Source organism: Amblyomma maculatum, unplaced genomic scaffold (genome assembly GCF_055883805.1).
Source record: "Amblyomma maculatum isolate TAMU_Amacu unplaced genomic scaffold, ASM5588380v1 scaffold_13, whole genome shotgun sequence".
NCBI classification, from domain to species: Eukaryota; Metazoa; Arthropoda; class Arachnida; order Ixodida; family Ixodidae; genus Amblyomma; species Amblyomma maculatum.
The window spans coordinates 2990502-3062590 of NW_028146738.1; the positions used below are offsets into that span (position 1 = coordinate 2990502).

The 72089-nt window shown below is 43.9% G+C and overlaps 2 protein-coding genes across 3 annotated transcripts; both read left to right on the forward strand.

The window, feature by feature from the left end:
• The first annotated feature begins 26837 nt into the window (after positions 1-26837).
• Positions 26838-51072, forward strand: LOC146172105 (uncharacterized). Its single transcript, XM_084585862.1, has 4 exons — positions 26838-27162; positions 34550-34805; positions 43185-43282; positions 50915-51072. Exons 1-3 carry the CDS (start codon positions 27146-27148, stop codon positions 43248-43250), a joined length of 339 nt encoding a protein of 112 aa, XP_084441988.1. The 5' UTR covers positions 26838-27145; the 3' UTR covers positions 43251-43282; positions 50915-51072.
• Positions 51073-66388: 15316 nt separating this feature from the next.
• On the forward strand, positions 66389-68887 carry LOC146172106 (uncharacterized). Of its 2 annotated transcripts, none has more exons than XM_084585820.1 (4): positions 66389-66691; positions 66861-67000; positions 67153-67299; positions 67440-68887. In XM_084585820.1, the coding sequence occupies exons 1-4, from the start codon at positions 66688-66690 to the stop codon at positions 67455-67457; spliced, it is 309 nt and encodes a 102-aa protein (XP_084441946.1). In that variant the 5' UTR covers positions 66389-66687; the 3' UTR covers positions 67458-68887. The 2 variants fall into 2 exon arrangements, 1 of the variants encoding a protein (XP_084441946.1); XR_014702466.1 differs by having other exon boundaries at positions 66391-66691; positions 66857-67000.
• The last annotated feature ends 3202 nt before the right edge of the window (positions 68888-72089 follow it).

The window sequence follows — 72089 nt, forward strand, 5'->3', positions numbered from 1 at the left end:
GCAGAACACGCCTCGGTAGCCTGCCCAGTAGCTGCATGCTTAGAGGTCAGCTGGTACCAGGTAGCTTACATTACTGGTGGATTTGGGCATATGGTACGCTGTAACTTCATTCTGAAGCATGCTTTATTTAGAGATTTCAGGCACGCAATGAAGCAGATGCTCGAGGCCTTACTTTATGGGATAATTCTCTATGGTGTACATATGTCTCGATCAGCAGTTGATCTTGAAAATACGTGCTACTAGTTATGTGTCACAAATTCAACCAGTTGTACGCGTGTGAAACATTAGGCTTATATCTTTCAATGTTCTGACTGTTGCCTTGCAATAATTGATGATGAATCCTGTATGGTACATACTATGGAGTCATTATCAATTATTACATGATTAGTACGTATCTATACTAATAATGTTTTGAATGACGGCGCCTCAACCTTGCAAACATAGCCTGAATTGGTGTGTCTCTAGGAATCTCTTGTATCTCTAGCTCTAGGAAGAGCTAGAGCACAGGACCTCCTTTGCTTGTTCTAATTGCTCTGTTTCCTTTGCGTACAGTATATGCATATAACGTAAATGGCATATTTGTTGGGGCATTATGATAATCATGTATAATTAGACAACTTGTCTGATTATCCACACCTGAGAATGGCCTTTTTTTTGCAACAAATTTAAATTCTTAGAATCACAAACCACTGGTTAAAAATACACTATTTTTGCTAAGCGTCTTTCACAGGTGTCACACATCTCACACATGTATTGCAATTTGACTGCTTGCTCATCATTCAACCAAAAAGAGTGGAATAAGTCTTGCATATAAGTTATGATCTCGCTGCACACATACCGAATATTGTTTCAGTAAATTTGAGAGCATGCCATTTCCTTTATGTCATTTTGTGAACTGCAAATTTCTTGTCTGTTCGCTGTGGCAGTTTCTGGCCGTGAATCGACGCGGTGAATCTAGATGAGGCTGTATAATTGGCTTCATGGTAGCAAGGCTCTTCCATGTGGTGTATTATAGCTGGAATTGGCAAAAAGATAACACGTAGCTCGTGGCAAGAATTTTCGTCACGAGTGCACGGAGGTTCGGCAGCAGTAGCAGGCGGATGGATGGATGGATGGATTATAGGAGTGTCCCCTTTGAAACCGGGTGGTAGCAGTAGCTATCATGCTCATTTTTCTCCCTATATCTTAATTATTGATTTAGATTGGTTAACTTAACCATCATTTTATTTATTACATTTTTTTTCTACATTACTAATATTATGTCACTGCTCTGCTTTTAAACCACCAATCTTCCAGATTCACCCGGCCACTGGTATCTCTAAACCCCAGAGCTTCAGGAACAGTAACTGCGCATGCATCAACTTCCGGATGGATATCATTACATTCGAGTATAATATGGTCAATTGTTTCAATGAAGTTACCACATACAGCACATGCGTCATCTTCATTGTTAAATTTCTTTTTTTAGCTGCGTGTTCGAAGGCACCCAGATCTAGCTTTAATAAGTAGGCACTGCCTCTTGAGTTATCAAAAAAAGCTTCCTTCCTGATCTGCATTTTCTACTTTCGGGATAATTCCACACTGTTTCTTTTCCATTGAATTTATCCAGTTTTTACCTGCTGTGTTTTTCACCTGTTGCTTAATGCTCTTTATTTCTCAGTCCTTGTGACTAGCATACTTACTAGTTATAATGTGAAATCACCTAATGAAGCACTCAACATTTACACTGCTCCAGTATTAATGTTTTGATTGTGTGGCTTCATGCTTTCTTTTTTCTTTTTATCTTTCTGCAGGTCATTCCCTCAGACATGTTTCAGCAGATTGTCATCTTGGTTTCCCGTGGCTGTTTGAGAGTACCGGTTGGGTTCAGTGACTGTGGCGTCCCTTTCCACAGGTAACTGTAGCGAGTTCAAGTGCAGTAAATAACATATTTTAATGCAGTAGCATCATAGGCCCTGTTATACATAAAATCTGGTGTTGGCATTGTTAGTTAAAAATCACGGGCATGGCTCTGGCTGGTGGTAGTGGCCGGTGACATGGTCGTGCACTGATTAGTGTTGCCTTTCTATTGCCGTAGATTTTGCTAATGTCGTTCGTTCGCTCTTATTGTTGGCCGGGGACGTCGAGTTGAACCCAGGCCTCGACAAAGTGCTCAAAGAGCTGAGAACGTTGTCAGCCGGTCAATCTCAGCTGATTAGCGAGGTGCAGGGTCTGCGAAACCAGCTGACATCTACGGAATTAACAATCTCCGACCTAAGGAAGAGACTAGCTGATCTTGAAAAACACCATTAAGAATTTCTAGCCCTACGTACTTGACGTAGACATGATAAACACGAACACAAGAAGGCTAACTAGTCAAATCTCTGATTTAGAAGCCTGCATTGACGATGCCGAAAATCGAAAATCGTTCGCGCCATAACAATTTAATTTTATATAACCTCACAGACGACAATCCATCTGAAACGCATGCGCAATCTGAAGAAATAGTCCTCCGCCACTGCAATGACACACTTCAATTAACAATCGACCCGAAAGACATCGAGCGTGCTCACCGTCTTGGACGTCACTCAACCGGTCTTTAAAGCCCAATAATAGTTAAATTTGCCTTCTTTAAAACGAAGGAATCAATCCTGTCTAAAGGCACTATGCTAAAGGGGACTGACTACAGCATCGGGGAAGATTTTTCATGCCCTGTCCGTACAGCACGCAAACATCTCGTTGCGTTCGCTCGGAGCACATCTAAAGCTTTCTCACTATGATACAAAACACTGCATATTGGTTCTAAACATTACACTTTTGATGAAGCAGCACAGACAGTAAAAGAAATTTAGTAGCAATCGACTCGTAAACGTGCAGCTAATAGTTCTTGCAGTATTCCTCGAGGTAAACTTCCAGTTCATTTTTTTTTCCATAATCTACACAAACATTCGCAGTTATCTCCCCAAGTGTGAACAAATTTCAAATCTTGTTTCCTCGTCCGCAAGCAGCATACTCATACTAACTGACTCATGGCTAACAAAAGAAATCAGTGATTTAGAAGTTTTGGCTGACTTGCCCAATTTTAATGTTTTTCGGAAAGATAGCAAAAATTCCAGAGGCGGAGGCGTTCTTATCGCTACTAACCAACAGTTACCGTGTTCTATCATTAACATCAATTCTGAGCTTGAAATATTGTGGGTTATCTGCCGTTCCACTCCTCAAATAATCATACTAGGTGTTTGCTATCGACCCCTTAACAACAACCCAAACTTCGCGTGCAGCCTTAGCGATTGCTTAGATCAACTGAACACTAAATACCCTAACGCGAGCACCCTTCTCTTTGGCGGTTTCAACTACCCCATGATTAACTGGCCAAACATGACATCAGGCAGCGCAGAATCAAAGGATTTCATTGATGTTTGTTTAAATTTTAACCTCAGCCAATTAATAACAAAACCGACACCGTTACGAGCAAATGTTCTAACACTCTGGACCTGTTCTAACAGACACGTGCTATCACCCTGAAAGTTTATCAACCCTTACCTATCTCCGCGAAATTAGCGACCACAGTCTTGCATGCCACTTTCACCTTTGTCCCAGAGTCGTGCCAAAATTATCATAAGACGATTCGCTTGTACGACAGAGGTAATTATGAAGCCATCAATAACCAACTTCAGACATTTTTTTCTATCTTTGAAACAGGCTTCCGGGACCGATCCATTGAAGAAAACTGGCTGACTTTCAGAACTAAAATTACAGAACTAGCGACCGAATTTATTCCCAGCATAACGTTTCGTGCTAACCAAAATAAGCCATGGTTTACTGAATCTTTAAACACGCTTGAAAATAGGAAAAAGCGCATATTCCGTGCAGCTAAACGCAACCTAACGTATGAGCATGGAACAAGTATTATGCAGCCGAGGATGCGTATTTGAAATCTATCCGCAGCGCTAAATGCACATTTTTTTGGGACAGACCTGCCGAGAATATTAATCAAAAACCCACGAAAATTCTGGCAAATACTAAGCCCTCAACAGACACGTGCTATCACCCTTACTAATACACTAGGGCAGGAGGCCAGCGACGTTGAATGTGCAAATATATTTAACTCTGCGTTTTTATCCATTTTCACTAAAGAAACTGATGTGTGAATATCTGCCGCAGCTGCTTATCCGATATCCCCAATGACGTCAACCACATTTTTTGCACATGGGATCGCTTGTATTATCGAAAACATCAAGTTGTCATCCTCAGCGGGCACTGATGAAATCACTTCCAAACTCTTAAAAAATACTCTGCATGTCTGCTCATCTTGCCTTTCACTACTTTTCACGCAATCACTTGACACAGGTAACATGCCCAGTGATTAGAAAATGGAAAAGGTCATTCCAGTCTACAAATCAGGTAACAAAGAATCCCCCTTAACTACCGCCCCATTTCTTTAACTAGTGTACCATGCAAAATCATGGAACATATCATTTATTCTCACATAATGAAATTTCTTGACTCAAACAATTTTTTTCATCCTTCACAGCACGGCTTTCGCAAGGGATTCTCCTGCGAAACGCAATTAGCCATTTTCGTTCATGATCTGCATATAAATCTCGATTCTAACATTCAAACTGACTCAATATTTCCTGTCTTCGCTAAAGCTTTCGACAAAGTGCCTCACAAACGCTTGATACTAAAACTTCCGCTGTTAAATTTACACCATAATGTACTAGAATGGATAAAGGAATTTTTAGCACACCGCAGGCAGTTTGTCTATCTTAATAACCAGTCTTCCGATTCTCTTCCAGTAACATCAGGCATCCCACAAGGGTCTGTGCTTGGCCCCCTATTGTTTTTAATATACATAAACGACTTACCCACGCATATTACTTCTAAAATCTGCATGTTTGCCGATGACTGCGTCGTCTACCGCACGCTTACTAACACATCTGATCAATTAGCTCTTCAAAACGACTTAAGCTGTGTACAAGACTGGTGCAGCCAATGGCTCATGGAACTTAATCCAACTAAATGCAAGCACGTGTCGTTTCACCGCAAACGTAACCCCATTATTTTCCCCTACTTAATCTCAGGCGTCCGAGTAGAACTAACCAAATCTTATAAATACCTAGGCGTAACTCTGTGTGAAGATCTAACCTGGAATGCGCATATCACCAACATCCTATCGTCAGCTAATAGATCTCTTGGTTTCTTAAGACGGCACTTGCGCCATGCACCACCAGACGTAAAACTTCTTGCATACAAGTCACTAATACGAACAAAACTTAAATATGCATCCTCCATCTGGAGTCCAAACCAAATCTATCTGATAACTTCACTTGAATCCCTTCAGAATCGAGCCACTACATTAATTCATTCCTGCTATTCATACAATACCAGTATTTCATCTTTAAAAGCTAAGTCTGGTCTAACAAATCTTGCATGTCGTCGTCGAATCGCCAGTATGTGTTTGTTCCATAAGTTTCTTTCCAGCTCGCTTCGAATTCCGCCCTACATCAACCCACCGGCACGTATTTCACCCAGCATTGGTCACCCCCTGCAAGTTGCGCATCCACAATCTCATACTACAACATTTGCGGTGTCATTCTTTCCTCGCTCAGCTGTAGATTGGAATGGCCTTCCACACAACATTGCTGGAATCACCTGCCCATCCACATTTTGTGATTGTATAACTGCCATATTTAACCAATAATATGTTTACTTTGTATATAATCTTCATGCGTGTACCACCCCTTATGTTTATTTTGTATATAATCTTCATACATGTACCCACCCCTTATGTAATACCCCCAACCGGGGGTCTTTAAGGTAATAAAGGGATGTGATGTGATGATGTGATGTGATGGTTGTTGGGTTGTGCGACGTTATGAGGTGACATGACACGGCTGAATTGGCAGGTGCTGCCAACTCGCTTTTGCCTTTGAGATCGGAGGAACTAGTTTTTCAAGTTCCTTTGATCCAAAGTTATGCACGCACCCCCCTTGGACCACACTGGCATGCTCGTATGGCTTTTTTAAAATGGGGACGTATGTCTACTTCGGGTGATCTGTCAAATGATGGCATACCTTCCAACCCTTCCGGTTTGCACAGAAGACTTTCGATGACACGATCATTGCTTTAAATCTTCCGGCAAGTGGTTTCTGCCTGCTGAAGAAGGCTGTGTCGGTTTGGACTCATGGCGACGTCCTTGCAGGCAACAATTTCGGCGGCAGCTAGCAGCGGTGTGCAACTAAAGGGCGGCCTCTTAGCACACTTGGCAAGGAAGGGTTATTTCTGCAGCTTTGCCCAAACATGACGCCATCTGATCCTCCTATATTGTGCTCGGCCACGTGTCCCATGTTACTGAGCTGCGCTATGCCCGTCGATGGCATGATAGCTCTTCTTTCGAAACCATCACGACCACCAACAGTCGCGGACAGAATTGCATATGAAGGGGCTATTAATGGTGTCACTTTAAACTAAAAGGGTGCGTCGATGACACCGAGAGAAAACTGCAATGGCGCCTCGCCGATCAGTTTGCGTCGACCAGCTGCGGAGGTGTAGCGAGATCACTTGGTGGCGGCGTGCAGAGGTCTCTAGGACTCGCCTTTCATGCATGCTGTTGCTGCTTGTGTTTTGATTAGCACTCATTGGACACCCAATGCCGCCCCCCACCCCACCTTAGCGCAAATAAAAGATCTTCCAATTTTTGATCTCGCCAAGTTGGCAGATATGCAATGGGATATTTTGCGACTCTGTGCTAATGAGTGTGCATGGGATAATAGGTGCTCAAATAAGACTACTGATTAGGCAAGTAGCAGAGGGAATGGATGCGAACGAATAAGAGGAGCTGGCAAATGGGAGCCATTAATTATTAATGCTGTCGCGTCATACCTTCAAAGGCCGAGCTGGAGGCCCCCTCCCCCTTTTTTTTGTCAGACGAGAGTTGAGATTTGGGGTCACGTGGCATACAAAAGCAGCTGCGTGTTCATTTGCATGATATTTTGCGACTCTGTGCTAATGAGTGTGCATGGGATAATAGGTGCTCAAATAAGACTACTGATTAGGCAAGTAGCAGAGGGAATGGATGCGAACGAATAAGAGGAGCTGGCAAATGGGAGCCATTAATTATTAATGCTGTCGCGTCATACCTTCAAAGGCCGAGCTGGAGGCCCCCCTCCCCCTTTTTTTTGTCAGACGAGAGTTGAGATTTGGGGTCACATGAGGCATACAAAAGCAGCTGCGTGTTCATTTGCATGATAGCCACCGATCGACTGCTTAAACTGATTGCTTGCTAGTAGAAATTGAATTATGTTTTATTTGGCAGAAAGTTCTCAATTCCATGCTTATTTTGTAGTGACATGAATCATTGAAACAAGAAAGAATGATAGCTCGAAATTTGGTGTCAACACTTGCTTAAATTAAAATTAATAACATGAACGCCTATGCAATGAAACAACCTGTATAGGTAAAGGGGTCGTGAAACGAAAATGTAGCTGCCCAGTTGCAATTTTCCTTGCTTCGGTAAACATTAGGCATGCCGATTCCAATATATTTTGTTGAAATATTGCTTCTGCATTTAATAATACCATTCTGAAATCACAGCATTTTTGCGTTCCTGAAGCGACCATGCGACCCTGTGGGCCGGAATTAGAAGTACTCGCCTACGTCATGTTTAGCCATTTGGAAACGCAGATATTAATCATTATTTCCCATAAGATAATAGGTTCCTGTTAAAGTTAGCAAATAAAAAAATAGTATATCAATTATTCGCTCACGCAAATGCATTTCTTCAACAATCTGTACCCGGGCAGTCTCTCGTTGCTGTCACGTGACGCGCGGTCGGCGGCGGCGGAGGAAGACTGGTGGTGTCTGCTTCTCGCTGCGCGCTGGAACAGAGCGAGAGGTGACACTCGAGTTCATTTGCGGTAACGACGACTAACCTCGCTCCGCCGGGTACTCCAAATGACCATGGTTCCAATCTTATTTGTTTTTGTTGTTGTTGTTTTTTTTTTTTTTTTTGTGAACATTCATGATGGAGCACAACAACGTCTTGAGCAGTCTCATACCACCAGTACAACTTGGTTGTGCGGCCGCTGCTGTAATTTTTTTTCTTTATTCTTGGCGTTAAAGGTACGATGTAAATACGGTTTCAGGTCGAAGAAATCGACAAGTGTGTTCAACCCGAGTGGTGGGCGGAGTGTTTCAGGAGCGGGCGCCGCGGCGCGTACTCGTATATATTGCTCGCCTCCGCGCTGCATCGTTGAGAATAGCGTGTCGAGCTTCGCTTCCTTTATTTCGGCTCGATGACCTGAACTATGGCACTACACGGAAAGCGGGAAACAGGAAAAAAAAGGTTGGTACAATGTACTTGGGTGGCCCTTTCACCCAACGCGTTGTCGCAGCTTTGCTCCCCCACCTTCCCGGCGCCTTTTTCGTAACCTTTATCAAAAACGAAAAAAAAGAAAGCATACTTCCTACAATTTCTACAGTGCTCAGACTTTGCCTCTTTTTCCTGACAACGTTAGGTTCTGGGTTTAGGCGCGTTGTGCGGGTTTGAGTGCTCGCTATGCCAACCGTGTGCGTCGCGAGATTGCAGCACAAACTGATCCGAGTGGAAGTAAAGTATGCTTTCACAAGTTTTGGCACACCGATTGTGTTCATGTGTTCGTACTACTTTTTACTGGAATTCCGAAATGAACCTCGGCGTCATTCGAAGCCTCGGAATGGAAATGAAGAAAGCTCACCTCAAACGATGCGTCGTACCGACGCAAAACCGCTGGCCCAGTGCATTGGCAAAAAAAAGGTGTAGGCTGTCTGAGGTAAGTTCGCGTGATAAAAGTAGTAAAATTAGTTGCGATTTGTAGCCTTACAGATATGCCTATTTGAGAACTACTCGAATCGCAGAAGTCGGCAGTTCTATTTGATTGTTTCCCGTCAGACTGCCCTCATAGCAGTAATATATGCGCATTTTGAATTTTTTTTTTTCATTTTGAACGATACCGTGAAGCCAGCGCAACAGGTGCCCCTACCAGCATACCATACCACCCATAACAGGCCCCTTGGTTCCACTTTGATCACATTCTTTCCACAGCACTCATCTAGTCCCATAGAATCTGATGCCTTAGACTCCAAAGAGGAGGATCTTGTTGAGCAGAGCTCAGAATCCTTCACATCATTTAAAAAGACATTTCTAGGGTAAAAATTGTTCACCTCAAAAGCTCATACGCCCCATGTCCTTGCATTACGATGGTGTGATTACCAGATCAACCATCCAGGAGAAATGCATTCATGCAAATGATTGGAATGGCGGATAGGTTGGCTGAAAAGTTTAATATTTGACCTGCTACTCTACAGGCAAAGAGGCGTCATTAAATAACAAAGAGGGTCGTGACTCGATTAAAATATATACAGGAATAGTAACTTGCACCACAGTCACGAGTCAAGTCCTGTGTCATGCAAGAAGCAGCAGAAAGCCTGCACTGCCTGTAGAGCTTTCCATTTCTGGCCAACCGGCCAATAAGTCCTCTGAGAGAGGCTTGTTGCTAAAACACTTCAAAGAAGTAACTCGAGTTATTGTTTTGCACGCATATACTGCGACACAAAACTAGTACACATTTCACAGTCTCCGTAATGTCACATGTGGAACATTCTGGGCAGTCCGCCTGTCCAATTAAGTATAAATATTTGTGTGTGAAACCACATTTAAGTGCAGTCTATGGAGAAAGCATGCATAATAGAATATAATTGGCAAGTGTGCATGGATCCACTAAAGCACTATCTTGTGGCCTTGAGCACAAGCATATATAAGGAACTCAGTGACGTGTAGTGCCAAAGGCTGGTAACGATGTGGTGTTGAAAACTTCCAAAAATTTGTAATGCAGGCTTTCAAACTGTGAATGCACATCACTTCTGAAGTGGTTTCCCACAGATGTGGAAAGCCTCTTACCAAGGGGCCACAAGCTCAGCAGCGGTTTGTGGAGAATTATGCCCTAAAAAAAAAGCGAGTCGTGTTCTGAGCGGGCATCACCACAGTTGTCGGCGACGCTTGTGGTGATACTGATCTCTGTATACATGGATATAGTTCTAATATTATCACCAGATGTATGTCAGATTAAGTTGCTTGAATCTACTAATTGGTACCATGGATTTCTTCAGTATCCCGAGAACATGCAAACGCACCAAAGGTTGAGTCATTACACACAGAGGTTGGGTGGGGCGATATGGAAAGTCGTAGCGTGATAGCATTTGTGATTAATGGCAGCGGAGTGCACGTGAAAAACTGCTGTTCAGCTGCTCGTCATCAGTGGTTGGCAACGGTGTTGTGCAAGTAGTCGTAAATACACACAAAGTGGTTTGTGTGACAATTATGTAGATATTGGGCAGGCACGTGACATTCTGAAGTAACAGCGCAAAACATGGATGGGAGCACAAGACGAAAAGACGACACAATATCTCATCGTCTTCTCACCTTGTGCTCCCGTCCACATTTTGCGCTGTTACCTCAGGATAGAAAACCAACAAGCCCAACCTGCTATTCTGGCTAACATGCCATTGTTTGAGGTGCATTGCGGCAGCCAAGGTTTAATCCCAAGCACCTGCACTTCTATGTACATGTTAAAGAGTACTGGGAGTGGTGCTCATATGGGTGCGCACCATTTTGCTGGCTCGGGCGATCAGATTGCAAGCGGGCTAGCACACACAGCCCAAAGCACATGTAGCAGAAGTTTGGACTGTCGAACCGAAAAGTCTTCAGTTCAATTCCTTTCCTTATATTTTTCAATTTGTATCAGTATCATATAGTCTGTGCTTGTGTGATTAAATTGCGAAGGTGTACATATCACCTGCTCTCCTGACCAACCTCACTCTGCATAAGTATTCACCAAGCAGTTTTCGTTCCATCAAAAGGCTTTCACAATATTCAACACGAGCAGCTACTCAGACAGCATCAGTGTAGCATTCTTGGAGCTTTGCAAATCTGTTGTTACGTTGTTTACTAGCAAAACATGCACAGTATGTAGATATGTGCACTAGGACGCATAAGATGCAGTGACAATGTGGGCTGCCCTTACGTCTACAGCTGCCCTTTCATCCTGTTGCATTCTAGCCTGCAGTGAATTCAGCAGCAAAAGATTTCACAATTAAACCATCCCAACTTTATATTTCCAGATTTGACCCCAGCACCGATGAAGTTCATTACCAGCATTTTGGTGGCATATTCAACCAGCAGGCCAATTAACTCAGTGTCATGCAGGTTCTAGTGCAGATGTTCCCATGCAAACTATGGGTATGATCATCAACGAAGGAGGCTTTACTATACATACCTTTTCAGCACGCTATTTTATGACTGGTTAATGTCTGGTACATTTCAAAGGATAAGGCATATTGTATGCATGTCTACTTAATTGCAGATAATGTTGGCTTGCTTCTGAATGAGACTGCAAAATGCTACAAACAGTGGCCACCTTTCAAAGCAGCTTTTGCAGAAAACCGTTCGATTTTTCTATTCCCCATGAGCCACTATTTTTCGAGGCCATGTAAAGGTGAACGCGGCAACTAGAAAATCTAGGTTTGTCAGTGCCACAACGACCACCACTTTGTAGTACATTTGGGCATTCTCTAATGTTACTAAATGAGTGTTAAAGAGAGACATGTTGCTTTCAAAATAATTTATTGGTTGGCCGCAGGTTCATCAGTGCATTCAAAATTTTTAGGCTAGAAGGCAGTTGACCTAGAGCAAGACATCTTTTATGCATGGTTCTTCGCTGTCTTCCTTTCTCCTAAATATACAAATGGGTATATACAGCTTCACAATCATGATGTGTTGAGGTCAGTGCTTAAAAAGAAATTCACCCATCAAAGGTATAGGTGGGGAGCGAGTACACAAAATTCATTCTAAGTAAGCCTATATATGTCTTGTAGATTCCAAGGGAAGGCAAGTGTAGCAGGGGGCGACAGAAACTTGGGCAGGCAGATGAAATGAGGAAGTTTGCAGGAATCATGCACCTGGCACAGGATCGGGTTATTCGGATGGATATGGGAGAGGCATTTGCCCAGCAGTGGGTGTAGTCAGGCTAGTGATATCAACAAGACTAACAACTGGATGAGTTGGTACTGATTCATCTTAAAACCAGCCAGAAGACGAAACACGTGAGAAGAGAGGAGCACAAGACGAAGTTTGACTAACAACTGAAATGTTACTGAAGGAAAGAGGCAAAAGAAGATTCGCACAGAAATGCATGTGCACGAAAGACCCCAAAGCAGTGAAAGTGTGGAAAACAGAAAGGGTCTAAAAAATAATCTAAAAAAAGTAAATTTCTTATCGTCAAGGACCACTCGTTACAAAAGGGACGCCACAGATCCAAATCCAAAGGCACACTTTACTGCAAAGGCTAAGGACGTGTGTGTGGCTAAGAAGTCGGTCAACAGTCTTTTGGGGCCTTTTTTACATGTGCATCTCTGTGCAAATCTTCTTTTGCCTCTATCTTTTAGTAAAACTTCAGTTATTAGTCCAGCTGTCCTGCAGTTCTCTCTTCTCATGTTTTCTATCTTGTTTCAGAATGAATAAGGTGATGACTCTACAAACCTTGTACAAACTGGAAACCAGTGTAACTGTCAGATGGAAACCTTTCCCTTATTTGGCTTGCATCACAAATAGGGAGGACTTTACTGTGATGTCTGCCGAGGCATCCCCAAAGCAAGTGCGCAAGCTGGCTGTAGCAGATGTAGCGGTGCCTCCTGTTGACAAGAGAAAAAGCAATATTCACTTTTCAGCATAGCAAAATGAAAATGTGGTTTAGGTCTTTTACAAATTTGATAGCTATTCATGCATCTGTACAATTAATTCCCATCTAACAGAAGCTGTACAGTGTAACTTTCACTGTGAATTTATTCTCCCTGGAAGTATGGCAAACTTTGAATTCTGCTGTAGGTGATTGATAGTATGAGACCCACCAAATATTAGAACTGCCGTACAATCACAATTTGCTACTGCAGCAAAATAATGTCTGAAGGCAATGCAGCTTTTGACTGACAAAACCTGGTAGTCTTCTTACACCCTCTAAACTAGTGTTGTGGCCGATGTCAATGTCCACGCTGATATCATCCGCATAGCACGAAGATGTTAATTAAGTATGCGACTTCTGCGTTAAGCAGCTCTGTGCATGGAGTCATTCTATTCTAAGGAGCCAAAAACGACAAGTCCACTTCTGTCAACGGCTCTCAGTTGTTTCCCCACAACACGCCACGTGCCAGAATTTCTGCAAGTGCCGCAAAACTACTCTATAACTTCATTTGCTAACTGTAAAATTTCCAACAGTTACTCAAGCTGTGGAAGTTTCGGTGTACTGGCCTTTGGAAGAACGTCTTTCTTTTTTTGGGGGCGGGGTTGCCACATTTCAGCACATGTAAGATGCGAGTGTCGAAGAATTTTGGAGAGGTTTACTGTGTGGAGGTGTTGATGATGATATCAGTGAAGTCAGACAATTTTTAAAATTATATTTGCACACTATGCAACACTGTCACCTAATGCAAATGGGTAAAAAAAAACTAGCAAATAAAACGTTGAGTGCTGGTATGGTGATTGTTCTGGCAGCAAGTGGGGACATGCTATAACAAGACTTGTCGGGCTAGTTAGTGATCGTCTGTAGAAGCCAGTCCTACTCTGTGTGTTTTTCTATTCTGTGTCGTTTTTTAGAGCATCTTCCCACGGCTTCTGCAGGAGACAGGCTACTTCACTACATGCATTTTCACTTAGCACAGACTCCTCCGAAATGAGATTGCTTTTGTACTTATTTACTGCATTTCTTGTGGCATTCCTTATGTATTCATGATTTGAAGTGCGGACAGTTTTTTTTTTTTTTTTTTCGTTACTTCACATCAATGTGTATGCCCTTTCCATTTAGCAAGTTCACACTATCAGATGATGCGTGTTTTCTCATTTACGCGTGCATGGAATTAAGCAAACCAGTAATCTGCATGGTGAAACGTCGTGCTCATGCGCACCTTCTGCGAAAATAAGAAAAATATGAAAACCAGCGATGTTGTGTTAGCGCTAACGTGGCGTAATATCGACACTGTAGACAATGTATATGATAGCAAGTAAGTGGCGTTAAAGGGGAAGCTTTCTTTTATTAGCATTGCCTTCCGCAATAGATTTCATTACAGCGTTTCTTGCTCGAGAAAATGAAAAACAGGCGGCCGCTTGTTCAAGTTATGTCGCCTTCCGCTCAAGGTTCCTACCTTGCGTTCTCGACTAGCAGTCCATGATCAAGAAGCATTTGGAGTAAATGCGAATGATCTGTAACACCCAGACGGCTGCTTCAACTACGTAGCCGCTGCCGGGATCTCGCCAGATGCTCTCAAGAGCAGTCGGCATCGGCACGCACCGCCCGCAGCTGCACCTGTTCGAAAGCTTCGGTTAGCGATTGCGCACTCTCGCAACAATCGAACGTAGGATAGGCTGCAAGACTCGGACATACATACCAATGCTATAGTGCTCTAGACCAGTGCGTAGTTCCGAAACGGCTAGGATCGGGAGGCTGGCGGTCCGGGCTTCTGCAAGCCGGAGTTGTGCCGCGGTTACCGCGGCCTCTCGACACAAGTGTTACTGTACCGGTCGCAGGCTCCACCTTCGCCGACCTGGCACCCGAAAAGTTGCGTCGGCGTAAGGCTCAAAGCCCACGATGTAACCATGTTTTAACAGTAGCGACTATATAGCCATAGCAGCGACGCTGGAACCTGGGACGTCGGTACAGTCGACATGGACGTCGGCCATATTAAAAATCCCTATGTGAGCGTAGAGTAGGGCACAATTAAAACCTCTAAAATACACTGAGCTCGGTCAACTTTGGCTCAGCAGCTTAGCGCTATGACGTTTCTGTTGAGTTGAGGAGGACGCGCGCTAGGAAACCGAAATTCCGTTTTTGTCGCTATTAAATCAACGCGGGCGATGAAACGAATCGAGGTATATTATATGATGCAGGATAAGGATTCCATTTAGGCAAGCCGTGCAAAATTTCCGGCAAACCTTTCACGACCCCTTTAAGGCTTTATAATGTCCCAGCTGAACCTCTTTCATATCTATGGCACTACAAAATGAAGGAATGTCGGCAGCTGTTACTGCTTTACAATGAACTCACATGATGGGGCTGTGATTGCCGCCCACTGAGCTGTGCTGCATATAGAGACTTGGTTGGGGAATTCAATTTTAGTTTTAAGGCGAAGGTCAATGGCTCCAACCTTTACCTTAAACGAAAATCTTGACAAATGACACTAGCACTACCTGCTACCAGAAAAAGAAAAACTAGGCAAAGCAGTCTTCATGCTGCCGCTTGCTGGTAGGCACTGGAAAACTGTGATCAGCAAGTGGGAAAATGCCGATGGAGCCGGTGGATGTAACCGGCCGTTTTGCATCGACCCAGTCCGAAGGTGCCAAAGGACACTTTAATGAGCATTTGCCGGCATTTTCCTTCTCCCTGCTTTTTTTTTTGCTGTACTTTTGTGTTGCTCTTGGATTTCATCATGGAGCAATGCCATGAACCTGGATATGATAAGGATCAGCTACAGATGCACACTCTGTTGGAAGAAGTGCCCAGCTAGAAGAAAATTAACAAATTGTTTCATAAAATAGTTCTTTAGTTGATAGTAAATAAAGGTTTTCTTTTGTAAGACATGCTTACTGTGCTCTATTTCATGCGATACAGTGCTCTGTGCATGACTTTTACAATGAAGTGACCTGTATTATGAATAACTTTCGAGGTCGAAACCACTTGATTACAAAGGCACTTGACTGCACTAGCATTGCATTTACCCGAATGCATGACTACAGACATTTTCAGTTCTGGCTGCTTTTAGTAGCATCACATATAAATAAGTTTATCTCTGCACTTTCATAAAGTTTTCAGCAAGATTTCAATAAAGTGACGTCCTGGCGCGGTTGCTCCGTGGTTAAAACACTCGACTGTTGAACCAGAGGACCCAGAATCAAATCCTGGCCGCTGCAGCCGCTTTTCGGTGGTGGCAATAAGCAAGGCACCCTTGTGCTGTGCGATTTCAGTGTACGGAAAAGAACCCTAGTTGGCCGAAATTTCCAGACGCCTCAACTGTGGCATCTCTCACAGCCAGAATTGACATTAAACCCCATAATTGAGACTAACAAATAAAGTGATACTCGTCCTGCTGTTGAATCTTACTATGAATGCTATGCATCTTTAAAAACTGTGGAACTATTCAGTCCAGACTTGAGCAGCTACTTGCAGTGTTTGTCAATCTAAAACTGCCCTTTCAATCTGTGTAGCTGGGACATGATATCTGAAAGGGTGATTGTAGTGAGCCTTCACTTGCACACTCTCATCCTGTATACTTTGTAACTGCGTATGCAGAGTGTTCCTAGTAGGATATTTAGCACCAGCAGTTGCTAAATATGCTGCAACTGCTGGTGCATGTGTGAGCCATGATGATGGTGTTCTGTGCAGCAGCGTATAACATACAACACATGGCACCCAAGTGTTGTTTTTTTTAACAAAAATTTCGGTACCGGCCTGGCCCAAATTGCTCACATTTCATAATGTGGCAGCATGGGGCAAGGTAAACTTTGTGGCTCAGTTTAGCATAGCACTCGCATCACTGCAGTCGACTTTCTAACATGTTGTGCAGAGCATTCATGATTCTTAGAAAAAGTGGCTTCAGTCCAGCTGGCATCTCCATTTATCGGAGCCTGTATGGAGTCTGCACCTTTCTACCATTTGTTGAGCATTCAGATTTACGCAGTAGTATGGTCTTGGTACATCCGCCTAAAAAATGCCTCATGTTCACTTATTTCAAATGGCTGGGAACAATATTAACTGTATTTCTTTTTTTACTGTAGTGCAGACTCCTTTTTGTTATGTTGTGCACTCGATGCATATCATTCCTTAATGACTTGGGCCATTTCCTTGAATAAATTCATGTCAATCTGTGCATTTGATATTTTTGGTAAGTACTATACTCGTGCACAGCCGGTCTCGAGGGAGAGTGGATGCTCTTTCTTGTGGTCTTCTCAATCGCTGCAAAAGCAATGGGAGCAGTTCTCTTTTAATTATGCTCTCTGCCGCTGTAAGTTGTGCCACCAGCTCACTGTTCACTTTGCACCTGTTGCAGCAGCAGTGGGTGGTTTTTCCCTGGATTCGCGCTGTCATCCACTGATTTCTTAGAATGTGCAATGCCGAAATAAAAGAAAGCATAGTGTAGTTGCTTTAGCTGCACGTCTCCAGTGTATTCCACATGTGAATGAAGTCCTTATAACAAAATCTGCCAGTTAGAATCATGAAAAAGACATCATTCTTCTTCAAAAATATGACATGCATATATGATGGATACTGTTCTCCTAAATGCAGAAGAAGGTGTATTAATCTATTTTTTACAAATATTCATACTGGGCTGACAAGTGCTATAAGTAAGCTTGTTAATGCAAGGTTAGCTTGGTGGCATGTCTATGTGGTTTAACGTTGCAAAGAAACTCTTGCTATGAGAGGCACCGCAGTGGAGGTCCTAGAAATTTCAATCACTTGGTGTTCTTTAATCTGCACTGTGTTGTGTAGAAGATGGATGCCTTGACGATATTGCTTCCATTGAGATGTGGCCGCCACTGCTAGGATCGAACCCGAGAGAAATGAAAACCGAAGCTTTTCAAGCTCGCACTCCTAGATATTGCCCTGTAAAAACAGCTAGGACGACTACGGCCACGAAATTTCAGTTTTATTGACACCAGTCGTAACTTTTATATTCTCTAATACGCATGCTGGCAATTGCTGTCAAAATTGACCTAATTTTCGCGGACACCACATTTTTTGTGAGTTGCGCATAGCTCATTTCATTCAAAAACAGCTCTTTTGAATAACCTGTAGAAATAGCTAATAATATTTTAGAAAATAAAGTGCCTCAGAGACTTACATGTGTCTTCTGTTTAGAACTGGAAATGCGGTTTCTCCCGTGGCGGGTGTTTATTTAGATGTTTTAAGTACAATAAATCCCTTATGCACATATGGAGACGCTATTGGCGCATTACAAGCTCTCCTGTGAGGTAAGGTGCTCGGCGCTAAGACTCGGCCTGCAGGCGAGCTGCTTTCGAAGCACTGTGTAATTTTGATTGCAACAATGCTAGAAGCAACCCCCTTGCCAAAACGCACACACACGTTCACACATGCCATCCTGCCACAGATCATACTTAAATGAAATAATGGTTTCAGTTTCTTGAAGGGGAATATAATTTTCTCCTTCCTTATATTTTCTTAAATAAGGGTCAGCTTTAAAGGAGAATGATCTCTTGTCTGCCGCTCTCCTTACTGCTGCAGAACAAATATTCACGCCCGACGTCGTGATCAAAAGTTGCTGTGTCAGTTGCGAGACTATATACTCTTTCAGCCGATTGATATTGTTCTTAATGTAACGTATTCGGAACTTAGTGAAAAGTTCATTGCATTGCACAGCTGCAATTTCAGCTCTGAGCAAATGTTTGCTTTTTAACCTTAATCTGTGAAGCGCCACGAATGATTGTTAATGCCGCTTTTTGGCTAGCTAAATAAAATGGCATCGATTGAGATTCCAGGATAATATTTGAACTTCCAAAGCTAAGCAAATGCTTTGAGGGTGTAATTCAACACACTGCACATGACGTATAAATTTTGTGTTTGCTCAAAATTTAGAGGCAGAAAGCTGTGATGACAGTAGATCAGGAGGTTCATGCGACCATGCAGTCACACTGAGAGGAGAGCCTGTGCACAGGATTTACCTGCATTTTATATCTCATAGATCACAAATCTAACAATGCTGGCTGCACAGTGTTTGTATGAACTATAAAGATTAAAATTTAAGGACTTGCAGGCTGCAAGTGACGCGGGTGGGGCATGGAGTGGGGGTGTGTGCTTTGCTTGCTCGTGAACGGCGCTAGCTGAAGCAGAACAGTGAGGTGGTGGTGACCCTTCCGAGATGTGGAAACAGACCCCATTGGGGTGGCCGTAAGAGCGCGCTTTCTCTCGAAACAGGCCATGACTTGTGTTGCTACGTGGGAAACTGGCTTGGTCTAAATAGGGAGGGCAGAGTATGCACATTTTTTCATTTTGATGAAAGTTTGAATAAATTTTCATTTGAAAGTTAGCATTCATAGCAAAATTCTCCTACTTTGTCCTCCATTTTTCACTGTGGTGTTTTCTTGAAGTAAAAGGGAGTGACAGCAGAATAGTGCGTCTCAACTGCCAGATCAGCTTTCAGTTAGTGTGTTGCTTTTGTTGCCTTACACAAAAAGATGTTGTTTATAAAATTTCCTAGGCATGATTGTGGCTTTATAAAGTTCAGGTTTACGTGCCAACCATATTGGTTTGTACACTATATATTACACCCAATGCCAATGCTGCAGGTAAGTTGGCATAGCCCTACCACTGTTCTACTGCTAGAATGAATACATAGAATGGCATGCAATATTCTCACCACGGCAGCTATGCTGGATGTATTAAAAGTGTGTCATATGTGAATGAAGAATTAGAAGACTCAAAAAAAAAAAAAGATTTAAAACAGACACGTCTTCTTCGTGCTGTGTATTCCTCCATTCACAATACACTAATTAGCATAGAACAACTAGCTTTAAGCAATATTCTAGGGATCCTACAGATGGCCGCTAATTGTAATTGTGTCTCTAGGCCCACTGCTGGAGTCTACACAAGGAGCAACATTGACTGGGTGGGCCACTGGTTGCCGATGCAGAGACAGACCGATGATAAGAAAACTCGTTTATTAATGCAATAGTTTATAGTGCATATGAACAGAAAAACGAGGTGTTGGGAGGAAATGACCTGCTTGGTGGAGAGGTCAGGTAACGTATATGACCAAGCGCTGATTGGTTGACGAGGAGTGTGATGTCCCAAGACCATGTGACGTGATCTCCCCAGATTGGGTGCAATCTGCATTAATTCACAAAAGCTGCTTGCCGCTTCTAAAAGTTATGAATGCAGATTGCAGGCAAACTGATGCAGGCAAACTGTCACCGAATCAGTGGGTACTTCAAAGAGATAACAGCAGAATCCAAGGCAGTTTGTGTGCATTAAGGTTGTTGATGTTCCCATCCAAATTGTGTCACCAGTTGCCAGTCAATTAAAAAGAGTTAACTTTTAAACTCCACAACTTGGGCTTTCTGTTGGCAGGCAGTGGTGGAAGAGTGATTGTCAGACATTTACTCGCTGGCATGGGCAGACTAACGGGAGAAGGTATAGGCTGACAACATTCTTAAAACCAATCACTACTCTAAGTGGAGGTACCAATGATGCTGATGCGAAGGACACCTTGTCAAAAAGAAATGGGTCTCCGCATGTTGTATCACACAAAAAAAAATAATAAAGCCCCTCCCGTCTGCTACACATTCACACTTACTGCGTACATGTGGCCACCATAGTCGCCTAGCACATGGAAAGTGTGGCAGGAAACACGGGAAACATTTTTACTGAAAAAAGCATGACTACAGAGTAGTCTGCAGTGGAACAAGTCAAGCAGATATTAGGGAGTTTTGTAAGCAGCAAACATACCATCAAAATTGATGATGCTCCGGCCCATAGAGGAAGGGAACTGGGACTACATCGTTCATACCTTTGTTGATCCCTTTGTTCGTTTCCTTGTAACCATGGGATAAACATGCATTTCTTGAAATCTGCCTCGTCCTATAGCCAGTGAAGGAGACTTGCGGGGAGGCTGGTGCAGACGGCACAAAACCGCATTGACAAATTGTACTTGAGAATGCTCTCAACTGGTGTAGAAAGCGCAACCTAATGGAGCCCTCTGGGCAAATTTACAGGTGTGCTGGTCGAGTCGTATGGCCAAGAACAGGGGCTGGCTCATAGAGTCACCTTCAATGCTGTCCATGTCTACTGTAGCAAAAAAACAACTCAGTCCCTGTCCAGAACCTACTATAAGTGGTAAAATTTTCTGAAAGTACAGCAACGAGCATGTCGTACTGAAATGACAGACACTTACAGCAAGCAATGTTGCTCAAATGCTGTCGCATTCTATTCTTAAGGTGACATTAGAATCCCCATAATTTTTTGTCATGGCAGGAAATGAGGTTTTATGTAGGACAGAGTACATGCTTTGTATGCTGTGCGTTGACTACAGAAGTCCTCCATTCCTTGAGGGGAACATTTCAAGATTTCAGACTGTATGAACGAAGACTTGCCCCTTCACACGCTGAGAGCTTGCACCCTTTCAGACCACATATAAATCAGTTGCTCCTGGTAACTGGCGTCACACATTCCTTGGCTTCATTCTTGTCCAGCTAGTGACAAGTGAAGGCCTCAGGCTTAAAGCAGTAGCTCTCCTTTGCTCAGAAGCCCAAATTTGTGGAACTGGCTCTAGGACTTTTTTTGAGAAGTTCTAGCAGTTGACCTATGCCAATTTTTGGTGTGGCAGTTTGCTAGCTTGCAGATGGGAATATGAAAAATGCAGATGTTCAACAGACTACCTTCATATAGTGCATTTATGCAACAGATGCTAACATTTACCATTTTATGCGATAGCTTTAAAGGCCTCGTTACCCAGAAAATCCTGCGACGGCATTGTGAACAAAAAATTACAGTCATGGTGCTAGCTGGCAGCTGACATGGCCAAGCACCGATACCTCTATAGTTAGTGCAACTTAACAAGATCACTTATAAGAAAGATGGGAGGAGCTGCCAACTCTGGTTGCTCATTTGGGGTGAGAAGGTGGAATAAGAATCAACCTTCCACTGTTCTTGGATGCCAAGTCAAGCATGCTCATACGGCTTGGTTAAAGCGGAGGTTTACATGTTGGATGGTTGCCAACATCCGGTAGATGGATGAGGTGATAGTTTAGTACTGTATGCTAATAAGAATGTGCGATATATTAGAGGCACAGACCAAGAGACTGGTAAATAAGCGAGGACTACATGTATGCAAATGAACTATAAGTGGAGCTGCAGATGCTATATAGTCATATGCTTAAAGGAAGAGCTTAAGTGTCCCCAGGATTTTCTATCTTCTACACAGTATCAGAGATAAATTTGTTCTAGAAAAATGCACCAAGAGACAATTCCATCCAAATTTTGCTTTTAGTTGGAAATGAATTTGTGGCTCTTTCTGGCTATGATGATGTTTCGCCAGCAGCAAAAAAACAAAAAATATTGCAAGGGTTCAACGCTGCTTAACCAAATATTGAGTGAAAGCATTAGCTGTGGGTGACCGAGCATTGTTCTTCTCTTTTTATGCTTCCTCAGTCCACACATAAAGCAGCGCTTTAACCAAGCCGTATGAACGTGCCTGAGTGGCCTATAGGGTCCAAGCAGGCCGATTCTGACATGACCGTCCCATGTGAAACGAGACCCAAGTGGCAGCTGCTGCCGATCGCTTGAGTTGGTAGCTCAGCTCTCACCCTAGTGTCACGTGGGTAAGACGTGGCTACCGGCCGCGCTACATTGAAGGCTCGAAACCTAGAGTAGTATTGCTTTCACAATAAAACTCATAAATTGGATTTGAAACTTTCCTAGACATTCAATTCGAGGTTATGCCACCAAACTGATGACTCCACAATCACCATATGAAAGTGAAAGGTGATGTAGCCTAACATCAAAGGTGTGCAAATAACTTTTTCTTTGTGTGGCCCACCTAGGCCACTGCTTTGCTAATAAAGGGCCACAAATGGGCTTTATAGCATGATATAGTTTTAAATTTGAAAATGGGACAGTATGAGGCCCTTTCCACAGTCATTTCACCCATCCCCCCCCAAAAAAAAAGTCCACTATCGTGAGAAACTCCGCATGTGAGGCAAATGCTTGAGCCATTAGGTCATCACTGTGCACCTCAGTTTGCTTACAGAAATGGCCAGTAATGGTGACAACTATATTTCATTTGTAGACATTTTTATAGGTTATAAAATTTTTTCCAGGTGAATATGCACCCATCGATGTGGGGCTCTGAAACAAAACTGCTTAGCTATGCTGTTGATTAAACTACTAGACAGTGCTGAGGAGCAGAATTATGAATGGTCCATAAAAAGACCATTGTGTGGTATAGTCCAGAATGAGATCTCATTACTGCAGGACCTTGATCACACCATGCATCAAATTGTGTATTCTGCAGAACAGTAGGTGTTCTTGTTCCAGTTGCCAATTTTGTTGACAAGTAGGTGATGATCACATCAATACTAAATCCATTATTGAAGTCGTACTCAAGTTTGAAACTGCCACAGTAGAAAAGGCAAAAATGCAGACTGCTGCTAGGAGTGCAGCATCCCATGAAATATTCCAAGTTTCTTAAAGTATCCTATTTCACCTAGCTGGGTATGTGGGTTGGGCAACTACAGCTAATCCATCTTTAGTAGGCAACATTAAGGATGGATACACTGAGTTTAATTATAATGACAAGCCACGGCCAATACCTACTATTGTAGTGACTTGTGCTTCAAAAATTGTGCTTATATATTAAATATGTGGGAGCCATTTACTATGCTACATACCAGGCTTTGCCTGCTCTATCAAGCATACTGAACCTGTGCTTTTTCGATCCTGTAAGCACAGTTTTTATATGGACAGAACCAATGCAACCATAATAGAGTTGAACGTTGAGCTAGTTGGTCACACATTTCTTACAAGAAGGCAGCCGAGCAGGTAACAACACAAAACATAAGAAGCACACACAAACACAAGGACAACGCTGCACTGACAACTACATTGACCAGAACCCGCATATCTTCTCCCTTCACTTCAACGGCACCAAACAGAGCTAAAGGGATGTGTGTGCGGGTAAACAACGAGGACTTCAACTCTGGATGCAAAACTTCGCACCGGACTAGGTACTCCAAGTGTATTCAGGGGATTGCTTATCAGATTCCCTTGCAGCGTGGAAAGAAGTATATTGGACAGACAGGAAGATGTATCAATGATAGGATTAGAGAATATGCTATGGCAATGGTGGACAAGTCTGGCACTAATCTCGCGGCACACTGTAAAGACTGCATTGTTTGTAGAGACCAAAAATGTCCAGCTGACCTTCACAATGTTAAGGTTATGAAAAGGATGAAGGATAAGTTAGCAAGAGAAATTTATGAAGCATATGCAATCAGTGACTCGGGAGACCAATGTGTCAGTATGCCTTCAGTGGTATTCTTGAAGAAGGAATTAGAATTTCTGCGCAAACCGGCAGGATGCTAAAGAAAAGAAAGAAGTTGGCTGCAGACGTGAAGTGAAGGGAGAAGGTGGGCGTGTTCGGGACAATATAGTTGTCAGTGCAGTGTTGTCCTTGTGTTTGTGTGTGCTTCTTATGTTTTGTGCTGTTACCTGCTCTGCTGCCTTCTTTCAAGAGCAATGCAACCAGTATAGTTTGAGTTGCCAAACTTCAGTGTTTCTCTGGCTCAGTAGAGGCTGCAAAGTGGCAGCCTCTAGAATTGATCTGTGAAGCTTACGTTATTACAAGGGCACTTCAAAACATACCTCCACAGTTGAAATCGTTAATACTTTAGCACAGAAACCTAGCCCTACTTTGGCATTGTGAAGTGGCATCCATGTGGGAAAGAGTGCTCTTTAAAAAATAGGATGTGCGACATGTTGCAATAGAAACAGTATGAAGGAAATGACAGCACCCTTATATTTTTACCCTGTTGGAGTGGTGAACTGGTAGAGCACTCAACTACTGTGCCCAAGGATGCGGGATCACATCCCGGCCTGGGCGGCCGCTTTTCGATCGAGGCGAAAAGCTAGGTGCCCAAGGGCTGTGCAATGTCAGTGCACGTTGAAGAACCCCACGTGGTCACAATTTGCGAAGTCCTTCACTACAGTGTCTCTCATAGACTGAGCTGCTTTGGGACGTTACACCCCACAAACCTAACCAAACCAAACCTTAGATTTTCAACAAGGATTGTGGACCATCTGCAAATTGTTTTAGAAGTCAAAATAAGACAAAATCTTGTACAACTTGCACAGTAGTGAAACAAGGAAGATACCAGTGCCATTGAAACATTTGGACATGACATCACAGAAACTTGTAATGCCAAGTTTCCAATATGCAAAGATTAGGGCACAGAACAATCCTCATGCCAACAATTTCTAGTAAGATTCCTTGTATCTAGTTTCTTGTGATAACTACTACTTTGTATTGCAACATGGAGCGAAACTGAGCACAAGTGGTGATGTCATTCACTCTACTACATTACTTATTTTCCCGAGTACATTTCACAACTGTGTTGCCTCCAAATGTTGGAAACCTGAGTATTTGTGTTTGCATTATGCTGGTACTTAGGAGCGCTTTCGAGTAATGTGCAAGTCAGTGCGGCACCCTGCAGGTGTTCTTCTGCTGTGAACTGAACAGCATTTCTTTTTTATCCAACGACCCATACACCTACATCAGTATGATTGATCAGCAGAGCTGCACTCTGGTGGCATCTGCAGAGTGGTACTGCAGGCTATATGCCAGCACAAAAGGCATTCCACAGATTTGACGAAGTGCAAGGCTGTTCATGCTTATATGAATGCTCAAGATGATAAGCTTCAGACAGCACTGCACTATCAGACAAATGCAGCACCCTTTCTTTCCTACATTTCGCTCCACAACCCCATGGTGCAATCAAATGCAATGGAATGGATGGTAAAGTACTGCCACCAAAGTGACCTCAGTCTCCTGCAATGAGAGAGCATGTGTCATTCATGGTTTCATAGCATGAACAGCAGCAAACCACATCACATACTACTGCCATGGCATGCAATAATTAATGGCTACATAAATTGCGTGCATTGAGAACCGCGGTCTCTGCTTATTCTTACTATCTGTAGCAAAACATTGGCAGTGTTGCAGAAGCAAGCAACTAACCTTTAAAACCGACAACGTTCTCATGCGTATTAGAAAAACCGGCAATCGATACAAGTGTCGCGACCTTGAACTTTATCTACCCGTCCTTAGTTGTGAGCATACACAAAGCGACCGAATGAGTCGACACATGACCACTGTTTCTGCAGCACTGAAGCTGTTCATTAATATGCCTTGATAGCCCAATCAGCGCGAGCAGAATTGTTGCGCTGCCCCTGGCCAGCAGCTATTGATAATACATAAAATACAAAGGTAAAACAATGCTGAACTATTGCAGCAGTACTGCGCGGCACACATATACCACTGTGCTCATTTTACCGTCTTTCTCGATATTGTATGCACGCCCTCGGCAACGCCCAGTATATCCTCTTAAGCATAGCTAGGATATCAGGAAGTTTGTTTACGATGCAGCACAAAACAGTTTAATTAAATATGCACAATTTTGACTAACTCATGGGAGTCTGCCCTCTCGATGGCGGCATAAGGGAAGCAAACTGTTTCTTACGATGCTACTAATTAAAATCGAAGTACGTAGTGGAAAAACGAGCTGTAGGCGCATCGAAAGCAATGTTTGTTGCAGGAATTATCGGAAGCTTCTGATGTACACTATAGTGGTCATTCCCGCACAAAATTTATGTTGTCAAAGTGAAAACTCGCATTTCTCAAATTTCTAGCAACGTTTTTGTGACTGCTTCTCACATTACGAGGCCCCCTGAAGGTTGCAAGCATGCTGTTTGTGATGCGCGCATCGTTGCTGGCACGCCGACGCCAAGTGAGCCCCATCCTCCAGCCGAGGCAACTGATTCACGACCGTGAACTATGCCGTGAGCACGACGGCAGAACACTGCAGCAACGGCGAACATGCGTGACGCCATATGCATTTGGGAGCGTATCTGTTGCCACGGCAACCACCGACAACCGAGAACGAAGGAACGACGTAATTGGACGTCTTGGCGATGATGATGATCGTGTCGGCTCTGATCTGGGCTGGAAACGGAATGCCGCACCCCGGTGTAGGATGCTGTGAAATTTGTGTCACCCAACATAGGCGATCTGCTGTCCGGCTGCCTTCAAAACCCGCTAACGAATAACGAAAGAAAAACCAACGTTTACAGCATATCTCTTGCGTCTTGCAGTGGTGGTGACTGTTTCTTGCTTGTCGTTTTGTTGCCGTGATCTTTACGTCATACGCATTGTTCCAAGGACGGTTACCTCAGCCACGCCTCAGCGTGTTGCGCGTGCACCTTGCGCGCGAAAGGTGCTGCACTACGTGTACACGTTTGCGCATTCCATCTACGTGTCACAACGAAAACGACGGCAGTTGTGGAAATAGTGGCGGCTAATGGGTGGACTCGAAAGGTAAGGCGAGACAGATTTGCTTCCCGTATGCTGCGTGCTGTAATGAATTCGTTGTTGCGTAAGTTGTCTTGCTGTATACGGTCTAGCGTTGTTGTTTTTTTCCTGATGACGACCTACATTCCCGCACACCATCGCATTCGCATGCTGGCGCTATGTCGAGTACGTCTCGTGGCTGCCGATAGTCGGTCGAAGCACTCGGCCCAGTTCGTGCTTATGCAGCACAGGTCACTTTACTGTTGATGGCTATGTTCATTCATGTGGTACGGTTTTCAGCCATGAATATCTTTCTACAACATGATGCTGTTCTGGACACTTCGACGATTTGCTGAATGCGTGATCAGACTTGTGTGGCCCGATCGCGTGCATCTTCATGACTGTCGTCTGCTAGCTGTTCTGTCAAACTGCACCGGTGGTTAGCTTAGGTCTAATTCCATTGCATAAACTGGCGGGCATTTGTTCTTAGAGGTACGTGCCAGTTTGGAATGATAAGTTTTGGGGTTAAGAGTGTAATCCGTTCAATATGTTCCTAATTTTTCTTCGTGTATGTGCGGCTCGCCCACGTGTTTCAAGTCATCCATTTCGTCGAAAAGCTGTTGCGGCGAGTCGCAGTGACTGAAAAATGTTATTGCATACGCAAAACTGTTCAAGCTGGCTTTGCATTGCTATAGATGCAAACATGTTTGTATTGCAATAATAAAAGAAGTATTGTCCGAACGTGAGCCTGACACTTTTGTATCCATCTCACTGTATGCAAATCAACAACACACAACACATTCTGATCACACATGCATTCTGGGATGCCATACACCCTTGCATCGTTTAATATTTGATGCTTCTGAATTGCATATTATTGCCTAGTGCTTTTTTCATATCTGCATGCAGTAGACGGATAAACGAGTGTTCTCCTGGTTTGCTGCTCTACTTAATTTCTTGCATGTAGTGTTGTGTGCACTGGTGAAGAGAAATTTTGCTTCACAGAAAGACAATGTGAATTTCCTTTAAGAACCTTTGTACAGAAAGGGGGGGGCAAATAAGTCTTCTGCCTGAAAGCACTTAGAAGCCCAATACTTTTTTTTTTAAGTGCAGAAATGAAGTTTAGAGCATGGTTGGAGAATTAAAATGTTTTATAACATTAGTGCAATAACAACTGTGTCAAGGCAACCTGACATAAATAAAGCACAGGAGCAATAGTTCTGAAAGCATAAGCTTGGAATTTTTAAAATGTTTTCACATTTGTGCCTCCTTGCGTCATGGAGGTGCATCGAAGAGTGGCTACAAAAACAGGTTTTGAAAATCAGCAGAGGGGCCTTTAAGAAGGCAAAGATGCTCTGTCGAGACCTGTTGTCAAGCCTTCTTTGGCAAGGATGCAACAAGAATGGTAGCTGTGGTTCATTTCTTCAGGAAGCAAGACCTATATCTGATGAAGGCCGACAAGGAGGGAAAATTTGTTGTGCTCGCACTTAATCTGTACCCAGTCATGTGTGTGTTTTTTTGCACAACTACCGTGTCTGAAGTCAACCTCGCTGTATATACGAATGCCACATACGGTCATCTCAAGTAAAGTGTTGAAGTCGCAGGGACTGGAGCTAAACACCTTATCCGTTTCTTTGTTTTCAAAATCCAGACAGTTGAGATGTGAACATAGGCTTGCCTAAGAGTGATCTTCGGAAGAACCATTCTGTTGAGATGCGCCTAAAGTTTAAAAGTAGCTGTTTTTCCAGCACAGCGTAACGTGCATAGAGCTCTTTTACAGGTGAGGAGGAGATTTAAGGTTCTTTTCTCTGTATGCCTGCAGTTCTTATCCTTGATAATTGCCTGTAGCTTCATTTATATAAGAAACACCCATGCAAGGTTCAACAGGAGAAGCGATTTCGCATTTAGAACAGGAAGACATTGTTCTTCCAGTGTTTTTCTTGCTTACCAGTAAAATCAAATGCTGTAAGATGTGTCGGCTTGTAATTGTAATGGCTCGTAATTCTTGATGTGATGTGTTCGGTTGCCTCATTTTTATTTTAGGTGCAGTTCTACTTCCAAACTGAGTTCAAGAAATTCCGAAATAAATTAATCAAAGACCTCAAGGCAGCAAAAACGGCTTACTATATAGAACGCTTCTCGAGAATATATAACGACCGCAAGAAAGTTTGGCATGAGATAAACGAATTACTAAACAAGCAGAAGTGCAGAGATAACGCAGAAATTCTTATATCTGATTCCAAGACCAGTGGAACTGATATAGTAAACACCATAAACCACTTTTTCATTGAAGCTGGTAAACCCACTTTTGATCAATCTTTATCAAACCCCTCCATGCGTGACCTCATTGAACCTTTATCTAATTCTATTGTGCTGTTGCCTGTGGTTCCACAAGAAGTAGCTCTTTATATTGGTAAAATAAAAAACAATGTTTCCGCCGGCCATGACGGCATCAAAGCCATACCGTTAAAGTATGTATCGGTATCAATTTGCGACGTTCTAGCTTATATTATAAATCTAACCTTCACCAGCGGTGTGTTTCCAGATGAACTAAAAATAGCCCGGGTGTGCCCAGTATATAAAGGAGGAAATAGAAATGATGTTACGAATTATCGACCAATTTCCGTATTATCTGTATTTTCTAAGGTATTCGAAGGAGCCATTCACAGCAGAATGGAAAAGTTCTTCAGTGCTCATAATATAATTAACCCGTCCCAGTATGGTTTCTTAAAGAATAGATCGACTGAACAAGCCTTACTTGCTGTTAAAGAGAAAGTTATTGACAACATTGAGTCCCGAGCATATACACTTGGTTTGTTCTTGGACCTCCGAAAGGCTTTTGATTGCGTGCAGCATGAAATTCTTTTAGGCAAACTAACTAGATATGGAATACGAGGTACTTCCTTGAGCCTGCTTAGAAGTTACTTGAGCAACAGACCTCAATATGTCAAATGCAATAATTTTGTTTCAGATTTCTTGTGTGTTACTCAAGGTGTGCCGCAGGGATCTATTTTAGGCCCACTTTTATTTTTAGTTTACATAAATGATGTTTGTAACATACCTGATTCACCTGATTTGGTCATGTATGCTGATGATACGAATATATTTTTCACAGCCCGAACTCTGCCAGATTTAGAAACTACTGTAAATGACTACATGGTAAAATTGCACGCTTGGATGCAGGCAAATCGATTTAGCTTAAACTTGTCCAAGACTAGTTATATTATTTTCAGACCTATCAACGCCCCAATCCATTACTCACTTGATATAAGGTATGCTAACAAACAAATACAGCAGGTAACCACTCAGAAGTTTCTCGGTGTCTGGTTCAATGAACACCTATCCTGGAATACACATATTTCTAAACTTGCCACAGATCTTAGCAGAACTGTTGGCTGTCTCTACAGGACCAGTGACCTTTTACCTGTTTCATTAAAAGTATCTATGTATTATGCTCTATTTTTTTCTAAGTTATCTTATTGTGCACTGGTGTGGGGCACCACAACAAATAGCAATTATCACAAGCTTTTGATTCTGCAAAAAAAGGCACTCCGGGCTATTGAGGGTTATCATGGAAGACCGGAACACTTACCAACATCACCTCTATACCAAAAACAATCTACTTCAAGCTAACCGAGTCTACACATACCGCTTGTTACAACATATCCATAGCAATAGGCTTTTCTCCGTCTCTCCTAATCGATTTCCTACTAAATACCCTCTCAGACAACACAGAAACCTCGTCCCAAAAACAAGGACAAATTACGGTAAACAGAAGCTTAATTACCAGATTCCAACTATTCTCAAAAACCCATCCCTATGTTCAATGTTCAATCTCTCTAAACGCAGATTTAAAAGAGAAATAAAAAAGCAGTTGATACTCTCCGAAGTGGAATAATTGTTTAGTCTGGTTTTGTATTTGACAAATGCAAATTTTCATCATGTTATGTTACTGTACAATTTTTTTTTTTTCCTTTCCGTGTTTTGTGTGCCATATGCTGTTGTTTCTTTTGAGTGTACAGTGTACACTGTTCCTTTTTTTTAGGTTTTACTCCAGTATGATTAATTACCACGTTTGCTGTAATGTTCTGTTATCGTTTGTTTTCCGTGTTGCGCGCCGCTGTGAACTGTATGGGGAACTGTGACCCCGTCAGGCCTAACCGCCTTTTGTCGCAGTTCCTTCTTTCATTTTTTGAAAGAGAAATAAAGAATATCTGATCTGAATATCTGAAAAATGTGGGTGGAATCATTACCTCACTTGCTGTAGTAGATGCGAAGGAGCACATGAGACATCTTTAGTTTTTCTGAATTTTGTTTGCTGGTTAGCTAAAGGGGTACAGTGACGTGCGTAAGGCCGGTAATCACCACATTCTACAAATACAAGCGCATGACACTGCCACCACCCCACAGCAGCTTGTCACCCTTATCAAGTGCTACATGGCGACAATTGCAGACTGATTGTTTCATTTCCCCCTACCGTCTCTCATGCCTTCACCCTGGCTTGCCCCCTCACTGCGACACCTGTGGCGAGCCAAAATCCTCACTTTTCCACTACCTGTGGGAATGTCCTTCCCCCCAGGCAGTGCCCCTCATTCCCCATCCCACCTTTTCTTCCTGGGAGGCTGCTTTGCGGACAGCTCAACCCGCCGGTCAGAAATGGCTGGTAGATCGGGCTCTATGTGAAGCAAAAGCCTGTGGACTACTGGACTATTAAGGGACCACCCTGAAAGACTTTTTTTTTTCTATTAAATAAAGTTGTTTCCATCCATCCATCCTTCCAACCAACCTCTAGGTTCTTTGCACCGTGATGATGTCAGTAAAAAAAAGAATTACAAAAATCGGCGCACGGAAATGAGAATTATTAGGTTTATAAAATTCTAAATACAAGAAAAAAAACAGCGCGTCTGAGCTGGTGCGAGAGGGAGCCCCACTCCCATTTCGCTCACCCAGCGCTAGACTTTGGCGGAACCTATCAGAAACGCAGCTTTCTGCTGACGTATCGGAAGCTATCCACTATGGTTGCCTGTCCAACCCAACCTGCAGCCGCACTTTTTGGCAGCGTCGTTACCATGGTAACGACGCGGCAAAGCACACCTTTATGGACCGGCTTCTTCGTCTGCTCCCTTGGTCTGCTCAAAGTTAGCCTAGCCCACCAATGCTGCTCCAAACCACCTTTGCCATCTAAGTGTAGTGCCCACATATCGTTCATGGTTCAGTGTCAACGAGGTGGACCCGACGGTCAGCAAACGCTTCGCCGTTTTGGTGTTCCGCCGGCGTCCATCACTGCTGCTGTCACGGATCACTCGAGCGCTACTTGTGCGAAAGTTCGAGAACGAGTGCGAAAGGAAGACGGGAGAATGGCGTACACGAGCTAAGGCGAAGCCTACCATGGGCAGGGAAGCGAACATGCTTCACGAGCGATTTCGACACAACTAGCGCCATTTGTGGGGCGTCGGCAGAAACGATCAACCACGTGATTTTGTCTTGTCCAGCGATTTTGCCGACCTCAGAGATCCGAATGCTATCAGCAGCCTTGGGATTTGAGGAGCCTGTGGTAGTGACCTGTGTACTGGGGACCGTAGAGCCTGGACACCGTATTGGCGGACGTTTTTATTCTTCTTTGTTTTGTTTAAATTTTTGCCTCTGCCGCTCCAGAAGGCAGCGGCGACCCGCTACGAAGGGCAAAGCCACCTTCACCATCATCACAGCAAGCAGACGCTCCATAGCGCTTGTTGACAACACCGCGTTTATCTGAGTTTACAGTACCTATCTTTGCAAGCACTCCACGAACACACGCGGAACTCTAACACCATTTATTTGTTTTCTGCATAGTAACTTGAACATTCGAATGTAAAATCTAAAGTGCATGGCCAACCAATCAGCAAAGCACCGCCCCAGAGAAGGAAACGTCATATCCGTTAACGAACTTCGCCGTCGTGTGCCGCTCACATCGGTGCCAAAACGCTGATCATAAAAGTGGATTAAATATTATGCGCTATGATTTTGCCATTATGATTGGGCTTTGGGGGATCAGGAAGGTATAAAAAACTATATCGGCCGGCTAGAATTAGTGGTCTGCGAACGTCACGACGTCCCTTTAACGAGGACTTTATGTAAGAGAGTTATTACAAGCTCCCATTCCCGCTGATCACCTTCTATGTGACGATTATGGTAACGCATAACGTTCCATTTCCGCTGCTGTGGATAAGCATGGCAAAAATTGAATTCCGAGGGATGAAATGCGTAGCAGGGGGCAGCAGAAAGTTAGGTGGGTGGATGGGGTTGAGAAGTTTGGGGGGGTGTCAAGTGGACGAAGGCAGCACAGGACCGGGTCAGTTGGAGGAATATGAGAGAGGCCTTCGCTCTGCACTTGGTATATTCCGACTGATGATGAGGATGATGACATTGTTCAAGGCATGCTAAGAGTAAATAAGAGAGGAGGCGAGTTTGGCCTGACTTTGTGTGAGCTGTCATGTTTTTAGGGCTTTTCATATACAGTATATAGGCTTACGTGTAATCCGCTAGGTACAGTACACGAGCAATTCAGTTGCATGCCATGTGGTGCTGTTACAATTATGCACGCATTATAACAGCTCTTGTACTGGTGCTGAATTTCCAAACTGATCCAGCTTTCACTGCCATTGTTCTGCCAAGCACTGGCAAATATATTTAATGTCTGTGACCATGTTAAATGCAGTGTCCAGAAATGACTGAGAACTGAGATAACGGCACTTTTAAAAAGAATATTTCTGCTGCGCATGGTTGTGGTGACCTTTCTGCACAATAGCTAGGCGGGTGAGTTGGTGATACATTTAAAAAAAAATAATAATACAGCAAACAACAGGGATGCTTGTTCTGTGTTTCTCTAGCCTTCATCCCCGTTGTTCGCGCTGTTATTTTTTCAAAGAGCTTTCTGCTTTTACACAGTGGGCTAAAGGCATCAAGACTCATAGTTTCAGTTATTAATTTGGCACTCAGGGCAACTTCACTAAATTTGTTTTGAACTCATGGCAAAATAAAAAACAGAAGAAATTGATGTTATAGAGTTTTGTGGAACTTAAATTATGCTTAAAAATTGAATACTTTGTTTTCGTTTCCGCAACTTGATCCAAACCTGTGATCTCTGTCATCATTTTGAAATGATGCAGTGACCTTGCATCAGAGATCTGAAATGAAAAAAACTGCTGTAATGTGATCGTAGTTTCTTGTAAAAAGTGGTGGTGGCAGGTGATGACGCTGTCTCTTTTTCACATTACCTAGCCTAACTAATCACCGCTTTCTGTGACAGCAGCCTGTTTGTCAGCTGCAGCTTCAGTCTTTCTTTGGTGTCTCTATAAAGGATGACAGTTTGGCTGACCAGTTTGAAGTTGCTCCTCACTCAATTTTGTGTTGTGATTTTTTGTTGCTTGTGCAGAACACTGTCACAGCTGAAGCTCGAGCTGTCGTGGCTCGTCTCGGACGAGGAAGAGAGTCGCGACTGCCGTCTTACGGCCTACCGGGCATTCTTTTTGCAGCAGGCACCCCTGCATAAGGTTGAAGCAACATTTGTGCTCAGTGATGTATACAAGAAGGTGGTGAAGAACCTCTACGAAGAGCCCATATACCAGATGGACTGCATAATTGAGTGGCCAGCTACGATGTGGTTCAACCAGTCTTACAAATACCAGCAGGTAGGGGTTTAGTTTTTAATTGGTCTCCACGAGGCTTAGTTACTTCATTTTTACCTTAACTGCTAAACTGATGCACATGAGATATTTTGGGAGGGGTATGCAAAGGAAAAGTATGAAAGGTGAGTGTGAAGAGAATACGTTGTTAGTACTCACACAAGAAGAGTGGAGAGGCGAAAAGTAGCTAATCAAACACAGCTTGGGTAGTATGAAGGTGTAAAATATGAAAAAAGGAAATGGATTACGAAGGTACGAAGTTGAATATAAGAATAATCTGAAAATTCGAAAATGAATATCGTGCAACTGAAAATTGATCAGAGGAGCATATAGAAGTATTGCGAGTGGTATTTTAAAATTCAAAGTAGGCTACATATTTACGGTTGTGGGGATTTCAGTTTCACTGAGAGCTGATGCTTTTCGAAATGCTGGTTGCAGTCATGTTTAGTAATAGCCCTTTTAAGTCCGTAAACTAAAGCGCCTTTGTGGGGAGTGTTACTCACAAAAAGTGCACTCTGCCTTGGTTAAACAATGTAACATAAGTGCACTCGAGTGAGAGTATGTTCACAGAATAAACTGAGGGCCGTCTGTAGCCTTACGGGCAGCAATTTCTTCATCACAGAATGTCTTAAGTAATATGATATGCATACAAGTTGACATACGTGTTGTGTATGTATTCTTATGAGTAATTGTTTTATGATAGCGACAAGCAAGAGATCACAACAAAAACACAATATAAATATGTATGCAACTTCCAAATTGAGCACTGTTCTGGCACTGTGACGAAGACATTTTCAGTTGTTTATGATGTTTATTGATATGCAGTCTCCCTTTGATGGCACGATATCAAATGTTAGTCATTTTTTGTGCTGTGCTATATTAGAGAGCAGTATTCTGAACTTTAGACCTGGAAGTGCGCATAGTATTTCTTTTTAAATATTTTACACAGTTGCCAATTTCTCATCTGCAAGGGCACTCTGCTCTCTCATTTAGCACTGTGCAGCGTAAAGTGTCTTTTGAGATGTAAAGTGCACTGCCCGTAATAACTTGCGTATTTCACGAGGGCGTAACCCCGGGTATTTGTCGGAGCGGTGCCTCATGCACAAACATGCGTCCACATGTCACAAGCATTCTGCTTCTTTGCACACATTTCCTCATTCGTACATGTTAGGCATCACTTTACTCTGTTGGGATGAATTAGTATGCACCTGCTTTCTCCCCTTCTCACTTACACCAACATCCATGTCGCATAAACAAGCAATGTGACCTTCCAGCCCTTGCTTTTAAAGAGGGTCCTGCCAATCACATCTCTCTTTTGGACCAAAGAAGTGAAAGCAGTGTCAGTAGCCCTGTTACAGGAGGGCCCACAATCTTGCTAGTTGTTAATGGATGGCATCTTCATTATGTCCACCGTCAACCTTCATCACAGAATGTTTTAATGTACAGCAATCAGTTGTCATCATCTGCCACCGCACGTTCCACTGCGCATGCCCAGATCCCCTTGACTCCATAGATGGCGCACATACTGGAAGTCAGTATATAGATCTGTTGCACCAGGACAAGTGAGCACGTATGTACTGGCCACACACAGTAGTGTGCCACGGCAGAGTCCTTCAATACTCTGTCATGAAACTGCCGCTCAAGACAAGAACGGCTGCCAGGGGCGCCATCGCCGATCGAGGTGTCAGGAGACCCCACCGGTGGTGTACGATACGGTTGCACCTGGGACACTTTCATTCACACCCATGCAGTTATTTCCTCTTCTCATTACATTAAGCGAAATTGATCACGATTTTCCAGTATCCGCTGCAGGTCCATAATAGTGGTCTGCCTGATGGTTATAGGAAAAGCACTGCCGGCAGAGCCACAGCCTATTCTTCAGCCGTGATTGGCTGTGGTGTAGGTACTTCATGCTTATAATGCGACACTGAAACTGTGCTGAAAGGTGTGGTGTGTTCTTTAACCTGAAACATACGTGTTACTCCTGCATACACGCGGTAAGGCAGCGGCTGCGTTAGCAGGTGGTGCTCGCTAGATTCGCTCCACGCTTGGGTTGTTCGCACTACTTCTGTGCCTGCCTGTCCTAGCCATAGCTTTAATCATGTTTTAACCTTCGGAGTGCTCCGCAGTAATCGTGTGATTTCAATGGAAGGTTGAATGTGTAACTAAATGTTGAGCCAGTGCACAGTGAACGCACAAGTTTCATATTGGTTGTTGTCCAAGGCAATAAAGAGTACTGTTTGCACATACTGCACAGCTTTTGCAGTCTTTGTACCGTATTTTCCAGTCTATAAGTCGCACCTTTGTATAAATCGCACCCCCCTCCAAATGGCATTGAAAAAAAAAAAAACATACGTCGCACCTGTGTATAAGACGCCCCCCCCCCACTAGAAAGCGATATAAAAGCTTGTTGCAGATGAGGTAGTGATCTGCGACTAAAGAACACAATTGCAGCAGCCGCGCTTCTGTATGCATCCCGGGTTAGGCAGTGCTCACTTGTGCCTTCCGAAATCAAGACAGTGCTTTTCAAAAAATTTTATTTTGACAGTGACAGCATGAGCAATGCGCAAAACAGCAGCTTACATGACGGCGTTTAGGCAAAGCCATCGAAGTCATCGTCCTCCGAGTTACTTTTCAAATAATGCAGCTACTTCAGATGGCAGCTCCACAGGCATGTCACTGTCATCATCTTCAGACTCGCTGCTGTCCACTTTGCTAGCTTCATCACTCACGAACGGAACCAACCCAGCCTTGCCAAACCCTGCTACAATAGTTTTTGCCGAAATCGAGTTCCATGCCTTGCTCACCCATTCTGCTACTTCACCAAAAGTTGCACATCTCATGCGTCCAGTTTTTGTGAAGCTGTGCTCTTCCTCTGATATCCAGGATTGCCACAAGCGTCGCAGAACCCGCTTTAAAACTTCGATTGACAGAAATGTCAAGCGGTTGAAGCATCTTCGTCATGCCGCCGGGTATGATGACTGGAATGCATTTTTTTGTTTTTATCTTTTTTTTATAAAATCGGTGATGTACGCCCGCATGCTGTCCATCACCAGCATTCCTTGCTTCACGTGAAAAAATCCATCGGGGCGATGTGAAAAACTCTGGTCGAGCCAGGTACTCATCATTTCCTTGTCCATCCATCCCTTTGCGTTTGCCTGTATCACCACACTGGGAGGAAAGGGGTCCTTGGGCAGAGTCTTGCGCTTAAAAATAAGCATAGGTGGTAGCTTCGTTCCATCCGCACAACAGGCGAGAACAACGGTAAAATGAGACTTTTCATGCCCTGTTGTTCTCACTGTAACAGTTTTTTCGCTTTTCTCAGCGACACTTCTCCCAAGTGGAATGTCAAAAGTCAGCGGGACTTCATCCATGTTGATGATGTGGCTCGCGCTAATATTCTTCGATTCAATTTCTTTTTTCACAAAAGTGCTGAAGTTGTCCAGTTGCTCCTGATCATCATCAGGCAGCTTGTGGCACATTGTAGTGCGCTCTCTCATTACAAGCTTATGCCGCCGCATAAAGCGGAAACACCACGACGGACCGCCCTTGAATCCAGCAGCATTTGTCTCGGCTGCCAAGGTTTTCGCCTTTAGCCGGAGCTGCACAGTTGACAGGCCCCTGCCTTCGGCTTGCTGTTCTAAGACCCATGTACGCAGGCGATTCTCCAGCTCCGGCCAGCGAGCTTTCTTGCCGCGGTTCGCCTTCTTTGTTCCCTTCATTGTCTCGAGCACACTGGTGGCTTTGAGCCAGTGCCCGACCAATTTTTCACTGACCTCGAAATGCCTCTCTGCAGCCCGATTTCCGTGATCGCGTGCAAATTCAACAACACGGAGCTTGAACTTCGCGTCGTAACTTCGACGACTTGGCTTCGCAGGAGGCGTCATGGCTAGGAAGGATGCGTGACAAGATCCCGACCAACCCGACACACGCGAAGCACGTAGCAAAGCAAAAACGGCCAAAGAAAGACGCTGTGGTGGACGGAAGTGACGCCAACAAAAGTGCCTCATTGAAACTTGTTATTTATAGTGCAACATTTTCAAAATAACTACATTTTCCCCTTTTCGCAAACATTTTTTACAAAAATGCATAAGCTTCATTTTGTTTCTTTGGAACATTTGGCATTACTTTCATTTTATTTTGAGATGCAGTTACTGTGCACGCCGCGTGGTGGCGCAATGTGTATGTTCTGGTTCTACCAAGGTCAATTCTACCATGGTTCTACGTTCTACCTCGTGGCTTTTTTTTTTGGTACATTCTAGTTTTTTTTCTAGTTTCTTTTTCCCGGTCTGGGCATTTCGAGATGCCCATCCGTTGCGAAGGGCGTAATCACCAGATCATCATCATCCGCTGGATATGTAAGACATGGATCCAATTTTGTCCTTATATAAGTCGCACAGTTCTATAAGACGCACCGACCTAAAATTCAGAAAAAAAGGCGCGACTTATACACCGGAAAATACGGTACTAGCCTTCATCAAGCATTGGTCGAAAATTATTCTTTTACGCTGCTAAAGCTTTTGAAAACTGTCAACTAGATTTCTCATTTTTTTCGCACCTGCTGTTGCTTTAGCAGGCTTCTGCTGGCGCTCGTCTTGTGGAGTACCAATTTAAGTTTGCGCATCCTGGATTGCGCAACATCTTGACAGTTTTCCAGGCTTTATCACGTCCTTTACCTGCATGTACTCTGGCTGCATTATCAGAATCGTTGTTTGCCAGGCTACTTGTGTATGGGGTATTGGAAGCATAAACGGCAATGCTGACATCTGATGCAATACAACGTCGCTTTGGAGATGGCCGAGAAAATGGTTTAGTGTTGGTGAAATACCGCGGAAGCCCCTCAGATATTCTCTAAACAGCGTCAGGCTTCAGCTTCGGTTGGTCACGTTGCAGCGATGCAACCTCCCTATTCACTGCAAACTCGTACCGGTTGATGTCTGTGGTGTAGAAATGCTTCTCACAAACACACATTTGGGCATCAGATGAGAAGCCAGCAACTTATTTTCTCGAAATGGGGCGTCGCCACTTTTTGCCGCAGTTAGGCATCCGATGGGAAACGGAAAAAAAGATACCTTTTTGTCGTTGCTCTTGTAGCTGGAGTGGCAGCCCCTCACAAGATGATGGCATCATTCTCACGACATAAGCATTCGCATATTTCAGCACAATGAATTTTTTTACACCAGATTAAGAAAATACTTGCTCACGTCACAAAGCAAGGCTGCCTCCTCCACTGGCTGTAAAGCATGCATCTCAGTCAATGCCAGCATCTCCATGCGGCCGCTTTTGGCAGCGTACCATACCGTACCATTCTTCCACAGAGTGATGGAGAAGTTTCATGACCATAAATGGTATTGAAGGAATCTGGTCACGGTGACGAATTATGGATCACACTATACTATAAACCTCTCTGCTAGTCGAGGGAGACCGCTGCGGCCTACAAACTTTCACTGGTGCACATCTTGCAGTGATGTGCACCCCACAATTTCCCCCTTGTATGCCTGGTCCTGTACAATCATAGCAGTAAACTTGGTCAGCGGAGCTTTGAGCCCTTTTCCTTATGTGTGCTTGTGTGTCGCCATCTTTTGCGACTTTCATCACATCAGGGTGGCTTCCATTGTATTGTGGAAATGAAAAGCTAAATTTAACAGCTGTCTTGATCAAAGAGAGCATGCTGGAGAGTGCATTGTCAAAAAAGAAAAAAAAAACTGACAGTGAAGAAGGGCTTGGGACTAGGCTAGTTGCAAGCAGGCCCTCACTAAGTCATGTGATGATAAAATGGAAAACAGCTTGCTTCACCAAATGGGCCAGCTTGGTTCGTCTGGATACCCCTTAAGGCTTCTAATTGGCGTTGCTGAAACTTGCCTAAGAAACTTAAGAATACACCAAGAACATTCGCCTCCGAAGCAAACTGATGGGAATAAGGCTATCGCGGTCCTTCCTTGTGTGTATGACATTTCGCACCGGCTGAAGAAGATTGGGCAGAGGTTTGATGTGAAGGTTGTTTTTTTAGCTCCTTTAATGTTTAAAGGCATCTGCAAAAAAGTTAACCAGGAAGAATGTGCAGATGAGAAAAGTGTGTGCGGCATTAATCATGTTTCGCCTTTTGTTCCATGCTCTAAGGGGTTAGTTTACAAAATTCCCCTCTCTTGCGGCAAGTGCTATGTGGGGCAAACTGGGCGATACGTCAATGAAAGGCTTTTGGAGCACAGGAGGAAATGTCATTCTCTGCAGGGTGCGGAAAACTTGCCGAACCATTGCCTGACACTTGAGTGCAGCCCACATTTCCAAAACGCGGTTATTTTGCCGCGGGCAACAGAAAAGAAAAAGAGTGAGGTTATTGAGGCCTTTCGGATGGTTTCTGGCAAAGAAGGCGATTACGTTAGCGCCCCTTCCGTAGCCCTTTCCTGCTGGGAAATAGATATTTTGAGAAGAGATAAAAGACTTTTTTTCCTATCCTAAGAAATAAAACTTCAGTTGGTAGATTGCGCTTAACCTCAGCATTTGTCCAGTTCCTTCGTCTGTGTACAACTGACAAACTGGCATTATGAGAAAAAACTGACAATGAGCAGTTTGCATGGGAGGAGTGTGCACTCTGAAGTCACAAATAAGTTGATGAAGGAAGGCTGGGAGGGGTTAACACATTCACAAATTGAAATTTATAATTCTCCCTAGGTTTCTACAGAAAATTGTGAGCACCCCACCTGTGCAGAGGATGCTTATGTGATTGAAGTGTTCATGGCATGATCATGGGATTCTAGGGAGTAAACAATTTCTTGTGGTTTGGTTATTTGGTTATAACAATCATATTTCTGTGGCACTTCAATAACGTTATAAGTGGGTTTAAGTGTACCCCCTAACCTTGGCACCACTAAACTTTATATGCCACCAAGGCCAGTGGTTGTAACCCTGGCTTGGAACTGTAGTTAGTGATAACCGAGCATGTTTATGCAAGTTTACCTATTATATGCGATGTGGTGGTGCAGTGATTACGATGCCAGACTACTGTACGGGAGTACCCAGATTCAAATCCGACCGCTGGTGGCTGCATTTTGACAGAGGCAGAACGAAGTAGCATTCGTGTGCTGTGCGATGTCAATGCATGCTAAAAATCTCCAGGTTGATGAAATTACTCTGAAGCCCTCTACTGCAGCATCTCTCATAGTGTGGGTCGATTTAGGACATTAATCCTTATTTATTTATCTGTACATACTGCAGCCTCGATGAGGCTATGGCAGGAGTGGGCAAACGAAGAAAAGTGTATCAAGAAAATAAAATAAAAATGGCACTATGAAGCAATGGCGTGTATCAAGAAAATACAAACATATAAAATTAAAGAAAAAATAAAATAAAAAATGGCACTAGGAAGCAATGGCTGTCAAAAATTCTTCAATTGGTAGTGAGTGGACGTTTCCAGGCAGCCAATTCTAGAGGTAAATGGTCAGAGGAAAGAAGCTGTGTTTGAATGCCCCAGTGCGGGAAAAGAAAGTGATGAGATTCAGGCTATGGGAACTTAGTTATGGAAGGCTTCGCAATGTTCAAATAATTATTTAGTGATAGAAGGCACTTAGAAGCAACGAGTATGTGCAAAAACTTCAAACATTCTATTTGACGGCGAGATGATAGGGCTGTGAGACCTAAATCTGTATAATGGGAGGAAGGGGAAAAATCTCTGCCATAGTTGTGAAAGATGAAGCGTACTGATTTCTTTTGAACTGATTTTAATTTTTTGATATCGGATTTCGTAGAAGGGTTCCATACAATACAGCCTGAATCAAGAGTAGGACGGATAAGTGTTTTATATATGAGCAGTTTGGTATCCTTTGGGGCTTTACGCAGTGTACGATGGAGGTATCTGAGACGTTTAAAAGCTTTGTTACATATGATGTCAATGCATTTGGACCATGAGATGTCATGAGAGAATTGGTATTTGTATTCCGTGACTCGTTCTAAATCTTGACTGTGAAAACTAAGTGAAATGTGATGGAGATGGGCATCTAGAAAATGACATGGAAACGGTTTTAGAGAAATAAATATTCATTTGCCATTCCTTGCACCATCTACAAAAATTTGCAAATGAGTCGTTAAGTATTTCATAGTCAAGTGGTGTATTAAGATGCAGTCATCAGCGTAAAGACGAATCTTTACAGATACACATGGAAGGTCGATAATATATGATAAGAAAAAAAGCAGACCTAAAATGAAACCTTGCGGAAGGCCAGATGAAACACTAACAGGAGTGGAAATAGATGAATTAAAGTGTACATATTTATTTGTACATAACCAACTGAGCTATTACTATGTGCGTGTGAGTCTGGTCATTGACGTGATAGCAGTGTCGGCGTGGTTGTGGTGAGCCCTGCTGTTTTTGTTCTATAAAATTTTCAGCGGGCCTCCGGTACAAGATCGGCATCGCGGTGCCCGTGGACTATGCCCGCAACATGCTCGGTGTAGTTGACACTCGCGGGAGGCTTCAGTATGGACAGGTGAGTGTCATAGGTGTTCCTGCTCGAGTGCTGGCGGGATCCTAGCTGTGCCAAGCCCAAAATTATCTTGATGGGAAATGGTGCATCCACACCAGAAACCATTTGTAACTCACTTTAATAAGTTGCTGTTAGCCGCGGTGCTTGAAAAATCTTCCTAAAACGTTATTTTCTTTCCAGATTTCAAACTTCATTTTTGAAAGTCAGCATTTTGAAGCGGTATCTCCGGCTCTGTATCACCTGTTGCCATAAATTATCGCTGAAAAGATAAACGCACATGCAGTGTTACTTACTTTAACCATTTGACTGTTTTTGCCGTATGGGTACTGTGGCCGCATTCCGTCCTGTGGCATTTTTGCAGTACGGGTACTGCGCTAAACGCATATCGCACAAAAAAAAAAAAATTGACACAGGTGCTGTAGTTTTTCAGGATATTTGACACTCAAAGGGTTAAAGGAGTTTTTTTTTGCCAAAATATTTGGAATAATCAAAAGCATTCATCTTAATCACCGAAATGTCATTTTTCCTTGGCAAGTTTGACAAGTCGTAACTTTCATCCAAATTTTTCTAGAGTGCTCATTTATGCCTTATTGCAGTCCTCCGTGACTCAGTGCTATTGAAAGATATAAAGATTCTTCACGGGATATAATATTTACTTACAATGCTTTCTCCAAACAAAAGACAAAATTTTCATAATTTATCTAAACATACCTCTTGTGTGTGAAATTATTTGCAGTTTTTAACCAGCACAAGAAAATGTACCAGCAAAAAAAAAATGTAGTGCAAATCAACACCCTTCAAGAGACATGTATACTGTTTTAATTGGGTGAGAATAGTGTTATGGCCGAAATGTAGCTACATACTGTTGGCTGGATGCAAATTTTCGCTTTGCTGATCCTTTGGGGGTGGAGCTCATTTATTTGGGCGACGTTAACACGAGACGTCCTAACAGCAGCATGTCCATTCTTGGGTGTAAGTCCGCTGCATACTTATCTTGATGGGTTGCCATGCACACCGCGCAGTAAGTGCAGCACTCGTATCTGTCCCGACATCTAATTCCTCCTTCCTCGTGCATCTCACCTCATTCTTAGGCTGCCTGTCATCACACCTTTCATTACCTCCATTTACTCTCATAACCCTGTACCTCACATCTTTTAGCTCACAAATGACCCCGCCGGGGTGGCGCAGGGGTTACAGCGCTCGACTAATGTTCCCAATGATGCGGGATTAAATCCTGGCCTCGGCAGCTGCTTTTCGGTGGAGCTGAAAGGCAAGGCGTTCATGTGCTGTATGATGTCTGTGCACGTTAAAGAATCTCAGGTGGTCGAAACTCGCGGGGTCTTCTACTAAGGTGTCTCTCGTAGCATGAGTCGCTTTGGGACGTTAAACCCCACAAACCAAACCAAACCTTCTAGCCCACAAATAGAGCACTGAAGAGATCCTCTTCAGTCACCCCATCTGCACCATGCGGTCTGCTGCGATATGCTTAATATAGATTTTCAATGCTGAGCAAGCCGAGACCTGTACTGTTTTGGGGTATGTCTGTTATTTGAATGTTGTGATTTTGTTGCAAAGAGGGACAGCTCTTGAATGAAAAAATTGTTTTGACCCCTACATTTACCCCTCCAGCTTGTCGACTCCATAAGAAATGAAGAAAATAAAAAAAAGGTACACTGTGGCCTTGGAGGTATGCTACCACAAATAAATGGGAAAAAAGAAAAGGAAAAAAAGAACAGGTAAATGTCTGGGGTTTTATGGAACTAATCATGAGAAGTTGCGGCCAATTACTGCGCCAGGGTGGTGAACTCCTGTTCTGGTGAGGGAGTGCGTTGCCGGAGGTGTTCACCGGCATGGTTGCACCCCAAACCTGTTTATGCAATTCCATCGACATGCGGATTTCTTTTTTTTTTCTGGTGGAGAATCGTGCGGCACTGGAATTTGAACCTCGGTCTTTTTGCATCTCTTGCGTGCGAGGCGGATGTTTTACCGCTACGCCACCACTGTACTTACCACTAAAAAAAAAATTAAAGACGCAGTATACTGTACTAATGGGCGACTTCAATGCCAAGGTAGGGAAAAAGCAGGCAGAAGGCCTGGCAGTAGGTGACTATGGCATTGGTTCCAAGAATAGGAGGGGGGAGTTACTAGTTGAGTTTGCATCGAGTGTATGTAATATGCTACATTTGTAGTGTTTACTAGAAATCATATGAGAGAGGGGGGAATCATAGTAGTTAAAGTAATATAAATTGTTTTGTTGATGAAATAGCCTTCTTGCAAATGTATTTACTTTTTTTACTGTTCTTTGGATTGCAACTACGCTCAGTGGAAGCAAAGACCAGTGTCACTGTTTAACTTGGTTCCCTCGTGACAAAGAAATTTAGTGCTTTCTTGGTGCATTGCAAAGGCAGCCAGGCACCTTTTACTGTAAACATTGTCAGCAGTTATTAGGTGCCACGCACAGCTGACAAAAAACAAGATGACATGCAAGGCAGATGCATGTCAGTGAGATATTCGTGTATCCCCACAACGTTTTGCGACTCTACGACAGCAGCTAAAGCCCGTGCATGGGCTTGTTCAGCATCAGGATCATCGTCGTCGGAATGTCCTCTGTCAGTGATCTCTTTCGAAGTCCGCATATGACATTTGCACATCACATTCTGCATTCATGTAGTCCATGAAATTGCAGCCGCCGTTGTTTTCAGCGATGTCGTTCATCCGCACACAGAGTGCTTCCCCTTCATTGTCTAATATACTATCGGTATGAGACAAGTCATTGCAATCGTCACTCTCTTCATTGGGCAAACCGGCATCTTCTCAGAAAATCCAGCGTGCTTGAAACAACGCTAAATCAGATTGCCCTTTACTTGCTTTCAGGCGTACGCAATTAAACAAATGTCACCTAAAAGATACAGAATACTGCTTGCCATTGTCATAGCAGAGAAGGATTCTTTTCAACAGACGATAACAATAAATCTTCCTTGCATGCAGGATGATTCATTGGTCCATGTGCCGAGATGCTGCAGTCACATTCGGTGGCAGTAAGATAACCTTAATCGCCTCCAAATTCTGAATATCACCGTGGGCTAGGCAGTTTTCCACAATGAAAACAACTTGCCGTCCCAATGCAGCAAATTTGTGGTCGAGGTTGCGCACATACTCCTCGAAAAGCGCTGCTGTCATCCAGGTTTTTTGGTTGCTTTCATAGAGCATATCGTCCTTGGAAGGGAGTCAGGCATTTTTGAAGCACCGAGGCTTTGCCGCTTTCCCAATGATTAGCAGTATGAGCTTATGATTGCCGGACATATTCGCCCTGAACAGTACGGTTATCGTGTCCTTCGGTTGTTTTTTTTCACTGACAACTGCATGTTTTGGTGCAAACATATTTGTTCGAAGCATTTTGTAGAACAATGCAGCTTCGTCTAAATTTTAGATATCTTCTGCATACTCTTGAAGCAGTTGAGCCGTGTATGTGTCTTCCATTGCTCGACAACGGTTGTGTCAACACTCCCACTTCTGCCGCACACTGTCATAAATGTGAGGTTGTTACGGTCTTTAAATCAGCACAACCGGCCGTTGCTGCACCTAAATTCTTCATGGCCTAGCCGCAGGGTGAGCTCATTGGCCTTTTTGCATAGCAGCGTGCCGTTAACAGGTAGGTGCGCTGCATTTGCGTGCTGTAGCCATTTCAGTAGAGCACCTTCAACATCCGGTAGGTTGGAAAGCGAATTCTTGTCCACTTCACCGAATGGGTCTTTTCGTAAGCTTCGAGAGCCTTCGCTTTTTATTCAAGATAGTCGAAAGGGTTAATAAAGGCACGTTGTGTTTTTCTGCCAGCTGCGTTTTGGACTCGTCCATTTGTCTGCCTCTTCAATCAAGCACACCTTTTGGCATAGAGTGAAGGCTTTATGCTTGGGCATTTTCTTCTCAGAACCTCCGCGCACGTGGTCGGAAACAAAGAGCACAGTACATACACGTCCACTGCGGACATAGAACAGGCTGAAATGTGGCGAAGACAATTTTCTTCTAAGAAACTCCTCACATGGTCGGAAACGAAGAGCAAAGCACATACACATCCACTCAGGGCACAGAACAGGTTGAAATGCGGCGAAGACGATGAGACCGGACCATGCGACGACTGCATAGCAAAGGGTAGGCAAAGGTACAATGGAAACGCGGAAAGACCTATTGGTGCTAGTGGCACCTAGCGGCATCTCTGAAAACTGATTCTAGCCTCCGGGATGCGCGCTGCTGAGGCCACAGTCAGAACCGACAAATTAACAGAGTTGAGGCGCGCGGACTGTTCAGTTTATGCAGTAAAATTTTCATAGAAAATGTGGGACCACTGAAAACCTTCAAATTACACGAGATTTCTGATAAGTCAAGTTCAAATTAGCGAGGTTTTAGTGTAGTTTTATTTCTCGCGCATCAATAGAGTGGAACCACCTTCAAGCAGCCCTGGCTTGCTGGACAGATTATGCTGATTATTGTCTATCTCTGATGAGGGTCATTTTATGCAACGTCACGTGTTAGGTGTTCTTGTATCGGATTTTCTCTTCATTACTGTTTTTTCAGCTTTGTGATACATTTGTCAGTTATGTGTAATATTTTCTTCTGTCCTTGAACATTTGTATTTTTCTCGAAGGTTAACTATGTGTACTTGCCGCTTTCTTATACATTTTTCATTTGTTTTATGTTTCCCCAATCCCCTCAAAATGCCTCGTTGCTTGAGGGTATGGAGAATAAATAAATAAAAATAAATTACGCAAAAGTTCGAAAGGAGGAAGTGAATTCTGAAATTGACCAGACAGACTTAGGTAAATTTTTAATGATTTCTGTGATGCCGAAGGCAATGCTAGTCACAAATAGATAAAAAAGCACCATATACTTGAAACTACTGCACGTGTGATGAATGAGTAAAATAACAAAGGTGGCTAGTAACTAGATCGAACAGCTCCGCCAACTAATAGGTAACTGCAGGGCTATGCTGAGAGAGCAGAGCAACGACACTTTTGAACGTCGAAAAAATGGAAGGTGCCATACATATCTGTCATGTAGTTCGGTTCATTTTGTCGGGCCTTTTTTCCCAGTTATCTCTAGGGTTATCTATGCGTACTTGCTGCTTCAGTTAAATTTAGTCGTTCAGTCGTGTCCGACTCTTCGTGACTCTATGGACCATATCACGCCACGCTTTCCGGTCTCTATCTTCCTAACATCACATAACTTCATCGAGGATGCCATCTAACCATCGCGTTCGCTGCCTACCCCTTCTCCGGTGACCCTCATCCTTTCCTAACATCAAATATATATTTCTCCAGCGATTCCTCTCTTCTCATCAGATGACCAAAGTAGCTGAGCTTTAACCTTAGAATTTGATCCTCCAATGAGCAGTCAGGGTTTATGGTCTACAATGTTGACCGATTTGATCTTCTGGCCATCCAAGGAACTCTCAAGAGTCTCCGCCAGCACCACAATTCAAACGCGTCAATTCTTCTGCGGTCAGCCTTCTTCACAGTCCAACTCTCGCATCCATACATCACAACTGGAAAGACCATAGCACGAGTTATACGGATCTTGGTTGGCAGTGTAATGTCTCTGCTCTTTACTAGGCGGTTAAGGCTAGCCATGGCTGTGTTTCCCAGAAGCAGGCGTCCCCTAATTTTATGGCTGCAGTCTCCTTCTGGGTTAATCTTGGAGCCCAAGATGAAAAAATCTGTCACAGCTTCCACTTCTTGTCCCTTGATGCTGCAGGACTTGATAGAGCAAGACGCCATGATCTTTGTCTTTTTAAGGTTCAGTTTAAGCCCAAACTTCTCACTCTCTTCTTGTACGCGCATTAGAAGTCTTTTGAGTCCCACTTCACTTTCTGCCATTAAAGTGGTATCATTCGCATATCTAAGGTTGTTGATACATTTCCGAGCAATCTTCACTCCAGCTGAAGACTCGTCCAGACTTGGCCTTCATCATGATGCACTCGGCATATAGGTTAAATAGGCTGGGTGACAGTATGCAGCCTTGTCTCACTCCTTTCTCAATCGGAAACCAATCAGTAAGACCATGCCCAGATCTGACTGTGGCATCTTGCCCTTCACACAGGTTCCTGAGGAGACAGATGAGGTGAATTGGAACTCCCATCTCTTGGAGAATGTGCCACAATCTGTTGTGATCTACGCAGTCAAACGCTTTCGCATAATCAATAAAGCAGAAGTAGATGTGTTTCTGGAACTCTCTTGCTTTTTCCGTGATCCAGCGAAGGTTGGCAATCTGGTCTCTAGTTCCTCTGCCCTTGCGAAACCCAGCTTGCACGTCCAGAAGCTCGCAATCCACATACTGCTGCAGCCTACCTTGGAGGATATTCAACTTCACCTTGCTAGCATGCGAAATAAGCGCGATCGTGCGGTAGTTGGAACAATCTTTAGCACTGCCTTTCTTTGGAATGGGGATGTAAACTGACCTCCTCCAATCCTGTGGCCACTGCAGGGTTGTCCAAATTTGCTGACAAATGTATACACAATGTTATTCAGCATCGTCATGGTTGAGGTTTTGAAGCAACTCAGCTGGAATGCTATCAATTCCACTAGCTTTGTTCTTAGCAAGGCTGGCTAAGGCCCATTCAACTTCACTCTTCGAGATGCCCGGCTCGAGATCAGTAATCACAACCGTCTTATATACTGCTTACCATATCGCTTACACCTTTTGTTTTATGTTTTCCAAATGCCCTCCATAATGCCTCGTCATTTGAGGGTATGGAGAATAAATGAAATAAATTATGCAAAGGTTTGAAAGGAGGAAGTGAATTCTGAAATTGACCAGGCAGACTTAGTTAAATTTTTTAATGATTTCTGTGTTGGGGGGGGGGGGGGGGCAAAGGCAATGCTAGTCATGAATTTATAAATAAAGCACCATATACTTGATACCACTGCACATGCGATGAATGAGTAAAATGGCACAGGTGGCTAGTCACTAGATCGAATATCTCCATTAACTTATAGGCAACTGCAGGGCTATGCTGAGAGAGCAGAACAACGACACTTTTGAACGTCGAAAAAATGGAAGGTGCTGAGCATATCCGTCATGTAGCTCGGTTCATTTTGTAGGGTCTTCTTCCCCAGTTGTCTCTAAGGATAACTGGAAGAAATCGCCTGCCTGCAAGGACCCACAGTCCCAGTCCTCCTACAGGGCTCGGGCACAGGCTCAGAGACGTTTCCGATTATATTTGCTAGTAATCTTGTAGTGCAAACCGAAATTATTGTTTTTTGTTCCCATGGAGACAGAGGCACACTAGCAGCAGTGGCAAGGGTTGTTAGCCATGAATACGTACGATGCTGCAATGCTTATCAGCTAGCTTAGGTGTGCTGTATTGTGCCAAAGAAGTGTGTGCCTCCAGATGTCATAACTGAAAGTTGCCTGACTATTGAATGACCCTTACACTTTAGGTGTATACATACACCCTCCTTTTTCAGAAAAAAAAAACCCAAACCAAACCACCAGAAAGGCAGAATCATGTTGCCTAATAAACAACTACCGGGATGTTAGAAAAAAAGACAACTTCGTCTCCCAGAAAGCAGTTAATCATTGTTGTTAACTTTCTACTCGAATCGGGTGTTTGTCTAAATGTAATACCCTTTTTCAATGCAGGTGGAAGCCAGTTCTCGGGCCTCCTTCAACCCGCCATGTTGGGGAATACAGTAGTTTCGAGGACGGCCTTATTACATAATAAATGTATTGTTTGCTAAATAATTTATTGTTTGAATTAAATGACGTCTGATCTTATGAAGCGCCTTCAGACTTTGAACTGTATGACTAACATTTTGTGAAAAAGTAGGAGACATAATCATGTTACAATATGCGCATTTATTATATTTGTTTACTTTTCTGCAACCCCGCCGCGGTGGTTAGGGTGCTCTTTGCTCGGTGGTGCTCGGTAGCAGCTTTTCGATGGAGGCGAAAAGCAGCCACCGTGCCCCAGATGATCGAAAGTCTTGGAGCCTTCCACTAAATCTTTTATAGCTGGAGCCGCTTTGTCGCTTTGAGACGTGCCCCCCAAACCCAAAACCTCTCTGCAAAACTTTTCACTAACTAGAAAAGAAATCTGTTCGTAGTGTTGCCGAATGCAGAAAATGAGCAAAATATCTTCAGTGATAGTTTGTTAAAAATCTTTGTTAGTCCCGCAGAGGACATGAAATACATCTGAGAGCAACTTTTCTTGGCCTAAAGGAGAAGTTCAGAGTAAGTGGCATCTGACGAGTCCCCATTGTTGCATCACATATCGCACCATAATATACCCTCTTCCTTGATGATTTCGATGCAGTGAACGGCTTCTAGTTCTTCAACGAGGGCACCAATCTTAGCACGGCTCAAATGCTTCATACTTGCGTGATGCAGCTGGAGAAATGATGGAATAGTAACAGTGAGCCGGCGCCGATCGCAGCAAATCACGCGGTGTAGGTCTGCTTCCATGTTTACGGTAGGTTTGTTGGCAAAGAAAACATGCCTTCTGCGATTAATGTTCCAGCATTGCAGAAAAACATTCGTGGAATTGGCCCTTGCTCCAATGCAGAGGAAAAAAAAAAGTTTGGGTTTCAGGAAAATATGACACACAACCACCGGTCTTAAAAGATTGACTGGTGTCGTTTTTCTCACTTCTTGCACTGTACAGCACTCATGGGCCTGATATTTTTGTTGTGTACCACTTGCCTAATGACAGCTTTGCTTTTCGTATCGCTTTTTCAACAGTATGCATGTGCCTTATCTGACTGTTCAATAGTTTTAAAGTGAAAGCTATGAATCAGTCACTGCAAGGAAATCATAAAAACAGTGCGCATGGGCACTGTCATGCTCTGGCAAGCAATTTTGAGAGGCTGAGGATTCCATCACTGTAAATATTGAGCCATGACGCAACCTTATGTGAAGCAAAATATTGGATTACTTGCAAAACAGGTGCCGGATATATTTCACTGCCTTGAAACAAATAGAGTTCATCTTATCTCGCTACTATCAAGATATATTTATTCCTGAACTAAACACTGATAGTTAGCCACATGTGATGCTATATTTTGCTGCCCTTATCAGAAACGAGTTTTGTCGGGAGCCAGCAATAGCACTTATACGAAAAGGCATTTTATTTTCCTAGAGGTGTAGTATATTGATGTAGGTGTATTGTGTAATATTTAGTATAACAATTAGGCGAATGGGAAGACATGTTTCTCAAACATTTGCGCATTTTGCGTAGTGAAATTTACCCACTAATTCAGATGCGCAGAAGCCTTCAATAACAAACAAAAAACATTTTAACGCCCGAAAGCGGCATAGTCTATGACGGATGACGTAGTGGCGGGCTTTGATGTCCTTGATCACCTGGGGTAGTTTTGCGTGCAGTCAAATTCCACAGCAGAGGAGCGCCTTGCAAAACGAACGCGATTGAACTCCCCGTTCTCGAACTCTGCAGCCGAGCACCCTATCACTGAGACTCCCCGACAGAGGTTGAACAGCAAATAAAAAAAGAAATAAAGTACTTGTTTTGCAATGGAGCAGGCTACGGTCACATATTTCAGTAGCTGTGGCATTCCAAACAAAAACTGGAATAAACTATTTGTGTGTTTGCCTTGAGTTATATTGACTGCAAGAACCTGTTTTGCTTTGACATGGTGCCTAACGACATCATCGCTTCGTTTGAGATGCCGTGCGTCAAAGCATCTCAAGCGCCGAACACCGACTGAATATTCCTTGTCCAGCATGACATGCTCATCATGGACAAATATTAAGGTGAAATATTTTAATGGCTCATGCTGTAGGGGGGTCGTGAACAAAATGTGTCCTGCTTTTGTGGCGGCTTTATTTTGACTGAGGCGGTGTGACATCATAGAAGCCTTGACCAATCACACAGCACCACCACAGTATGCGTGAATGCATGCCTTATATGGCCATACCGGAAGTGGGCATGGAAAATTTCTAACGGGGAGACTAAAAATGAAATAGACTTCATAATGTGTTTTAACCCCGGCATTACACAGGATAGGTAAACGGGAAAGTGTGATGCAGTGAAATAAGCAGAGGATGGTAAGGTCTCGTATTTGTTGAAATCTGAAGAAGAAACGAAAGAGGTTAGTAAGGAAGAAGTCCGTCAATGAATTAGCAGTGAGGGGGAGGGCAGAAGAGTTCAAGATCTCACTACAAAATAGATACTCAGCTCTATGACGCCATTAGCCTAGAAGCAATGAAATATAATTTGGGAGATGTTGCTGAGTGCACTGTAGAAGTAGGCGGTAGAATAGAGAGGATAATGGTAAGCTGTCTAACTAGACGAAAGATTTGATTAAGAAACACCAAAGTATGAAAGCTTCCAATCCAACAGACCGGATATAATTGGCAGAGACATCAGAGCTAATCAATAAGCACAAAGTGGCCGATATAAGGAAGTATAACATGAAAAATTTGAGCATGCTGTAAAGAATGGGGGAAGCCTTAAAGCGGTAAAGAGAAAATGGGGCATAGGCAAAACTCGGATGTATGTGCTAAGGGACAAGGTGGGCAATGTCATCACGAATGTGGAGAAGACAGGCAAAGTAGCTGATACTGATCTCTACAGCAGCCAAAGAACTCGGGACAATAATGAGATTGGCGGTAGGGAAATACTGTCAGACGCTCTGCCAGTCACAAAGGACAAAGTTAAGAAAGCATTAGAAACTATGAAAAGGAGGAAAGCAGCTGGAGAGAATAAGGTAACTATAGATTTGTTGAAGGATGGGGAGGGGGAAGATATCGTGCTAAAAAAAAAACTTACCACCCCATATACGCAGAGACTGATGTCGTCAACGGTAACAGAACCATGGTAAAATGCAAACATTATCTTATTTCTTAAGAAAGGGGACCCTAAGGATTTCACAAATTACAGACCAATCAGCTGACTGCCTGTTACATATTAGGTATTGACCAAGGTACAGTCGTGCCCCGTTAATATGACCCCCGTTAATATGGACGACCCGAATTATGGACAGTTTTTCTGGGGACGAAACCTTTTCAATGTTTTTATGCCTCGTTAATATGGAAACTCGCTGTTCGGACAATGGACAGGGGAACAATGCACGCGCCCCACTTGGGCCCATGTATTTTTGTCTCGTTAATATGGACAGTGCTTGAAAAAAAGCAGGAGTCCGAACGCAAGTTAAAGAAGGGCGCGCCGCCCGCGAACCTACGCGACAGCCGATACGGCGGGATGCCTGAACGTGTCCTGTGGGGTTGGAAAGAACCAAAGCGGGCGTGTCGCCGTTCTAAGGGAAGGGGGAGGGGCGGGGGGAGAAAAACGTACACAGGAAACCGAGGGTCAGCGTAAGAAAGACCCCGAAAGCGGGGAACCAGGAGATTTCTGGGTGCAGCGGAAGTGCCGCCGCAGTCGGGAAAACAGCAACATGTGGTTGCAATAAATTCTGCTGAACGTGAACGGCCGGTAAAAGCGTAAGAAAGAAATGACAGAAAGAAAGACAAATACCTACAGTGGCGGTGGGAACTGAAGTTTTCTTTCCCAAAGCGCAATGTGTGTTCCATGAAGCAACGATTTTCGGTGAGAGTTAAGACACACAAAGTAGAGCGACAAAAGAAAGGCGACGTACGAACACGCAACCGGGACCGGGCGTCCCGTCCTGGACGCGCTTCCCTCTCATGCTCCTGGTTTTCGTCCCTGTTGCGCTGCCGAACTTTCAAACTTTGCACACTAGGCGGTCCGTATGTTGGCTTCGCTTTGAGTCAACGATGCGGCCTTGACAAGGTCTGAGCTCTTCGCAGTCGGCTAGCTGTCGTTCTAAACTGTACTTCAGCTTGCAGTGTTTGTTTTATGGGAACACGTAAAAACGGCGCCAAGAAAATGGGATGTTCGATAGCCCTCTGCATAGCAGCTTGCCAACTTGACTCCCTTGCTTCCTTACAGAAACAGTACAAGGCAAAAAAAAGAAAGAATCAGAAGAACGGAAAGGCAGAAAGGTTAACTAGGCAAAAAAGTGCACAGCTTCAGGAGCTTGTAACCCTCAACTTGAGTCTGGCTTTTGGCATGGCGGGAGTTAAATGCAAAAGAACAGAGCTGAACGTAGGCGCGAAGAAATCTGTGAATACAAGCGGCAAAAGCCATCTCAGTCAATCCAAGCTGCGAGGGACTAGTATCGACAGCTCCGCTATTTCCTCGCCTCAGGAGAATCTCAAGCAGCTACTTAGCGGCTACTTTGCTCAGTGAAGAGGCCATTTTGGAAGTGGCGGTGAGTAGAGAATCAGACGCTGATTCATCGGCCAGTGAGGAGTTCGTGCTCGAAAGTTCGACCAACACAAAGCCCAAAATCACGAGTGCCATGGTAAGCGAGTCGCTTCAGACCGCACTACAATTTTTTGAAGACAACAATGACAAGGATAATGCACTCAAAGTTGCCGGTGTTCTGTAAAATTTTGAGTCCAGTGCACACCGTTATGTACAAAAGTAGTCGTTAATTACAATTCTCTTTTCTCAATAAAATCCTTTTTGTTTTTATTCATGACTCGTTATTATGGATGACTCGCTTTATAGACAGTTTTGGTCGGAAACCAAAGTGTCCATATTAACTAGGCACGACTGTATTTACTAATAGTATCAGGAAGACCTTCGACTGCAACCAAGCAAAGAATGAAGCTAGGTTTTCGGAAGCGGTACTCTACTTTCGATCATATCCATACCATCAGCCAGATGATAAAAACATGCTCAATATATAACCAGCCCTTATACATTGCATTCATTGATTACGAAAAAGCATTTGACTCGGTAGAAACATCGGCGGTGATGCAGGCATTGTGAAATCAAGGGGTAGACGAGCCGTTTGTGAAAGTACTGAAAGATATATACAGCGGCAGCACAGCAGCCATAGTTCTGCATAAAGAAAGTAACAAAATTCCCATAAACAAAGGTGTGAGGCAAGGAGACACGATCTCCCCAGTACTGTTCACAGCTTGCTAAGAGGAATTATTCAGAGACTTGGAATGGGAGCAGTTAGGGATAAGGGTAGATGGAGAATACCTCAGTAATCTGAGATTTGCTGATCACATTGCCTTGCTAAGTAACTCTGGGGATGTACTACAAATGATGAATGATTACCTAGACAGAAAAAATAGAAAGGTAGGCTTAAAAATCAATATGCAGAAGACTAAGGTAATGTTCAACAGCCTCGGGAAGGAACAGCAGTTTATGTTAGGTAGCAAAGCACTGGAAGTATTAGGCGAATATGTCTACTTAGGACAGGTAGTAACTGCAGATCCGGACCATGAAAAGGAAATAAGAAGAATAAGATTGGGATAGAGCGCATTTGGCAAGCACTCGCAGATTATGACTAGCAGCTTACCGGTATCACTCAAGAGGAAAGTATACAACAGTTGCATCTTGCCTGTACTAACCTATGGGGCTGAAATGTGGTGGCTAACCAAGAGAGTTCTACTTAAGTTGAGGACAACCCAGAGGGCTATGGAATGAAAAATGGTAGGGGAACATTAAGAGATAGAAAATGTGCAGAGTGGGTCAGAGAAATAACTCAAGTTACCGACATTCTAGTGGACATTAAGAAGAAAAAATGGACATGGGCAGGACATGTAGTGCGAAGAGAGGATAACCGATGGTCGCTGAGGGTAACAAACTGGATTCCAAGGGAAGGAAAGCGTAGCAGGGGGCGGCAGAAAGTTAGGTGGGCGGATGAGATTACGAAGTTCGCAGGGGTCAAGTGGATGCAGCTAGCACAGAACCGGGTTATGTGGAGAAATATGGGAGAGGCCTTCGCCCTGCAGTGGGTATAATCAGGCTGATGATGATGATGATGCCTCCGCTAGATGGCGCGCCCACCCGCTTACACGTAGGCTCCTGTATCTATAAAGGAGCCTTAGGTACTTATGGTTTGGGACGCCATCTAGAAGCGGCAAATAAAAGCATCCACAATCGCGCTATTGCCTTCTCAACATCACTTCTTTTCCTTTTTCTGTCTCTGCTCTTAACTTTTTCTACAGCTCTTCTAATAATTTTTGTAACTGCATCTCGACTGACTTTATTTTGCATGTGATTATGCATTTCCCAGCAATCTGAACGTTTGCAACTTAGACGCAGTTTAATGACCGCGCGTTTCGCTAGTGTTCGTAAACACCCAAATTTTGAATAATCAGAACCGCTGTTTTTTTTTATACATAGACCGTATGTGAAGTTCCACACCAGGTAATATTGAAGAGCTGCTTATGGCGCTCGACCACTGAACCGCTGGCCCGGTTTGTGTCTCGGCAGCGGCAGCAGACTTTCGATAGAGGGAAAACGCAAGCGCCCGTGTACTGTGCAATTGCAGTGCAGATTAAAGAGGCAGAGGTAGTTTAAATTATCCAAAGTGGTCTACTACGGCATCCATCCTAGCCTGAGTGGTTTGAGACTACAGACACTAAGTCTTGTACACAGTGAAACCTGCGCTATAGAAATCATCATGACTGATTCGCAGGCAGCGTTGCGAACATGAGCACTGCCATGCCATCAATGTCCTCTTCGTTTCCATAGTTAGTGTCCCAGGCCATCAGAACCTGTCAACCCGCTTTCAGAAGACAAACGCTGCTGCCATTGAGGAAGCTAGATTATAATGGTGACATGGTAAATGCCCATGCATTCCTACTCTTATCTTGTCCACCATTCAGGAACATTAACCCTAGTATTCTTATAATTCAGAACCATTATTACTCGAATTCTTCGATTTCTTTGGGGTAGTTGTCAAGCCTTCTTCGATCAAAAGCTAAACAAAATCTCGTTGCCAATGAGTTTCAAACCAAGGTGGAGGGGAAGACATCAGCTTCGTTGGCCACTACGTTAGGCTACTGCACCAACAGAGTAGCCAGTTCTTTCTATGGCTAAGCTGGCAGTCTTTCATGCTGAGCTTTGGGTATCGTCGTAGTCACCGTCTTCATCTCCTGTGTCAAAGTTGTGCTAGAGACCTTAATTAGGCCTCCTTCGTTCCAGTAAATACCTAAAGCATCTATTAGATATTTAGCTAAACATAGCTGGGGCCTGGAAATCAAGGACAGACGACGCTAAATGTAGCTTAACATAAGCTCAATTGCAATTCTGCATGTAGACTGGTGCTTATTTAAGCTAAACTGCCATTTAACGTTCTTAACTAATAAAGTACAGAGAATCATTCAAATGAGGTGATACTGTCTTGTTGCGTGCTCAACGCTGGCATGCTGCTACAATAAAACATGTTTATGAGAAGCTCCGAACTGCTCTTGAGCTTCGTGCACAACAGAAATATTACTTGCACTGAACTGACCTGTGTTAGATGTTTTTCTCAGACTGCTCCTACGAACCAGCGTAGAACGAGTATACACCTATATTTGAAGAACAGCTGTTCGGCCGGAGCGCGGGACTTTAAAAAGATACTCGCTGCTTAAAGGCCCACTGTTCACCCTCCGGTCGGAAAAAAATTTGGAGGACGCTTAAGCTTCGCCTTCAAGAGTGGAACGCGATAGCATTATTGCACCTCGTCGAGAAAACTTATTAAACGCAAGGGTATTGGGGCATCCTCGCACCGGTACTCGCGCGCGGCCCGAAGGGGAGAAGCGGGTGAGCGAAGATAGTGATCTAAAGAAAGGAAAGACGCTCGATTCTACAACCCGTGAGGGTGCACGGCGAAACGTCAGGGGCGAGTGGCGCGCCACGTGTCGGGGCAGCGCCGTACATTGCGAGGAGGGGTTCTTCTGTGTTTGCCGCAAAATGGCTCTGCATGTACGCAGAGCGCAGAAGAAATGTAGCGGAAACGTACTTCGCTACTCGTGTAACTGCGACTTCTGTAAGTAACATGCTCACAATTGCCGATATACACCGCAGTATAACGTTCTACGGCACATTTCTAAGGCAACACCGCATTCACTAGAAGCGCTTTTGTACCGCTTTCAAGCTTGATCTTTTGTCATATTATTGAAGTCACATGTGTCTTTTTTCTGTACGTCCTCGGTCAGGAAATAAAGAAAAAACAAAAAAACTCGTGGCTGAGTGGTAGCGTCTCCGTCTCACACTCCGGAGACCCTGGTTCGATTCCCACCCAGCCTATCTTGGAAGTTGCTTTTTATTATGAAGTGCATGTTTATTTATGAAGTGCATGCCGGGATTTATCGCTCACGGCCAACGCCGCCGACGACACCGGCTTTTCTGAGACACGAGCTCCTTAACGCTACCGCGTTAATATTTTCTTCCCCGCGGTGACTGTGAGACTTCGCCCCTAGAACACAAGGCCGCAAAATGTTTTTGAAAAGAGTAACTAATAACGCAGTTACAGCCACCGCGATCACCCGATTCTGTCATGTTTCTCTCCTTCCGTTCCCTTGCAAAGGTTTTTCACTCTCCTGCCCGAGGTCGTCTAGCCTCCGCAAGACAAATTCCCCAATTCCTCCTCTGCGTTTGGCGGAAGGTGGGGCGTGGCACTCCGCGTGCGAGAAAAAAAACGGGGGAGGGAGTGCGCACGCTGGATTCAATCTGGCCGTGGCGAGAAAAAAGCGTGCAGCGAGTCGTAGACACCCATCCTTCTCCCGTCAGTCAGCGCGACGGGCCAATGGACGTCGTTCTCGGGAAGTACGTTATAACTGTGGCTCGACGGGCCAGCGCAGGAAATGGGGAAGCTGGCTTCCCGAAAGAGAGCATGAGAGACCTTTGATTTGAATTTTCGTTGCTTTGCGGCGCGCGTGTCACTGTAGCATTTTGCACAGACTATCTCCGGTACCTGATCGAAACACTGGGCTCCTTTGCTTAAAAGGTCTTTCCCTGGCACCGCATGCAAGATATCATCATGAACTGACATTTCAGAAGAAAATCGTGTTCATGTCAGGAATCGAACCACCATTTTCATGTCCAAGCCAAGCCAGCTAACCACTTCTCTACCCCTACTATTAACCCAAGCATCCTTGGCCGACCATTTACGTGTGGCCGACGTTCGGAAAATGGTCGGGAGCCTACTTAGTCGGCTAGTAAACCACGGCAAGCGGTCGGCCCGGAGGTAGCCGCTAGCCATTTCGGCAAGTAGTTCGCAGCGGGCTTTGGCCCGACTTTTTGGCCGGACTAAATGCCGGGCACGGCGCCAGGTTAATGGCAAGAGTGCGGCAATGCGTCGGCCCGACTGTTGAGGCGGTACATTGAAAAAAGGTTATGAAGAGCATGACTGCTACTTTTTTTTTAAAATTTGCCTGTTACTCGGCTTTGGTTTTTCGCGATGTTATGTAATTTGCGCTTAGTATGGAACAAAATGATACATGCTATTTATTGTAAATGTTTTGTTACATTAATTAATGCTATTGTTTGTTTAACTTGTCGCTCACATTTTTAGTGAACCTTATAGCTGTTAGTAAAATTATTTACCGAGTTCTGATAAACAGCACGCCACAAGGTGACCGCGATTTCATGTGTAGATCATGTCATTATACATTATACTGTTTGCTTATTACGAAGCGCAGCTGTAGGTGATGTAACATCAGTTATATTTTTGGCGCACAAGCTCCCGTACACCCCATTTAGCCCGTATCACTCACTGAAATTCGCTATATGGCAGCTGGGCACTTGAGTAGACGCAACTTCGCATTGTAAGGGAGGAGAAGGCTATTGTGTAAAATAAAAGAAGCGGACAGAAGAGAAAAAGCACACGGGGGGCAGAAATTATGCGTAGGGCACTGGCAAGCCTTGGCCGCGGCGAACGCTCCAGCAGGCAAGCAGAGACAAATTCTAAAAACACTACTTCGCAGCAGGAGAAGAGAAATGCGTACACGGAGGGAGACTCGGACGAAACAAAACCGACCTCACGCTCGGACGTTTCGGAGGAAGGGCGGAAAAGAGGGGGAAAATGGGAAGGGCGGGGCAACTGTGTCACCCCCGCAGCTCGAAAGTTGGTGGCGAGCGTTCCTGACTGGGCGAGAGAAGAAATGTATACACGCCGACTTTGAAGAGAGCATGCAGTTTTGTGGTATTTGTATACTATTTTTGAAGGAGCTCTTTTCGAACAAAGTTGTCTTACGATCAAATACATGAAGAAAAAAAAAACGAAGGAAAATGATTATTGTCCAGGTTATTAATCGCATACTGTTTTTCTCAAAACAGTCTGGTAAAGCTAAGAGCCGCGAGAAAACAGGCCAGCGTCCTTGTCATTTGGTTTTGTTTCTTTGCGTGTGGCCCATTCATCCTCTTTTACGACCTGCCGGGGTGGGACGGGCGGCTCTTTTCATTTTTTTTTTTTTCGGAAGTCGGAGGGGCGCATTTTCGCAGCGAGCGGTCCGATTCTACACCGGAAACTAACCCCCTCTCCTCCCCCGCTTCTTGTCAACAGTTCTTGGAAGACTCGGCAGCTTGTGCTCGTGGGTGCGTGCGTGCTTTCAAGTTCGTTGCAGAAGTGTAGAGCGCGACCAAGAGACGATCTCGAGCGCGCGAGGACGCTGTACGTGCGAACGAAATGTTGGAAATGCAAGCGCGTTTTCCAAAGTTGCGCGTTATTAGTTAAAATTACAAGACAGTCAACTTTGTTACCTTCAATAACTAGGCGCTGGACAACCAGACCTCTTTTTCATTCGCATTTATATATTGTCAGGACAAGTGACTGTAACAGTTTTCAACCGCTGTATCCTTTCAGTAACTCCGCCAAGCCATCCTGAAGTAACGCGCTCCTCCGGCGCGTTTGGACAAAAAAAAATCGAAGATGCTCCGCTTTTTCTGTTTTTCTGTTTGTTTGTTTTTTCCTTTTTTTCTTTTTGCTCAATAATGGGAGTGTGGTTTCATAGGAACGATACAGTTGATTTTTATTTATTTTATTAGTATTTCGCTTTTGTTTTACAGATTGTTTTGAATTATGGCTTCTATATTTTCTTGCTTGTTACTGTCTACTCCTGGTCCGCGAGAGACATATTTTCTCAACGCATCCTGCATATCAATATGAGTTTGAGACCCCTATGTTATACAGAGTGATTGAAAATTAATAATATTTATTGAGAGCTACACGAGGTACGCGCAATAAAAGAAGCTAATTGAAAAGAATTCTTTCCTGAAGCAGCTGCCGCAATTTCGGGTTTTTGTTGTGGCTTCAGACTAATAATATGGAGAACTTTTAGTTTTAAGGCGTGAACATGTATCGGAAGGGATTAAAGCGAATTATCTGTCGTACGTACTAAGCCGAGAGATCGCTTGTAGAATAGCCCTGCATATGGAAGGAATGCTGCATAGGTCCAGAAACTTAAGACTTCTGCTTGAAAAGTACCGGGATAAGAGAGTAGAAACGATCATGACGTCATAGGCGTGAACTTCAACCATTTACTTAGCAGGGAACCAAAGAAATCTTATTGATAAACATGGAAATAGCAAAGCACACTGGGACAATAAATAATGTTTCAGTAAAACAGCAAACAGTACCGAACATATAAGGTAGCGGCAAGAAATATATAATGCAGTGAGTTTCTGGTCACACGTTGTATATCAATAATGCGCAGCTGCAACAGGACTCCCTCGGGAGCTCTGACCACCTAACAAATTTCCAGACAGTCGATTGCTCGATCCTTTGTGCTCACACATATACGCGTGAGCCGCAGGCTTGCGTCTTTCAAGACAAGAACCGAGTTCAAATCACTTCGATGTACAAGTGACCTTCCTGAGTTTGATGTGCCGCGTCAACAACCTCCGGATAAAACTTTGCTCTCCAAGAGCTAACAGATGGCTATATCTAGGTGAGACGCACTAGCATGGGGAACAGTAGACAACGGGGTCACCGAAAGAATACGATCGACCGCGTTCCTATTCTGCCAAATGATCAATCCCACGGACTTCACTACACGTTGTTCGAACGCTTCGCGCGGCCTTCCACTGTGCGACGAAAAAGCTCACGGCGCTAGGCAGCGGAATGTCCAAGCTGCGACACAGTCCTTAAGGACACGTGTGTGAGACTCGACCTGACCAAAGTTGATACAGTGCAGATCAATATGCCAGCTGTAAAGCCTGTTTAATTTGGTGGGGATCGAATACGCCACACTCAGTGCGCCACCGAAAGTCTCTTACAGCATGCGGGAGATTGGGTGCAACAGGCGTCTCCCACTTCGCATACCTTTGGCACATATGTGTAGGGGCGCAGAATAGCAGAGCGCTTCGCAGAGATTAGATACTGCTATGGCTATCCATGCTCCGTCTACGAACATCTCCTCTAACTATGCGAACACGTGCGCCTGCTTCCCCTGACCATGCACTACAAACATCTGCCTTCTACTTCCAAGCCAGTATAAAAGTTAAGGCCGCCCAACGTAACCTATGTGATCCACTAACTCGGATACCCAATAGCGCACAACAAAGGGCATAATGAAGACAAGGCGGAACCCAAATAGGCGCCACCACCTAGCTATAGTGAAAATATAATCAAAGTAGGTTGACTTTGCAAGAGGAATACACAAGAAAACACGTGCTAAGCCATGCAGGGTCGTATCATTGGGAGGCTGGATCAATAAACAATCAAGGAACACAGATGTGGGAAAGTTGGCACCTGTGTGCACTAGGCTTTATCAGAAGTATCGCGCATACGTTAATTAGCTATAACTTTAGGATGAACAAGATGTCCGAGATTATTGAGTTAATATCTATCCCTAGTGTGACTATTGTGACTCATGCACGTACGCACGCACGCACTTACGCACGTCTGCAGTCGCACAGAGTAAATTGTTCCACGACCTTACACAGTGGTACGATGGAATAGTTAATAATAATTGAAAGAAGGAAATAAAAATTAGGGGGACGCTCAAGCTTCCCCTTAACGTTTGACGGGATACAACGCCTTCTCATTCTTCTCTCTATCTCTCTATTTCGGCGGACAACCGCAGTTAATTGCAAATTGGTTATAGGAAAGTAAAGGCGCAGCATCTGTCACAGATCCCGGTGGGAACCTGGACCGCATCTGCATATTTACTACCACATTCCGAATATTTCAGACAAAACTCGACGATTCTCAAGCGAAAACCGGGTTAGCGAGGTGGCTTTTGGACCAAATGAGCTGTAACGCTTCGCATATATATGCTGCACTCTCGATAGACGAAACTCGGGTATATTGCCGACATGAGGATAAATGGAACAGCTTGGGACAAATATTTGCCCGCCTCAGTTAAAACACGGGGATTAGGAAAGCTTTATTCCTTATATATCAATATGCCGAGGCCGACTGTGTTTATCCAGAACACAAATGTGGTCCTGATAGTTTTCAAATAAAAATGAAAGGCACGCAAAGAGCCGATCGCCCGGACGATTCGCCCGTCGGACGTAACTTCCTGCGAACACAAGCATTGTGCAAAAAGTAACATTTGGTTCTTTTGAGAAAATTCAAAGGGATTGCGTTTTGAGAATCCCGCGCAACATGACGAGGATCGATCGGTTCCTGCACCAGTGGCGGTCTACATTGTTAAATTCTTCAACGTCAGCCTCACACGCAGAAATATGGTATAAAATGCCAGAATATATATAAAGTTCCTCGAATCCCCTTTTCCCCAGCCGCGTATTCACTGCTGCTATAATATATCATTAAATAACATTGTCCATTATCAAAGTAAAGTCTCCTGCAATACCGCAGGTTTCCCCTCTACATTCCATGAGGCAGTCGGCTTAGCAGGAGAAAAGTGGAAAATTCGTATCATTGAAACAGCTATTTTTATGCAACATTGAGTTATACCGCGTGCATGACATATATTGACACTATATCATTTGAGCCTGCTGATAGAAATATACATTGCGCAACAGGAGGTGAAATTAACTGTTATTTATACATATTTTGAAATAATGCTTTAACCGCGCGCTAATTGAGCCGCGGCGGGTATGGTACACTCTGTGGTTGATCGCGAGTTGTCATGAACTTATGCTTGAATTTGTGAACTGGTAGGCGCTGATTGTCTGTTTGAAGCATACTTAGTATTAAGTGCCTAAGATTTGCGCGGTAACTGCTATGAACCTACGAATGTAATTGTCCATTTTTTTTTATGGTTAAATGGTAACCTCTGAATTTAAACAACCTCATCATAAAGTTAACCTATAACATAACTCTAAGCAAACCCACGGTAAACCGAAGAGATCACGTGCCTTTAAGGTTTATATGTTAACCGTCAATTACTTTTGCCAGTGCCCTCGAAACCTATCAATCCTAAACGCCCTTAAATTCGTTTCGCAGCCTCCGTGAGTTTACATTTCGTACGGGGTCAAGAAAAGAGGCGGTGAGCTTTTATGAGCTTTCATCCGGATCCGGTGCACTTTGCCCTGCGACCTTCTACTGATTTTCATGCATCCCTAGAACAAATGGACAAAATATATTTTTGTCAGAAACTTGCAGCAGTTACTATGTGATTCAATCGTTATTTACCAGCTTGAGCTCGAAGTCACGGGCTTTAGTCGAGCTGCAGAAGCCGCATTATGATGGAAACCAAACGCGAAAACGGAAATGTGGTTTGCGATTAATATGACAGCCCGAGGGACTCTAAATAACCCACGTACTGCTTTGGGAAGTATAAATCCGCATGGACTATGTAATCTCTGCAAAAGCACTCATAATATACAGTGTTCTGCAACTTAACCGTCTTGGAAAAGTTTCCAAGACGGTTCCGATAAAGTTACTGGACACTATATACGTAGCCAGGTCTTGCTATTTTGGCTAAATGAAGCTGCAGGTGTTCTACTGCCCCACACTTGGTTTATGTGGAAGATATTCGGTTAAAAGAACATTACATACATTCACTCCAAGCCATATTTTTTTCATGCAAAGAACTACAGCCGCTGGTATCAAGACGGGGGTTCTACAGAAGCCGTAGAAAAAAGAAAAGAAAAGAAAAGAAACTACCTCGACGCTTCTTGAACGACGAGGGAGGGGGGGGGGGGGGGGAGGGGGAGTACGTGAAAAAGAAAGAAAACTGCTTCTCGCTGCGCGGGACCCGCTGCCCCCCATCGGCCCATCTCTTTTCCTTGCGGCAAAGCGGAAAGAACCACAGGGAGGCGAAAGGCATCGAGACACCCTACCGCGGGGGGCGACAGGAATGCCGAAGCAGAGAGAGATAGCGCGAAAAAAAAAAAAAAAAAGAATTGCATGCACCGTACACAGGGAGATTCTCGCTGCTTTTTGCAGCTTCTCTCCCCCCCTCCTCCCTTCTTGAGGTCACATGTCCAAATGGCGGGAAAACACATCCCGCGCGAGCTAAGATGCGCGGCCGCGGCGTCACTCAGTCGACGGCCAGCCTCCGTGTGGGCGCGATGCGTACTGCCTAATCTTATCGTCCGCTTTTATTTCGCGCAAATTCAATCTGTCTCAACCTCCTGGTGCAGTCAGCGTTTGAAAAGAACAGCCCATATATGCAGCTGATGATTGCAGCCGCTTGTACAGATTCTTCGTGCCGAAGTTCACCAAAACATGCGTAAGTACATGATCTTTCGGTCTTGATCAGAGGAGCTTTTTGCTAGATTCGATATTATACTGAACATAATAATGTATTGTTTTGGAGCATATGTTCGTCTTGTTATATACCCCTTGCATCTTTCTTCACATATATATATAATTGGTGTGGGCGCTGATCGCGCAGGAAGACTTGCTGAGCCGTTTGGAAACAAGGCTGCGGCTGGCTGCGGTGGCAGAATTGGCTCATTTTGCAGTCTGGGTCCTTCGGTATCTCCTGCCCCAAAATGCTCGCCTTTTAACATGGAGGGACACTCACTATACCGATCAGGTAAGTCCAATTAGCACATATTTTGTTCGATACGACAATATACTGCAACTGTTTCTGGAGCGCGTATATATATGCGCATCTTGTTACTACGTGCATTTTTTTTTTTTTTTTTTTTATAATCGATGTGTGCGCATTTCGCTCTGATTGCGCAGGAAGACGTGCTGAGCCGACTTGGAAACGATGCTGTGGCGGTGGAATTAGCTCTTTTCGCTGCAGTCCGAGGTCCGATCTCCTCTGCCCCAAAACGCCCGTCTTTCACTTCATATCGAAGTGCATGCACTGACATGTATACCCATCAGGTAAGTCAAATTAGCGCTGATTTTCTTCTATACGATAATGAACTGCAACTAATTATGTATTGTTTTGAGACTTATGCGCATCTTGTTACTGTAAATGCATATTTTGTAATTGGTATGCGCGCCTTGCGCTGATCGTGCAGGGAGGCGATATCAGCTGATCTGGAAACTGGCTGCGACAGTGGAAGCTCGTTTCGCCGAAGCCCGAAGTCCTTGGTCTCCTCTACACTAAAACGCTGGCCTTTCACTTCTTTATGGAGGTGCACTTGCCGGACAGGTATTAGCGCTGATTTTGTTTGAAAAATTCGATTATCCGACTCACATCGATGGGACGCATGCAACCCAGTTAAATGTCAAATGCTATCACTGATATAAATATTGCAGCACCCCTCGCCATAGGAGCGATCAGAAGCTGTACAAGCATCATCGCTGCTGCCAAGCAAGCTCGTGCCAGGACTGAGTACAATGTTTATGCCGTGTTTATTATTATTATTATTATTATTTTTTTTTTTTTTTTTTTGCTGCTGTAATGATGTCTATACGTGAAAATTGATGATTGAGTGATGCGGTATGCTGGCAAGGTAAGTGAGCCAGTGCGTTCATTTTGTGGATTTTGGAATTATATATGTGATGCACACAGATCTGAGCCGTTTCACATTGATTTTGCTCTGTGCGCTTGCTTTCTGGGCAAGCAGTTGTATTTTCATCGTGCGGATTATTTCCTGGTGCTTACATGCTCATGAGGTGTTCAGCTAACCTGTTTCAAGCTTTAAAAATTTACAACGGGTTCTATAAGCTTCTAAGAGTTGGGCTGTCTAAATAGCCGAATTTTTAAAATAATGCTCGGTTGTTAAATAACGAAAATAAATCAGATGACTTATCGTTAAATATCCGGTCGCTTTTGCTGTAAAAGTTCCATCTAGTTTGAGAAAATTAAGCTGTATTCTACGGAATAAACTTATTGTAGGTTTCATGTAAATATCGCGGAAACTGTTTGTTCAGCCGCGTTGGAATCCCTCATACGCGCTCTATGACAAGCGCGGACACTTGGTTTTGCTAGAATTATTAAATTGCAGCATTAGCATTCAAGAACGCGCTTCGGGAGGATAAGGTTTGACTGCGCTACGGTTTCAAATTGCAACATCATGACTCCAGCAAAACGAAGTGATCGCGCCTTTCTCGCGGATTCACGGATCCTGATTACCTATTGCGGCTTTGCGCTAATGCGTTTTCAGTAGGGTCGCATGAAGTCAAGCGCATAAAATATATTGATGTGATAGTGCAGTTGGTGGCAGTGAGCAGACATTATTTTTTCTACCTTTCACCCTATATTTGCCTGCAATGTAAAAGTCTAGGCGAAAAGGAAATATTTCATTAAAACACTTGTCTTCGTACAGCTGACCAAGATGGAACCTGCCGCAGATCCGACCAGTCGCAGACATCAAGTGATCGACAGGCTGCCAAAAGAAGGAGACCAAGCCTCAAGCCCATCTTCCATATGTGGCACACGCGCAGTCATATATCCACGCTTATTAAAAAGCAAATCGCGAGCTTTTTCTGAACGCTGTTGACAAATAAATTTTTCACCAAATACTGCAGCTTTTGTTTCTTCATGGCATCAGAAAAGCTACTGCTTTTCTTGATGCATTTGTATGTGCTACCCCGTTATATATGCATGGCCCACGATATATTAAATGCATGGCATGATACCTGCACGAGGGGCGATGCCGGCCACTAACCGGCGTCGGGAAGCAACCGGCCGACGTATGGTCTTTCGTCAGCAAAATGCTAGGGCAGACGAGCGGCCGACCATTCAGTAACGCTGGCAGACGGCAGGCCCACGTGCGGCAGGTGGTCGGTCACGTCGGGCCAAAAGGTTGGGCCGTAGTCGATTGCCTAAAATCGGCCAACGTTAGGTCAGTGTCAATCCCCGACGCCGGCCCTCATTCGGGTGCCGAAGGTCGGCCGGCCACTTTTTGGTCGGCGAGAAAGGTCGGCCCTATCTTTTGCCACACACTTTTTTTTGCTTGGGAAGGCGTTAATAGACTGTGTTAGTGAGGCCAAACCATGGGCACAAAAAGTGAACCGTGTGGCTTAGTATTGTGAAGCAGTATCACTTCCCTTACGGCGCGGTTCTGGGGCCCGCAGAGAAAGTGTCACAGGTACGGCACCTTTCTTTCTCAGTAAACGAATTACCATTGCGAAAGTATAAGTAGGCTACGCGATAAATTATAATATTTAGCGATGATGTTAACTAATAATATTAATAATAAAATAATGAATGAGGATAATGATAATGGTAAAATGAAATAAAATCAAAATCGGAACATTAACATAGAAATAAATCAAAAAGCAAAAATGAAAAACAGAAATAAAGGAGAATTGAAAAATCATAAAATGAAAAACACGTGCAACAAAAGTTTAAAAACAAACAATATTTACAAAAAGGTCGCAACCGCCATGATGCTTCCGCGTTCGCCCAATGATCTTTCTGCAATGAAATCAAATTGTTTTCCTTTCTTGGCTTTACTAGGAAAAGAAAATAAAGGAAAATATTTCTTATTACGGAAAGGAAAATAAACATGATACTAAAAGTAAAGTCAGTACGCAAGCAAAAAATTACAAACAAAATGACAAAATGAGATGACCAACAGTATCTCTTGCTGGAATTTTTGATGGAACACAGAAAGACGAGCGGGACAGGCGCTGATACCAACTAAGTTTATTGAAAGATAGATGTGTAGGTACCACGGTGGAAGAAAGAGGCTAGCGATGGTGGCAGTAGCTCTCGCCCCTCATCGCAGCTGGTACACAGCCTGCAGCATTCGCAATGCAGAAAGTCACTGCAGCTGAGGTTGCCATTGCGCTAGCGCTAGCCGACCCTAATACCAAAGTCGTCATCAATGACTCTCAACAGGCTATTCGCAATTACAATGCTGGCCGCATCTCTTGCCAGGCGTTACACATTCTACGTTCTACAGCACCCTCTTCCACATCTCGCTTACTTCTTTGGGCTCCAGCCCACGAGTCGCTCAGCGGAAACGCCCATGCACACTCGCTCATCTCAGCTGCCGAGCCGAGAGTATGATCAGCCACCCTGCTTCCGCTAGGAGGTGTGAAAACCGGACAGGAAAAGCTGGTCCCTTCCGCGTGATTGCCGTGCGGCGGCGCTGTTGTCAGCGGCGCCGTCAGCTCGCGCGGCGCGTCTGCTTGCGCGAGCAAGGACAAGGCTGTAGTCGAAACGCGTTCTGTTGAATGTTTCGAAGTTTCAGCAGACACCGCAGGTCTTCAAACATTATAAAGCTTAACTAATACTACTGTTGACATATAAACGAAGAGAAACAACAGTATCTTTGGGCACCTGAGCGAATTTCGCGCGTTTTCTGCTAGCCGAAAGCGCATATTTTACGAATCTATTAAAGCCAATCAATTTTTGTGGAGCTTAACTACGACGGAATGTGTTCCGCATGATTGTATACGCAAAAATTTTCCTCTTCTTCTTGGTGAACACGATAGTTATTGCCAGAATCACCAGATTCTTGCGCACGTTACTTTTTGCGGCGGGTGTTATCACGCTCGAAAGCGATTGAATGCGATTAAACCTACCAGAGCATTACTAAACCATCACAAACGTGTTGAAAGGTTTCAGAGCCATTTCAACTACTTGTTCCTCGAATATTCGCTGCTCGTGCTGTGGTAGGCGTCATGCAGCCTACGTAAACAAAATTAAGCTTGTTGCCCGTACAATAGCAAGCTCGTGTGCTGCAACCAACATTCGTGCATTTTGGATATGATCAGTTCAGTTCAGTCGTTCAGTCGTGTCCGACTCTTCGTGACCCTATGGACCATGTCACGCCACGCTTTCCGGTCTCTCACTATCTTCCTAACATCACATAACTTAATCTACAGTGCCTGAGGACGCCATCTAACCATCGCGTTCGCTGCCTACCCCTTCTGCGGCTACCCTCAACCTTTCCCAACATCAAATCTTTCTCCAGCGACTCCTCTCTTCTTATCAGATGACCAAAGTAGCTGAGCTTTAACTTTAGAATTTGACCCTCCAATGAGCAGTCAGGGTTTACGGTCGACGATATCAACTGATTTGATCTTCTGGGCGTCCAAAGAACTCGCAAGAGTTTCTGCCAGCACCACAATTCAAACGCGTCAATTCTTCGGCGGCCAGCCTTTTTCACAGTCCAACTCTCGCACCCATACATCACAACTGGAAAGACCATAGCACGAGTTATATGGATCTTGGTTGTCAGACTAATGTCTCTGCTCTTTACTAGGCGGTCAAGGCTAACCATGACTTTTTCCCAAAAGCAGGCGTCTCCTAATTTCATGGCTGCAGTCTCCTTCCGGGGTAATCTTGGAGCCCAAGAACAGAAAATCTGTCACAGCTTCCACTTCTTGTCCATTGATGCTCCAGGACAAGAACGCAATAAAATCATGCAACGTGTTCCTGGACAAGCAAGCTTTATTGGCACACAGCAGAATAGTTTCGACCAATTTCGCTGTTTACATCAAATCACACAAGGCTTTGTTCTTTTACCTTTTTTTTCATTAATTTCTTGATTTAGACCCTTCAAAAGAAAGTGGATTCTGGTGAGGCAGAAACACCTTACTACCGATTTTGTGATTTCAACACAATGCTCCACACAACCAATCTGTGGCACGTTTGAGCTCACTTTCTGCAGTATGCTGAAAACAAATCTAGAATGCAGACGGGTTCTGCTGAATTCATGTGTCAGCCTGTTTTCAAGAGTTTGAATCAAATTATACAGTGATGATGA

Excerpts from the sequence above, each read along its gene's own strand:
- LOC146172105 (XM_084585862.1), top strand. Across the intron at positions 34,806-43,184 it reads AGTCTTACAAATACCAGCAG|CGGGCCTCCGGTACAAGATC; the intron begins GTAGGGGTTTAG and ends TAAAATTTTCAG.
- LOC146172106 (XM_084585820.1), top strand. Across the intron at positions 67,001-67,152 it reads ACACTCACTATACCGATCAG|GAAGACGTGCTGAGCCGACT; the intron begins GTAAGTCCAATT and ends CTGATTGCGCAG.